Below are 72,089 nucleotides of genomic sequence, written 5' to 3' on the forward strand. Positions count from 1 at the left end.
GGAGTCAAGGCTTAGATTGTAACTTTCAAACAGCCATGTGGGTGTACAGGTGGGTGCCTATTTATTTAATTTATTTATTTTAGTTTTTTCTATACCGGCATTCGTGAGGGTATCACAGAGACACGGCCATTTGATAACATACACGTGTATATGCAACATAAGTGGGGGTGATTTTATTAGATAGGTGTGCCGACACAATTGCCCTTTTTCCCAGTTCACCCAGTTAATGGCTCAGATTTCCTAACCCTTCCCCCTGTTATTTAAGTTACAGAAGTGGACCCTTGAGCCGAGGTGTGATTGGCTCAACCTGCAGGCAGGAGCCTTGCAGGTCCCCACTGTCAGCAGGTAGAGCAGGCTGAAGCAGAAACCAAACAGGAATTTCTACAATAACAGCCCTCGTTCTCCTTAGGTTGAGCCCTCAGGTGCCGGGGCTGGCTGGACTTAGGTGCAGGCCTCTGTGTAGGTGAAGATCCATCCCTTGGAAGATCTGGCAGGCCAGCATAGTGGGCGAACATGGAGTCAGGTCAGGCAACAGTCAGGACAGGCAGCAAGCAACAAAGTCTGGTACAGGCTATGATCAGAGGCAGGCAGAGTTCAGTTGGGGTCGTGGTTCAGGCAGTGGTCAGAGAAGGAAGAATTCAAGCAGTATCAAGGTCTAATCTGAGGTCAAGCTAGAAGTCCAGTGTTGTGCCGGAGGTGGACCCTTGGGCTGAGGTGGGGGTTGATGGTACCCGAAAAAGGGATCCTACGGGTCCCCACTAGGGATGTGAATCATTTTTCTGACGGTTGAAAATATCGTACGATATTTTCTAATCCGTCAAGTATCGGGGTGTTTCCGAAAGCGATAGGAAAACCCCATGAAATATTCATGTGGTTTTCTTATCGTTTTGGGGGTGGGGTGGGGAAGAAAGGGCACACAGAAAAGAAAATCTCAAACCCACCCCGACCCTTTAAATCTAATTATTTAGAATCCCCCCCCCCCAAAAAAAAACTTTCCTAAAGTTCCTGGTGGTCCAGCGGGGGTCCCAGGAGCGATCTCCTGCTCTCGGGCTGTCGGCTGCCAGTAAACAAAATGATGCCAATGGCCCTTTGCCCTTACCATGTGACAGGGGTTATCGGTGCCATTGGCCGGACCCAATCACATGGTAGGAGCAATAGATGCCCCATGCCATTTTTTAAGATGGTGCCAGCCATCCATTGCTGCTACCATGTGACAGGGGCTGGCCAATGGCATTGATAGCCCCTGTCACATGGTAAGAGCAAAGGGCCATCACCGCCATTTTGTTTACTGGCAGCCCATTGCCCAAGAGTGGGAGATCGCTCCCAGGACCCCCGCTGGACCACCAGGTACTTTAGGAAAGTTTTTGGGGGGTCGGCAGGGTGGGAGATTCTAAATAATTAGATTTAAAGGGTCGGGTGGGGGTTTTTTTTGTTTCGGCTCAGGATAGCCAAAAAAAAAAACCGTCTGGACTACGGGAAACGAAGATTTCCCATGGGTTCACGAAACCGAAACCGATTCCGGAACTGATTCACATTTCTGGTCCCCACCATCGGCAGGCAGAGAGGTCTGAAAAATGGAAGCCAGCTGGCACTTCACCAATACCATCCCTCGTTCCCCGCAGGTTGAGCCTTTGAGTGCCGGGTGCAGCTGGACTTAGGTGGCCTCCGTCAGTGGTCATTGATGGATGGATCGAGGTCAGCCCAGAGGTGAGAGTATCAGTCTGTACTGGACGAAGCGGAGTCCCGGAGACTCAGGCACCAATAGGAACACAGTCAGACAGGGGGAGCCTGAGCAAGATCAGGCCGAAGCCTGAATAAGCCACGTCTAGGACAAGGGCTGAAGAGGCGTTGTTGAGCAAACTGGGTTCAGGTCTGACGACAGTCTGGAAGTGGTGGCAAGCAAGGCTGAGATCTGGACGAGGAGAGAAGCAAGTGGATGGTCAGACGAAGCAGAAATCCAGGGCTGGAGAGAGGCAACAGAGTAGTCAGGCAATGCAGAGGTCCGAGGCTGGAGAGAGGCAACGGAGTAGTCAGGCAATGCAGAGGTCTGGGGCTGGAGAGAGGCAACGGAGTAGTCAGGCAATACGGAGGTCTGTGGCTGGAGAGAGGCAACAGAGTAGTCAGGCAATGCAGAGGTCCGGGGCTGGAGAGAGGCAACGGAGTAGTCAGGCAATGCAGAGGTCTAGGGCTGGAGAGAGGCAATGGAATAGTCAGTCAATGCAGAGGTCAAACCAGGTCAGCAGCCCAAAGAGGAGACAAAGAAACAGGAACACAGGAATGAAGAAACAGGAACAAGGATACTCAGGATCAGGAACCAGGAACAGCAGAAGCAACAAGCACTTGACAAGCGAAGGGACCTGTTGCAAAGGCAATCTGAGGTAGCTGGACCCGGCCTTATATACCGGAGCTCCGCTGATGTCATCATCCCGGGCCTGCGGCTAGGTTCCCAGAGGGGCACGGCACTGGTTGGAATGGTGTCTCTCTGTGGGCCACGTGGAGAGGCCTGGTGCGGAGTGCCGGGAGCAGTAGCAGAGCCGGAGGCACCAGGGGCAGTCCGAGGATGGAGCCTGCGGCCCACAGCTGCCAGAGATGAGGGACCAGGCACTGGATTACTTTGAAGGAGGTGAGGGGGCCGAGCCGCGGGTCGGCTGTGGCCAGCGACTGTAAAATCCAGTCAAAGTCAAATCGAAGTTCTGATGTGAGGACATGCCAGACGTCCAATCCAAGAAGGAGGGGAATGAAGAGGAGGATGAAGGACTATAGGGGCAAGGCGAGATGCTGAAGGTAGATGAAAGGAAGACTGACCATGAAGACAAGAACTCAGTAATCTACCGGACTGCCAAGGAACCAGGAACAGGACACAGTAACTCAGGAACAACAAACAGCGGAAACAGGAACCAGGAGTCAAGGAGCAGGAATCAGGAATCAGGAACACTGTGGCAAATACACCTCTTGAATGAGACGACCTATTGCTGAGGCACTGGAGGAGTGTCTGGAGGAGCTTTAGATATAGTCCAAACAGTGACATCATCAGGAGGCATGCCCTCAGGCTGTTCACGCCACGGGCCCTTTAAATATGAGGAACTTGGACACACACGTGATTTCAGTGCACTCGAGAAGGCAGTGTTGCAGCAGGTAGGCTGGGCCCAGCATCTTGCTATGGTTGTTTCAGGTTGCAGTGGTGTGAAGGAAGGCCATGTCATGGAGAGAGGCACCAGGCCTGGTGTCTGGAGCACAGGTGAGCATGGCGATCTGTGGCTTTGCTGTGCGGACTGCCAAGCATAACAGTACCCCCTCCCCTAACCCCCCTTGAGGGTTTAGGTCTTCTGGGGTATGTAGCAAGGAAGTCCTTCTAGAGGTTTTAATCTAGAATATTGTAGATAGTCTCCCAGTTGTTTTCCTCTGGACCATACCCTTTTCATGAGATAAAGCATTCCCATTTCCTGCCTAATCATTGGAAATTCAGAATTTCCTTTACCTGGTAAGTAATGTCATTCTCGGAGGACGTTTCTTAAGGTTTCGGTGACCTCCTTAAGGGCCATGAAAGATCAGAGGATTCAGGAGGGAAACATGGAAGACAAGCTGGCCAAAAGTTCTTTTTGGGCCGAACGAGCCGTCCGGCGCGAACGAGCCGGGAATCATGTGACGCCAGCGTCACTCGACGTGCCGCCGACGTCACATGCTTCTCGCCAAGGATTGCAGAAATGGCGTCCTCACTCCTCGCTCCATCACCAGGGAGTTGTGGTAAGTCGGGGGGGGGATTAAGGAGGGTGAGGGGGTTTATATTTTTATTTTGGCTCAACAATCGCGATTTCCCACATATCGAACATATCTATGTTCGATATGTGGGAAATCCGATCATTTATGTCGAATCAATTTTTTAAGTAAAAAAAAAATATGAGTTGCGTTTTACTAATGCGGTCAATCCGAATGCACACCCCTAACATTTACCTGTTCAAGCCCTTTCATGATTTTGTAGACCTTTATCATATCCCCCCTCAGCTGTCTTCTCCAGACTGAACAATTCTACTCTGGGCATTGTAACTATGGAGCTATACAGAGGTATTATGATATACTATGTTATATTTTTTCATGCATTTCCTAATAATTCCTAACATTCTGTTTGTTTTTTTGATAGCTGCTGTAACCTGAATCAAGTATTTCAACATATTGTTTAGGATGGTAGCTAGGTTGTTTTCCTAGGCGGTGAATGTAACTTCCTAGGCGGTGAATGTAACTTCAGTTTGGATTATTTTCTAGGGATGTGAATCGTTTTTTGACGATTTAAAATATCGTCCGATATATTTTTGTCTACGGCCGGCGCCATTTTGCGCAAAATGGCGGCGCAAAATGGCGCCGGCCATAGAAAACACGATTCGACTGCAGGAGGTCATTCCGGTCCCCCGCTGGACTTTTGGCAAGTCTTGTGGGGGTTAGGAGGCTCCCCCAAGCTGGCCAAAAGTCCCTGGGGGTCCAGTGGGGGTCCGGGAGCGATCTCCTGCCGCAAATCGTTTTTCCGTACGGAAAAACGATTCGCATGCAGGAAGTCGTTCCAGGACCCCCGCTGGACTTTTGGCAAGTCTTGTGGGGGTCAGGAGGTCCCCCCAAGCTGGCCAAAAGTCCCTGGGGGTCCAGCGGGGGTCCGGGAGCGATCTCCTACGCTCCTGACCTCGGGGGACAAAAAACAAAATGGCGCCGGCGCTACCTTTGACCTGTCATATGACAAGGCAAAGGTAGCGCCGGCGCCATTTCTACAAGCACCGGAGGTCCGAGAGTAAAAGATCACACCGGGACCCTTCCTCTGGACCCCAGGTAATTTAAGGCATTTTGGGGGGGGGGGGTTCCGGAGGGTGGGGGATTTATTTTTAAGGGTCGGGGTGGGTTTTAGGGATGTTTTAGTGTGCCAGTTTTCGATTTACACAATTTTCATGATTTTCACGATATTTAAAAAACCCAAACGGCGACGATCGGATTCCCTCCCCCTCCCAGCCGAAATTGATCGTTAAGACGATCGATCACACGATTCACATCTCTATTATTTTCCCTTTTGCATATCACTTTCACTTTAAATTTCATATGCCATTTGGATGCCCAGTTTCCCAGTCTCATGAGGTTTTTTTAATTAAGAGAGCCATCTCTTAATTAAACAGAGGTTAATTAAAAATAGGTCTCAAGAGGTTTTTTTATTAAGAGAGCCATCTCAGCCTCTGTACCAATATATTGGAATTCTCTTCCACCAGACCTCAGGCTAGAACATTGCCCGGTCACATTTAAGAAAAGACTCAAAACCTGGCTGTTTAAGCAGGCCTTTGCTGAATCATACGCCAGATGATCTTAAATCAACTCTATCACCAGTAACTCATTGACTCTTGCCTGCTTTCTCTCGATTCAGTCAAATGCTATATGTCCTACTTTAGCCCCAATTCCCAAGGCCCTTTGCCAATACCATGGTCTTAACCTAACCATTCTCTACCAGCCATGTATCATAGCTCGATATATATATACCCTGGTTTGTTTCAACAGTTTCATGATCCTAGTTCTGTATTCCTCTGTTTTATGTAATTGCACTATTTGAGGCACTGTTATTGTTATTATGTAAACCGTTTTGATTTGTAATCCTGTTACAAGAAATTCGGTATATAAAACTGTTAAATAAATAAATAAATAAATGAGGTCCTCTTGCAGTTTTGTACAATCTGCTTGTGATTTAACAACATGAAATAATTTTATTTCTGCAAATTATCATCTCACTCATTGTTCCCTTTTCCAGATCATTTATAAAAATATTAACAAGTTCCTGTCCTAGTACAGATCCTTGGAGCACTCTAGTATTTTCCTTCTTATCTTTGAGAAAAATGATTATTCAGACCTACTCTCTGTTTCCTATCTATTACCCAGTTTGCAGTCCACAACAGTACATTGTCTTCAATTTCATGATTTTTAAATTTTCTCACGAGTCTCTCATGAGGAACATTATTAAATGCTTTCAGAAAATCCAGATATATTTTATCCACTGGCTTACTATTAGCCACATGTTTGTTAACCCCTTAAAAAAATGTAGTAGATTAGTCAGGCAAGACTTTACAGATTTCTGTTTTATTGCTAAGGAGGTATTAGTAAAGTTTCATGTAAATGCCTTCTTACGATATTATGTATCTAAATACTGAATATCAGGGTACTGCTGTGATAATCTTGATTATTCTCACTCAAACATGGAAAGCATGAGTTTGGAGATGAATGAAGTATTGAGGTTCATTATAGTAATTAGGGATGTACATTCGTTCTGAACAAATGTGAGAAACAGAATGAATTAGACCATTTTTTGGTTCATATGAATGATACAATCTGAAAATAGGCCTCAGACAAAAATACATATTTTCTTTATTTATTTTATTTTACATATTTGTATCCTGTAGGATTCCAAAATTCCAACTGTAAAAATTCAGAACACTTGAATGCTTGGAGTAAATTTTTCACCTTTGTTCTTTCATATGACTATTTATTTTTAACTTTTATTCCTTGCCTTATTACTAGAAAATTGTGCACAAAGTGAGGTGCAAGCAAATGATCCCAAATATAAAAATGTCATTACCATTCCTTTACAACAGTAAGAAAAACTGCAAATACTTAGCAACTGCCACTCCCACTTTTAGAAAAACATGCATTTGATTTGAAGAAGAATCAAATACTTGTCTTTTATAAGGTCACACAGAATTTGTAATAACTAATTAAATCTATTTTGTCCTTTTACTGTTGCTTATCCCTTGAGCCAGTGATCAATCTCATAGTAAGACACATATGAAACCCAAATTGCTCTGTTCAGTCTGCCCAGTTGAGATTCCTCTGCTTTGGGTAGATGAGCATACATATTCCCATACACAATCGGACACAAACGTTTCCCCACTAGTCTTTTTTTATCTGATACCACACCCTTTACCCATCACTGCCATCACAGAGTGCAAAGGTATGAGGTGTCCTAGGTAAAGCTTATAGCATTCATGACCCCTTTCTTCACACACTATTTATTTATTTATTTATTTATTTAGAGGATTTTATAAACCGATGAACGTTGGGAACATCTCATCGGTTTACAAGAAACAACGTGTAGCAAACTGCGCTTTAGAGAGAAACTTGAACCAAATATATAATAAAGAACGAAAACATAATATTTCTAACAGATAGATTCCTTAATTAAATTACAAATGTGCATCAGTTTAACAAAGGAAGGGGGAAATATGATACAATATAAAGGGAAAAGAAAGGAGGGAGATATTTACAAAAGAAAGGCATGGTTAGATAATTAGATAAAGAGTTAAATTACAATAATTAGGACGCGTGATGGAAATGTTATCAAGCAAAAGCTTGCTTGAAGAGGTAGGTTTTTAGATTGTGTTTACATTTTTTTGGGCAGGATTCCTGCCGTAGATAAGGGGGGAGTTTATTCCAAAGGGCAGGCCCAGCTAAAGATAGTGCCCGAGCTTTAGTGGAAGCAAGTTTGGATTGTCTGGGTGAGGAAGTACTGAGGGTAGCCCTGTGTTGTTGCCTTAACGGTCTGCTTGAATTGTGAAAGCTGAGGTGATCGGAGAACCAGTGCATGTCTAGGTTGTGGAGGGCCTTATGGATCAAGGTGAGAGTTTTATAGGATATTCTTTCGGCGACAGGTAGCCAATGCAAGTTTTTAAGAACAGGGGTGATGTGGTCGCTTTTTTTTTATAACTGCATAATTAAACAATTATGCAGTTATAATAGATTTTACATGGAAAAAAAATTACTTATAACGTTATGCACCCCGTCTTTGCTCGGCCCGCGCCCTGGCCTGCTCACCTCCATGGTCCCACAGCAGGTCCCGGGTCAGCCTCCCTTGCAGCAGCTGCAAGCACTTCCAGTCCATGGCGTCCCGCGGCGGCGGTCGCCGGGCCTTCCACTGCGCACCAGGCCTCACGCCAGAGCTCGGTATCCTCAGCTGTGTTGTCCACGCCCCTACGCACATGCGCGCGGACCACCCGGCCTTTTGTAGGGCCAAGGGCAGGTCCTACCTCTGTGGTGTGCCCCGATTGATTCCCAGATATAAGGAAGTCCCTGCATGTACTTCCTTGCCTTGGCAACTGGGTTAGTGTTTTGCTAGATTGTCACTACATCTGATTCTTGTTCCAGTCTTGTTCCAAGTCTCATACCAGGATCCTTCTGACTCCAGTCTGTTCCTCGACCTTCCTGCCTGCTGCCTGCCTTCTGACTCCAGTCTGTTCCTTGACCTGCCTGCCTGCTGCCTGCCTTCTGACTCCAGCCTGCTACTCGACTTGCCTGCCTGCTGCCTGCCTTCTGACCTCAGCTTGTTCCTAGACTCGTCTGTCTGCTGCCTACCTTCTGACCTCGGCCTGCCTGTGACCTCATCTGACCTCCGGAACTTAACCCCTGCTTTGTTGACCACTCCTCAGACTGACCCCCAGATTCTGACCTCTGCCTGCTTGACCACATCTCAAGATTCTGGCTCTGTTCCTAGCCTTGTCATCACCTACGCTTTTCTTGTCCTCCTTGTTCTGGTCTTGAACCTGACCGCACTCCCCTTATATCTGTGGGCACGCCGGACTTCCATCCTTCCAGGAGACCCTGAGACGCCCACCTAAGTCCAAGCGGCCCAGATCCCTACGGGCTCCTCCCGGGAGGACCTTGGGCTTCCAGTGGTGAAGCTCATCCTAGCCTCTGTCTCCTCCAGTGATCCACCCCCTGGGGACAATTACTTCCTGGTCCCTACCATGGAGCCATTTTCCACTGCTACAGGACAAGGATCCACCCCCTAGCACAACAGGTTGACAAGGCCATGGACTCGGTGGAGTATCCTGTCTCCAGGGCCTTACTGGGTTTGGCCACCACAGTTAAGCAACATCATCAAGCTTTGGAAATGCTGGCCTCTTCGGTGTAAGAATTTAGTTCCCAGCTGCAAGATACAGCTTTGGCCAATCCTGTGGGCCTCTCAGACACCATGCTTCCCAAAGCATCATTGGCACTTCCTGCACCTCCTCAATATAATGGGGATCCACTCTCCTGTCGTGGCTTCCTTAATCAGTGCTTCATGCAGTTTGCACTGCAACCCTCGTTGTTCCTGAAGGAAATCACCAAGGTGACCTTCATCCTGTCTCATCTGGAAGGGAAGGCTCTTGCTTGGCCTCTCCCTTATGGGAACATTCTGATCCCATCCTTTCCAAGTTATCTGAATTCATCACTCTCTTCAAGCAGACCTTCGGAGACCCAAGCCGCCAGGCTGTTGCCAGCCATAACTTACTCTACCTCCGTCAAGGGGCAAGGACCTTCTCTGACTATACGGTGGAGTTTAGGACTCTGGCCATGGAGCTTGTGTGACAAGAAGATTGTCTGCAAGCCATCTTCCTAGATGGACTCTCCTGTGCTCTCAAAGATGAGCTCTCTGTCCGTGAGACTCCCACGTCTCTAGAGGACCCGATTTCCCTTGCCGGTAAGATCATCTCCGGAAAAGATGCCTAGAAGTAAAGGCTCCCCATTCTCCTGTACCATGCCCCATGTGTCCTTCCAATCCTCCAGTGAAGGCTTCAGCAGCACCACCTCCTTATGTGGTGGAACCCATGGAGGTGAACCATGGGCATTTGTCTCCAACTGAACATCTCCGTCGGCAGAAGGAGGGTCTTTGCCTTTAATGTTGCACCTCTGGACATCGTCTGCAGTCCTGCCCTGTTCAGCCAGGGAAACTGCAATGCCTGAGCCCGGTGGGGGCCCCGAGCTTAGACACAACTGTTACTGGCCCTCACCTCTTGCTTCCTGTATCCCTGGGCATCAAGGCCCACACCTTTGCCACCACTGCTCTTGTTGATACCGGAGCAAGTGGCAGCTTCATTATGGATGACATTGTCAAGCTCCTGAACATTCCTCTCCAGCCATTGGAGGTGAGTCTCCGCATCACCTCCATTCAGGTAGACCACCTTCCAGGACTCATCACCCACCAGACTGTGGCTGTTCGTCTTACCGTGGGCACTCTCCAAGAGGAGGAGATGTCCTTCTACATATTGAAGCGATCAACACATCCTGTTATCCTGGGGCTGCCCTGGCTCCAGGCCCACAAACCCCAGTTCGATTGGCATTCCCTGTAGTTGGTGCAGTGGGGCTCCAAATGCCAGAAGACTTGTTTGCATCCAGTATCTCTAGTAGTTCCTATTTGGAAGTCTGTTGCTTTACCAGGTTTGCCTCTGCAGTACTCTGACTTCAATGATGTCTTCTCAAAGCAGAAGGCAGATACCCTGCCTCTGTTACGTAAGTTCAATTTTCCCATTGAACTCCTGCCAGGCACTATGCCTCCCAAAGGCAGAATCTACCCATTGTCTCAATCTGAGACTCAATCTGTGTCTGAGTATATTAAAGAGAACCTAGACAAAGAATTCATCTGTCCGCCTGATTCCCCTGCAGGTGCGGGGCTCTTCTTCGTTAAGAAAAAGGATGGGGGGGCTATGCCCTTGTATTGATTACAGGGGGCTCAATGTCATAATCTGCAAAGACCAATTCCCTCTGCCCCTCATTAGTGAACTGTTCAATCGCCTTGAAAGGGCACGGATCTTCTCCAAGTTGGATCTGAGAGATGCGTACAACTTGGTACGCATTCAGTCTGAAGATATTTGGAAGACCGCATTTAATACAAGAGATGGTCACTACGAATATACTGTGATGCTCTTTTGGCTATGCAATGCCCCAGTGGTCTTTCAATGCCTTATGAACGAAATCTTCCGAGATCTTCTGTATTCCTTCGTAGTCGTATATCTTGATGACATCCTGGTCTTTTCTAAAGACCTTGAATCTCATCGAGATCATGTTCAGATCGTCCTCCAACGCCCGAGAGAACCATTTGTATGCCAAGCTGGAAAAATGCCTGTTTGAGCGTAATCACTTACCCTTCCGTGGGTATATCATTTCTGACCGTGGATTTTCTATGGATCCAGAGAAAGTCCAGGGGATCCGCAACTGGCCCCAGCCAGTAGGCCTATGAGCCTTACAAAATATTCTTGGCTTTACCAATTACTACCGGAGCTTCATTGCTAATTATTCTTCCCTAGGTGCCCTGCTCACCTTCATGACTAGGAAAGGAGCCAACACTCGGATGTGGACACCTATAGCACTAGCCACCTTTCAGACGATTAAGGAGGCTTTCTGTTCTGGACCTTGCCTACAGCATCCAGAACCTAAACGTCCATTCCTCGTAGAGGTCAACGCCTCTGCAATCGGTGCAGGAGCCATTTTGAGCCAGTTTTTCCATAAGGGTAAACTGATTCCCTGTTCTTTCTACTCACATAAGTTTTCTCCTATGGAACAGCGTTTCACCATTGGTGACCATGAACTCCTCGCAGTCAAGTTGGCGCTCCAAGAGGGGCGCCCCTGGTTGGAAGGGGCTTAACACAAGTTTACCATCTTCACAGACCATAAGAATCTTGAGCACCTTAAAGAGTCTCAACTCCTGAACCCTCGTCAGGCCCGATGGGCACTTTTCTTCTAACGATTCAACTTCCTCCTCTGTTTCTGCCCAGGGTCCAAGAACTTCCATGCTGACACACTATCCAGATCATTTGAACCTGAAGATGTCCCTGAAGTTCCTAGCTTCATTATTGATCCTGCCTATATATCCCTTGCTATGACCACTTTAGTCCCTACTGGGAAAACCATCATGCCTCATAGATTACGTGAATGAGTTCTGAAATGGGCTCATGATTCCAAGTTGGCAAGACATCCGGGACCCTAGAGATGTTGCAAAGACACTATTGTAGATTAGACGCCAAGGAAATGTCCAAGTTTAACCTTTATTTGAGAGGAGACGTATATTTTGTACATGTGGGCAAAACGATTAGACAATTTAACAAACGTATCATTGAGCATAAAAGCAGTATCAAAAGAAGAATAGAATCTAAACAACTTGTTCAACACGCAATACAAATGAATCATAATTTTAATGATTTTAAATTTTGTGTTATTCAAAAACCCACACTGACTTGGCGAGGAGGTGACTTGGATAAAATGTTGTTACAATTTAAGCAGAGATATATTTTTGAATTTAAGACCATGGCACCCCATGGGTTGAATTTAGAAATAGATTATTCTGTGTTTTTATGATTTGAATATGTTTTATGTGGAGCACTATCCATGTTTTCTTATCTGTTTTTCCTGTTTACCCTTTGTCACATGGTAGGAGTAATGGATGGCCGGCGCCAACTTTAAAAATGGCGCGGGCCATTGGCACGGATACCCTGTCACATAGTAAGGACAAAGGAAACCTAAGGAAGCAGTTTTAAAGGGTCGGGGTGGGTTTAGGGCTTGTTTATATGTGCCGTTTTTTCCGCCCTCCCCCAAAACGATAAGAGAACCCCATGAACAATTTCGTGGAGTTTTTCTATCGGTTTCAGGAAGCCCCCAATTTCTGACGACTTTGAAAATATCGTACGATATTTTCAATCATCAGAAATATGATTCACATCCCTAGAAACTACAAGCTAACAGAATACCTAACTACAAGCTACACAGAAACTACAAGCTAACAGAATACCTCACCTTGGTAACATATGCAAAAAGCAGACTGTCACCAAATATGGAAAAAAGTGACCATGAAGTATGAATAGAAGCATGCAGTTGTAAACCACAGCAAGCCAGATTCTGTATATGTTCCGTCGGAGGTGGACCTTTGGGCCGAGGTGGGGTTGACGCAACCTATAGGTAAGGACCTATCAGTTCCCACCATCAGCAAGCGGAGTGGGCTGAAAGATAAAGGCTGCTGGAGCTTCACCTATACCAGCTCTTGTTCCCCGCGGGCTGAGCCTTTGGGAGCTGGGGCCAGCAGGACTTAGGTATGCCTCTGAATGTAGTTGCAGAAGGAGTTGGTTCAGCCCAGAGACAGCAGGTGAGAGATGGTACAGTCTTACCCCAGACTGGGTAATGTCCTAGAAACTAGGGTGGCAATGGCTCAAAGACAGACAGAGAGCGCTCGAGCAAAAGCAGGCTGAAGCCTGAAGAAACCACGTCCAGGGAGTAAGCTGAAGATGCGTCCAAGGGTATGCTTGAGTCAGGGCTGGCAGCAATCCGAAGGCAGTGGCAAGCAAGGCTGAGGTCTGATCACAGAGGTTGTCAAGAGCATCATCAAGCAAGACAGAGGTCTGATCATGGAGATGGTCAAAGGCGTAGTCGGATGTGACATGTTCTCATGAACACCGGTATATAAAACTAATAAATAATAATAATAATAACCACCTTTGTCAGTACCATACCCTGCGGCGCAGGCTACTGTGGATGCCCTCAAGACTTTATGGGAACAGATTAATTTTTGCTTACGTTAAGCCGCTTCCCGGGCCAAGAGAACTGCTGACAGTCACCGACGCTTGTCTCCTGAATTCCATCCTGGCCAGAAAGTCTGGTTAAGTACTCGGTATATCCGACTGAGAATACCTTCTCAAAGGTTTGCTCTTAGGTACATTGAACCTTTTTATGGTCACCCGACGCATTGGACCAGTTACATACCAGCTTCAGCTGCCTCCTATGCTGAGAATATATAATATGTTTCACATATCTCTCTTAAAACCTGTGGTCTTATCCTGGCCTGCCAGAAAGGCTCCTGAACCACCTCCACTCATGGCTGAAACTGATATGACATACAAGGTACATGAAGTCCTCCACGTCGGCGTAGAGGCTGCTGGTGGGAGGGGTAGGGGCCTCCCTTTCTTGGGAGGCTTATGGACCCTAAGAAAATTCTTGGGAACCAGCTCAGAACATCCTGGACAAAACCCTCCTCCTGAACTTCTATCGTGCCCATCCGGGCAAACTCCAACCTCTAAGAGGGGGGCATAAAGGGAGTGCTCTTATGTGTGCCATCCGCGGAAAACCTACGGCACGGACCCCTCACCTTCCTACAGTGACTTCAGCCTCTGGTTCCTCCTTGCTGGCGGCGGTGGGCCGTCAGCCCCATCCTTGGGCCTCCTCTGGGGCCTCCAGCTCGGCCACAGTCCCCGGCGTTTCCGGTCCTGCTTCCACTTCTTGTCAGGCTTCTCTGCGTGGCCCGCAGAGAGACGCTGCTAATTGCGCAGCGCCCCTCCCTAGGCGCGCGTGCGTGCACCATTGATTCTTAAGTAGGGACTGTGGCGGGAGACAATGGTTCTATATTAGAACCTCTTTCCATTTAATTGACATTTTTTTAAAACCACAAGTTAAGAATATACCTTCTTACATCTGAGAATCAGCTCATTTTATCACTATTTTAAATGATTTTAAAGAAATGACTGGTGAAATTATTTTGGTAACACCAGATATCGAATCATTGTATACAAACGTTCCACAAGATGCAGCCCTTGATTTAATTGTACAACAACTTATGGAACACAACTTACATAAGCGAATACCTAATCAGTTCCTAATTGAATTGGCAGAAATTGCCTTGAAGAAAAACCTTTTTTTCATTCAACAAAAAATTTTTTGCAGACAAACGGTGTGGCCATGGGTTCGCCCATGGGCCCGTCTATTGCCAACCTTTATGTGGCTAGATTTGAAAAAGTATTTTTGACAGATCACCAATACAAAGAAAACATTTTACTTTGGAAGCGGTATATTGACGATGTTTTTATAATTTGGAAAGGCAATTCAGATACTCTACAAAGGTTTTATATATGGATAAATACATTGGACAACAGTTTAAAGTTTTCTATTAATTTTAATGCTTTTAGTATTCCATTTTTAGATATTTTAGTAAGTTTTAGAAATGGTAATTTTGTAACTGATATATATAGAAAATCCACAGACACTAATAAATTGTTGCACTATTCGAGTTGTCACAACAAATCTCTACAGAGAAATCTACCGTATTCCCAGTTTCTTAGATTAAAAAGGTTGTGTGGCAATGAGACAGTCGGGCGGATTTTAAAAGCCCTGCTCGCGTAAATCCAGGTGGATTTACGCGAGCAGGGCCTTGTGCGCCGGTGCGCCTATTTTCCATAGGCCTCCGGCGCGCGCAGAGCCCCGGGACGCGCGTAGGTCCTGGGGTTTTTCGAAGGGGGCGTGTCGGGGGCGGGACTGGATGACGCGGCATTTCGGGGGCGGGGCGCGGCATTTCGGGGGCGGGACCGGGGGGCGTGGTCCAGGCCTCCGGACCAGCCCCCGGGTCGGAAGACGGCGCACCAGCAGTCCGCTGGCACGCGTAGATTTACGTCTGCTTCTTGCAGGCGTAAATCTAGGGTCAAAGGTAAGGGGGGGTTAGATAGGGCCTGGGAGGTGGGTTAGGTAGGGGAAGGGAGGGGAAGATGAGGGGAGGGCGAAAGGAAGTTCCCTTCGAGGCCGCTCCGAAATCGGAGCGGCCTCGGAGGGAACGGAGGCAGGCTGCGCGGCTCGGCGCGCGCAGGCTGCCCAAAATCGGCAGCCTTGCACGCGCCGATCCAGGATTTTAGAGGATACGCGTGGCTATGCGCGTATCTTATCAAATCCAGCGTACTTTTGTTTGCGCCTGCTGCACAAACAAAAGTACGCGATCGCGCTTTTTAAAAAAATCTACCCCATTGTTTTTATCTCGTTCAGAAGAAATGAAAGATAGGTTTTTAGCAAAATCATATCCACATAAATACGTAGAAGCAGGTTTTAGAAAGGCATCCATGATTGACCGAAAAGATTTACTTACCACAAAGACCAAAAAACCAAATGATCGAATAGTGTGTCCCATAACACACACACATATGTCTTTTCAAATTACTAACATTCTCAAGAAACATTGGTCAGTTTTGCAGCTATTACCATGTTTCAAAGATAAAGGACTTATGATTGCTAATAAGAGAGATAAAAATATTAAAGAACTTGTTTCCCCATCTGCTTTGCCTATCAACTCAGTCAATGATTTAAGACCTCCAGGACACCGTCCGTGTGGACATTGCTCTGTTTGTAACGTAAATATGAAGGTCACCAATTTGCAGGTTCCAGGTATGACCAAAACATTCAAATTAAGAACATTCACAAATTGCAAGACTAAAGGTGTCATCTATTTGGCAGTATGTACTTGTAATAAAGCATATGTAGGTAAAATGATTAGACAATTTAATAAGCTTATAATTGAACACAAAAGCAGCATCAATAGAAGAATCGAGTCAAAACCATTAGTTCAACACAGTATTCAAATGAATTATAGTTTTAATGATTTTAAGTTCTGTGTGATCCACCAACTTATTCCAAACTGGCAAGGCAGCGATTTGGACAAAATGTTATTACAACTAGAGCAAAAGTATATTTTTGAATTCAAGACTATTGAACCACATGGGTTGAATTTAGAGATTGATTATTCTGTCTTTCTATGATCAGTTTTTGATGATCCCTATTCGCCAGGTTTTTCGCTTTTACCTGCATGTATGTGTTTGAAAGGTGTTAGGAGAATTTTTTACTGTTTTAGGTTAATGTGATTAATGAAAATTTTAGTACAGTGGTTTTATTCATTTTTACCTGTTTTGACTCCTTATTTATTTCTTTGTACCCATTTTGTATCTGTATTTTAGTGGTCATATGTTTCACATATATTTATTATTTTATCTTTTTTTATTTATATCCGGTCACACTATTTATTTATTGATTTACCTTTTTTTAATTATTTATTTTTTATTTTTGGTTGAAGGTGAGGTTTGCCAGATCCATATTTAATGATATACATTATTCTAATATGTTTTAGCATTATAATCACATATTTTATGCATTTGTTTTATCAACGGAGCATCGGCTTAACCATGCCCCTTTTTTGAGATTGACAACCTTTTTGGCGCGATTTCACAACATATTTAAAGCACTCTTTAAGTCAGCTTCTTCCTTTACGTCCATTTTGTACTCAAGTGGAGATCGAGTGAAACCAGCATATGCGTTGAGTGAGTATTGTTCTAAGCATCTATTCTAATAAATGGGCGTAGTGTTCTTCATGCAGTTAATCTTAATCTGGGCATTTTTTTAATTTATTGCACGCTACTAACAAGAGCAGTAGTAACTTTTCAGTATGCCCAAGTTAATTGTTTCTTTTTCACTGCACTGCAGTGCCGTCTGTTTGGAAATATTTATGCTACCTCTGTGTTTCAATCAATATTAAGTAGTGTTTCAAAGAGGCATTCTTTCATTTAAATTTTTCAGTGCAATTCAATGCCTACTGCTAGTTGTGTGTTTGACAATTATTCAAGCGCAATTTTTTCATTCGTATTCAGTCCCTCTTTTTTATTCTTGGTGTTCATTTGTGTCCAGATTGAGTTAACTCAGCAGTTTTATTCAGTGAGCAATTCTCGTTTGTTTAAATATATGTTGTGTTTTTATATTTCTCCATAGTGACTTGCTGTTCTTATTGATATCGCAGTTTCAACTTAAAAAACAAAACAAAACCCGAGTGCAGTCATTAATTATAGCCGCGATAATGTTTAGTAGGCTACTGCTTTTTTATGCTTCATTGTAATATAGTCCTTTAAGCAAACTCGAGTCCCGTTCACATTTATTTTTCACAGTTATCCTGCTGGTATAATTAATTTTGATTTCCAAGACCATTGATTCACGCTTTTTTATATATCCAAATATCTTCTACGGTTAGTTTGTACATCGTCTATAAGCATGTCCATGGTTTCACGTTATTTACAGAGCACTAGTTATAGTTATTTTTTAGGAGTTTATTTGGTCCCATTTTTCACATTTCTGTAGTTAAGGTCACATTTCTTCCATAATAATTTTCTTCTCGGAATTCTTTAATTTCTTTTAATCGATTATGTTCACCTGTCACTTTCATATAACATGATAATTTTTATTTATTATTTTATTTTTTTTGCTTTAAGGCAGTTAGTTTTGAAATATTTAATATTTACACCATACTTCAATCATGCAGTCTTTTGTTCCAGGCAGCCTCCGATTAAAATTATAGGTTCAATTTCATTATTGTTTTTTATTTTTCTTTTTTTCCCATTGGTGATTACCCTCAATATAAAGGCTACACAACAGTTGCATTGGATAGACCTCATTTTGGTAATTTGTCTGATGAATAGTAATTATGGGAATACTAATTTACCTTGTTGCCATTTATGAATTTAGGTGGTTATATAAGAAACACAAACCTAGGGGTGGGTGGGCAGAGGTATAGGGTGGGAGGGAGTCAAACAGGTAAAACTGACTACAGCACTCCCAAATTTCTATTTCAGTTGTGCTTCTTTTTAACAGACAGTGCATTAGTTTTGGCAAATATAATGCCCTACTTCTAAGCACAGATAACAACCAAAAATGGACTTAACTTTAGCAGAAAAGGCTGTGGCTCATGAAGATCCCAGCTCCAAAGTGAGTCAGTTCCCAAAGCACATGAGACTCTGGTTACTTTAATCCAATTGCTGCCTCCCCCACAAACACTGGCTGAGGAGGAAGGGTCTGCTTTGAACTAATGGCTGGAACAGGTAAAACTGACTACAGCACTCCCAAATTTCTATTTCAGTTGTGCTTCTTTTTAACAGACAGTGCACTAGTTTTGGCAAATATAATGCCCTACTTCTAAGCACAGATAACAACCAAAAATGGACTTAACTTTAGCAGAAAAGGCTCTGGCTCATGAAGATCCCAGGTCCAAAGTGAGTCAGTTCCCAAAGCACATGAGACTCTGGCTACTTTAATCCAATTACTGCCTCCCCCACAAACACTGGCTGAGGAGGAAGGGTCTGCTTTGAACTAATGGCTGGAACAGGTAAAACTGACTACAGCACTCCCAAATTTCAATTTCAGTTGTGCTTCTTTTTAACAGACAGTGCACTAGTTTTGGCAAATATAATGCCCTATGTTTAAGCACAGATAACAACCAAAAATGGACTTAACTTTATCAGAAAATGCTCTGGCTCATGAAGATCCCAGCTCCAAAGTGAGTCAGTTCCCAAAGCACATGAGACTCTGGCTACTTTAATCCAATTACTGCCTCCGCCACAAACACTGGCTGAGGAGGAAGGGTCTGCATTGAACTAATGGCTGGAACAGGTAAAACTGACTACAGCACTCCCAAATTTCTATTTCAGTTGTGCTTCTTTTTAACAGACAGTGCACTAGTTTTGGCAAATATAATGCCCTACTTCTAAGCACAGATAACAACCAAAAATGGACTTAACTTTATCAGAAAAGGCTCTGGCTCATGAAGATCCCAGCTCCAAAGTGAGTCAGTTCCCAAAGCACATGAGACTCTGGCTACTTTAATCCAATTACTGCCTCCCCCACAAACACTGGCTGAGGAGGAAGGGTCTGCTTTGAACTAATGGCTGGAACAGGTAAAACTGACTACAGCACTCCCAAATTTCTATTTCAGTTGTGCTTCTTTTTAACAGACAGTGCACTAGTTTTGGAAAATATAATGCCCTACTTCTAAGCACAGATAAGAACCAAAAATTGACTTAACTTTAGCAGAAAAGGCTCTGGCTCATGAAGATCCCAGCTCCAAAGTGAGTCAGTTCCCAAAGCACATGAGACTCTGGCTACTTTAATCCAATTACTGCCTCCCCCACAAACACTGGCTGAGGATGAAGGGTCTGCTTTGAACTAATGGCTGGAACAGGTAAAACTGACTACAGCACTCCCAAATTTCTATTTCAGTTGTGCTTCTTTTTAACAGACAGTGCACTAGTTTTGGCAAATATAATGCCCTACTTCTAAGCACAGATAACAACCAAAAATGGACTTAACTTTAGCAGAAAAGGATCTGGCTCATGAAGATCCCAGCTCCAAAGTGAGTCAGTTCCCAATGCACATGAGACTCTGGCTACTTTAATCCAATTACTGCCTCCCCCACAAACACTGGCTGAGGAGGAATGTCTTTTTTGACTGGGTAACCAAGGAATTGGATCGAGGAAGAGCGCTCGATGTCATCTACTTGGATTTCAGCAAAGCTTTTGATACGGTCCTGCACAGGAGACTGGTGAATAAAATGAGAAGCTTAGGAGTGAGTGCCGAGGTGGTGACCTGGATTGCAAACTGGTTGACGGACAGAAGACAATGTGTGATGGTAAATGGAGCTCTCTCTGAAGAGAGGGAGGTTTTAAGTGGTGTACCACAGGGATCGGTGTTGGGACCGGTCCTGTTCAATATATTTGTGAGCGACATTGCGGATGGGATAGAAGGTAAGGTTTGTCATTTTGCGGATGACACTAAGATCTGCAACAGAGTGGACACGCCGGAAGGAGTGGACAGAATGAGACGGGATTTAAGGAAGCTGGAAGAGTGGTCGAAGATATGGCAGCTGAGATTCAATGCCAAGAAGTGCAGAGTCATGCATATGGGGAGTGGAAATCCAAATGAACTGTATTCGATGGGGGGAGAAGGGCTAATGTGCACGGAGCAGGAGAGAGACCTTGGGGTGATAGTGTCTAATGATATGAAGTCTGCGAAACAATGGGACAAGGCGATAGCAAAAGCCAGAAGAATGCTGGGCTGCATAGAGAGAGGAATATCGAGTAAGAAAAGGGAAGTGATTATCCCCTTGTACAGGTCCTTGGTGAGGCCTCACCTGGAGTACTGAGTTCAGTTCTGGAGACCGTATCTACAAAGAGACAAGGACAAGATGGAAGCGGTACAGAGAAGGGCGACCAGGAATGTGGAGGGTCTTCTTCGGATGACGTACGAGGAGAGATTGAAGAATCTAAATATGTACTCCCTGGAGGAAAGGAGGAGCAGGGGTGATATGATTCAGACTTTCAGATACTTGAAAAACTTTAACGATCCAAAGACAACGACAAACCTTTTCCGTCAGAAAAAAATCAGCAGAACCAGAGGTCACGAGCTGAGGCTCTAGGGAGGAAGACTAAGAACCAATGTCAGGAAGTATTTCTTCACGGAAAGGGTGGTGGATGCCTGGAATGCCCTTCCGGAGGAAGTGGTGAAGTCTAAAACTGTGAACGACTTCAAAAGGGCGTGGGATAAACACTGTGGATCCATCAAGTCTAGAGGGCGTGAATAAAGAGGAGGCAGCAAAACACTGCACGGAGCGGCAGTAGCCACAGAGGCATTCAAACACTGCACGGAGCAGCAGTAGCCACAGAGGCATTCACGGAGCGGGATGCCAGTGGCCAGTAGTTGGTGTTCCACCTTAACGGAGCGGAAGGATGGAGGGCTGCTATCTCCATAAAAAAAACAAAAACGAAACATAAAACAAAAAAACAAACAAAAAAATAAAAACAGGGGTGGGTAAGAGTATGGGGTAAGGGTGTGGCCTGCTTGTTACAGCGGTTGCTACCCCTAATCGAGCTGGACGTTCACTTGCATACAGATACGGTGCTGCTCTCTAAATTGGTGGTGGGGTGGAGAGGAATTAGGGCTGGAGGGTACCGGAAAGCCAATAGTAACAGGTGGGAGAGAAAAAAGGGGAAAAAAATGGACAAAGTGAGTAGCTTGCTGGGCAGACTGGATGGGCCGTTTGGTCTTCTGCCATCCACAGTGTTTATCCCACGCCCCAGAACTGTGAAGGACTTCAAAGGGGCGTGGGATAAACACTGTGGGGCGGATTTTAAGAGCCCTGCTCACCTAAATCCGCCCAAATCCGGGCGGATTTAGGCGAGCAGGGCCCTGCGCACCGGTAAGCCTATTTTACATAGGCCTGCCGGCGCGCGCAGAGCCCCGGGACTCGCGTAAGTCCCGGGGTTTTCGGAGGGGGCGTGTCGGGGGGCGGGCCCGAACCGTGCGGCGTTTTTGGGGCGTGTCGGGAGCGTTCCGGGGGCGGGCCCGGGGGCATGGCTATGGCCCGGGGCGGCCCGGGGGCATGGTCGCACCCTCCGGACCCGCCCCCAGATCGCGTCCCGGCGCGCTAGCGGCCCGCTGGCGCGTGGGGATTTACTTCTCCCTCCGGGAGGCGTAAATCCCCCAACAAAGGTAAGGGGGGGTTTAGACAGGGCCGGGCGGGTGGGTTAGGTAGGGGAAGGGAGGGGAAGGGAGGGGAAGGTGAGGGGAGGGCAAAAGAAAGTTCCCTCCGAGGCCGCTCCGATTTCGGAGCTGCCTCGGAGGGAACGTTGGTAGGCTGCGCGGCTCGGCGCACGCCGGCTCTACGAAATCGATAGCCTTGCGCGCGCCGATCCCGGATTTCAGCGGATACGCGCGGCTACGCGCGTATCTACTGAAATCCAGCGTACTTTTGTTGGCGCCTGGAGCGCCAACAAAAGTACGCCTATCCGCGGTTTTTGAAAATCTACCCCTGTGGATCCATAAAGTCAAGAGGCCGCCAATGAAGAGTGGGTGACTCGCCAGAATGATGGCTACTGCCTGGAGACAATACCCTTATTCAATAAACATACACATGGTTACTGTGACTCCAACATCGATCTAAGCTTCAACAGCAAGAGGAAATGTGGAATAAAGGATTTGCACTCACAAAGAGGGGAGTAGCTGGCTTGTTACGGCGGTTACTACCCCAAACCAAATAAGCCTGATACTTCACTTTTAATGCATATCCAGCATAGTTCTCTGCTTCAACGGCAGGGGAGAAGAAAAACTGATACTTCACGCATATCCAGCATAGCTTCAATGGCAGGGGAGAAGAAAAACTGATACTTCACGCATATCCAGCATAGCTCTCTGCTTCAACGGCAGGAGAGAAGAAAAACTGATACTTCACGCATATCCAGCATAGCTCTCTGCTTCAACGGCAGGGGAGAAAAAAAAACTGATACTTCACGCATATCCAGCATAGCTCCCTGCTTCAACGGCAGGGGAGAAGAAAAAGAACCAATAAGGGCTGTATAACATAGTCTGGGTAAAACAAATAAGCATGGGTGTAGCTTGCTTATTGCGGCGGTTACTACCCCTACTACCCCTAACTAATCAAGCTAGATATTTCACTTGGATGCAGCTCCATCACTGCTCTCTACATTAATGGTGGGGGTGGAAGGGAAATAGAACCAAGAGCTAAGAGAAACAGATAAGTATGAGAGAAAAAATGTGTGAAGCTTGCTGGGCAGACTAGATGGGCCGTTTGGTCTTCTTCTGCCGTCATTTCTATGTTTCTATGTTTCTATATATTTCTGTGTTTCTATGTTTCTATATAGAGTTCTCATTATTTATTGCAGAAGCATCTGACCACTAGACCATTTATGCAATCATTTAAGAATACTATTGGTACTCACAATATTGTTCATCAACACACACAGGTAATAAGATCTGTGTTGGCACTGTCTCCCAATGTCACATTTTTATTGTATCTTTGTCTGCATCAGTTGAAGTGTTTGTTAAAATATTGGTACTTATACGTGTTACCTGTTTTACACATTTTTATGTTTTTAATTATTATTTTTACTTATTTTAAAATTAGGTATGTCCTGTATTGTTTACATGATTTGTATTTATTTATTCTAGCCCCTGAGGCAGCCCCGGTGTGGGGCGAAACTCTGGCCTGAGTCGGGCACACATATAAATCATTGGTCTTCATTTTTAATAAAGTTGCACTTGGACATTTCTTTGGCGTCTAACCTCCATATTTGCCAAAACGTCTTTTTTAGATAGCCTACCCTCCTGCTTTTTTGGTCCTGGTGTTGGATAAGACTGTCCACCCTGTGGTACTAGGCTTGCCGTGGCTACAGAAACACTCGCCCACGATTCAGTGGGATACGCTACAGATTGTCAAATGGAGTCCTTTCTGTCTAGCTAATTGTATGAAAGTGCCTAAAATTCCCGCACTTCCGTTGATGCACTCTGCCTTAGGTCCTCCTGCACCTTATGAGGACTTTACGGACGTATTTTCCAAGACCAAGGCGGAGATCCTTCCGCAGCATCATCCATATGACTGTGCTATAGACTTGTTACCTGGTACTATGCCCCCCCCCCCACCCGAGGAAGGGTATATCCTTTATCATTACCTGAGACCCGGGCCATGTCCGAGTACATTTCAGAGAATTTGGCCAAGGGGTTTATTCACCCGTCCAAGTTGCCTGCAGGGGCAGGCTTCTTTTTTGTCAGCAAGAAGGACAGCTCGCTGAGACCATGCATAGACTATCGAGGCCTAAATTCCATTACTAATCAAGACCGTTACCCGCTCCCGTTAATACCGGAGCTCCTTGATTGGCTCCAGGGAGCAAAGGTTTACACAAAGTTGGACTTACGAGGAGCGTACAACTTGGTCAGAACCCGTCCCGGAGATGAGTGGAAAACCGCGTTTAATACCCGAGACGGGCATTACGAGTATCTCGTGATGCCTTTCGGCTTATGTAATGCCCTGGCGGTGTTCCAGAACCTGATGAATGAGGTGTTGCGGGACCTTCTGAACACCTGCGTAATTGTTTACCTCGACGATGAAGAAATACTTCCTGACATTGGTTCTGAATCTTCCTCCCTGGAGCTTCAAATCGTGACCCCTGGTTCTGCTGATTTTCTTCCTATGGAAAAGGTTTGTCGTTGTCTTTGGATCATTAAAACCTTTCAAGTATCTGAAAGTCTGTATCATATCACCTCTGCTCCTCCTCTCCTCCAGGGTGTACATATTTAGATTCTTCAATCTCTCCTCGTACGTCATCCGATGAAGATTCTCCACCTTCCTGGTTGCCCTTCTCTGTACTGCTTCCATCTTGTCTTTGTCTTTTTGAAGATACGGTCTCCAGAACTGAACACAGTACTCCAGGTGAGGCCTCACCAAGGACCTGTACAGGGGAATAATCACTTCCCTTTTCTTACTCGATATTCCTCTCTCTATGCAGCCCAGCATTCTTCTGGCTTTTGCTATCGCCTTGTCGCATTGTTTCGCAGACTTAATGATATGAAGTCTGCGAAACAATGCGACAAGGCGATAGCAAAAGCCAGAAGAATGCTGGGCTGCATAGAGAGAGGAATATCGAGTAAGAAAAGGGAAGTGATTATTCCCCTGTACAGGTCCTTGGTGAGGCCTCACCTGGAGTACTGTGTTCAGTTCTGGAGACCGTATCTTCAAAAAGACAAAGACAAGATGGAAGCGGTACAGAGAAGGGCAACCAGGAAGGTGGAGGATCTTCATCGGATGACGTACGAGGAGAGATTGAAGAATCTAAATATGTACACCCTGGAGGAGAGGAGGAGCAGAGGTGATATGATACAGACTTTCAGATACTTGAAAGGTTTTAATGATCCAAAGACAACGACAAACCTTTTCCGTAGGAAGAAAATCAGCAGAACCAGGGGTCACGATTTGAAGCTCCAGGGAGGAAGATTCAGAACCAATGTCAGGAAGTATTTCTTCACGGAGAGGGTGGTGGATGCCTGGAATGCCCTTCCGGAGGAAGTGGTGAAGACCAGAACTGTGAGGGACTTCAAAGGGGCGTGGGATAAACACTGTGGATCCAGAAAGTCAAGAGACCGCCAATGTAGAGTGGGTGGCTCACCAGAACGATGGCTACTGCCCGGAGACAATACCCTTATTAAATAAACATACAGATGCTTACTGTGACTCCAACATCGCTCTAAGCTTCAACGGCAAGAGGAAATGTGGAAAAAAGGATTTGCTATCACAAAGAGGGGAGTAGGGATGTGCAGAGCAAAATTTTATGTTCATATTTTTTATGTCCGAAAGGGGGTCCCACTTGCGGCCAATATGGACATAAAAAAAATCCAATGAGTTGGGTATATGTACATATGTGCAAAAAAAAAATTTAAACCCCCTCACCCTCCTTAAGCCCCCCCCCCCCAGACTTACCACAACTCCCTGGTGATCGAGCGAGGAGTGAGGACGTCATTTCTGCAATCCTTGGCGAGAAGCATGTGACGTCGGTGGCACGTCGAGTGACGCGGCGTCACGTGATTCCCGGCTCGTTCGCGCCGGACGGCTCGTTTGGCCCAAAAAGAACTTTTGGCCAGCTTGAGGGGGTCAGGAGGCCCCCCCAAGCTGGCCAAAAGTTCTTTTTGGGCCGAACGAGCCGTCCGGCGCGAACGAGCCGGGAATCACGTGACGCCAGCGTCACTCGACGTGCCGCCGACGTCACATGCTTCTCGCCAAGGATTGCAGAAATGGCGTCCTCACTCCTCGCTCCATCACCAGGGAGTTGTGGTAAGTCGGGGGGGGGGATTAAGGAGGGTGAGGGGGTTTATATTTTTATTTTGGCTCAACAATCGCGATTTCCCACATATCGAACATATCTATGTTCGATATGTGGGAAATCCGATCGTTTATGTCGAATCAATTTTTTAAGTAAAAAAAAAATATGAGTTGCGTTTTACTAATGCGGTCAATCCGAATGCACACCCCTAGAGGGGAGTAGCTGGCTTGTTACGGCGGTTACTACCCCAAACCAAATAAGCCTAATACTTCACTTTCCAAGCATATACAGCATAGTTCTCTGCTTCAATGGCAGGGGAGAAGAAAAGAGGGTTCGCACTCACAAAGCGGGGAGTAGCTGGCTTATTACGGCGGTTACTACCCCAAACCAAATGTGCCTGATACTTCGCTTTCGATGCATATCCAGCATGGCTCTCTGCTTCATGGCATGGGAGAGGCTGATACATCAAGCATTTCCAGCATAGCTCTCTGCTTCAACAGCAGGGGAATAAGAAAAGCTGAGGCTTCACGCATATCCAGAATAGCTTCAACTGCAGGGGAGAAGAAAAAAAAAAAAAGGATTCGCACTCACAAAGCAGGGAGTAGCTGGCTTGTTACGGCGGTTACTACCCTAAACCAAAAGGGCCTGATACTTCACTTTCAATGCATAACCAGCATGGCTCTCCGCTTCAACGGCAGGAGAGAAGAAAAACAACCAATAGGGGCTGTATGACATAGTCTGGGTAAAGGGAATAAACATGGGTGTAGCTTGCTTATTGCAGCAGTTACTACCCCTACTACCCCTAACTAATCAAGCTAGGTATTTCACTTGGATACAGCTCCATCACTGCTCTCTACATTAATGGTGGGGGTGGAAGGGAAATAGAACCAAGAGTTAAGAGAAAATGATAAGTATGAGAGAAAAAAATGTGTGAAGCTTGCTGGGCAGACTAGATGGGCCATTTGGTCTTCTTCTGCCGTCATTTCTATGTTTCTATGTTTCTATGATGTGTTAATCTACTCCCAGGACCTGCCTTCACACAGTCAGCATGTCCGTCAAGTGCTCCAAATACTTAGGGAGCATGGTCTATACGCAAAACTGGAAAAAATGTAGTTTTGAGAAGATGTCCTTGCCGTTCCTAGGCTACATAGTCTCTGCAGCAGGCTTTCAAATGGATCTTGAGAAGGTGGCAGCTGTTAAGAATTGGCCCCGACCGAGGTGTCTTAAAGCATTGCAACGCTTCCTCGGCTTTTCCAATTTCTACCGTCACTTTATTCCTAACTATTTTATTTCATTTTTATTTAAAAACTTTTCTATACCATCACTAAGTTATATACCATCGCAACAGTTTACAAATAGGCACAAAAATAAGGTATGTATAGGTAGGTTATCATACATTCTAACAGGTGCCAATTAATTACGGTTACAAACTCAATAATAAAATCAATGTTTGAGTAGTGATGGTCTAGTCCAGGTGTATTATTGAGTTACTCTTTATTTTTAGTTTTACTTCTTAGCTGTAGTATCATGCACTTTTAATATTGCTGTGTTTATTCTCGACTGCGTTTCTCTGTACTTACTTTCTCTCTACCCTCCCGTCTCCTTAGGAAAGGCTTGTTTAAAGAGCCATGTCTTTAAGGTTTTCTTAAAAGATTTGATATTACTCTTTAATCTGATTTCAGTGGGCATTGTGTTCCATAGATTGGGTCCTGCCAGTGATAAGGCCCTTTCTCTTACTTGGGTTAGTTTTGCTGATTTTACTGAAGGAACTGTTAGTAGTGCTTTGTTAGCTGAGCGAAGGTTTATTTGTGGGACATGGACTCGTATCGTGGCCCCATTGACTGCCCTCACCCGAAAGGGGGCTAACGCGGTAGATTGGCCTGCCTCTGCCTGCCAAGCTTTTGAGGCCATTAAGGAAGCCTTCCTGTCAGACACCTGCCTTCATCTTCCGGATCCCAGCCGGCCTTTTGTGGTGGAAGTTGATGCCTCCAATGTGGCCATGGGAGCCATGCTGAGCCAGTACTCTGATTCTGGAAAATTGTTGCCCTGTTCCTATTTCTCGAAGACATTTTCTCCGGCAGAGAGCAACTACTGTGTTGGTGACAAAGAGTTGCTAGCCGTGAAACTTGCCGTGGAGGAATGGAGACAGTGGTTGGAAGGAGCCAACCACCCGGTCATGGTTTACACCGATCAGAAAAACCTAGCATTCTTGAAGCAAGCCCAACGCCTGAATCCAAGACAAGCCTGGTGGTCGCTGTTTTTTGATCGGTTTGACTCTACCTTACGCTATCGACCCGGCTCTAAGAATGTTTGAGCTGACACGCTCTCGCACTCCTCTGAGGTCGAAGAGACTCCTGACACACCTCAGTATATTTTGGACCCTGTGAAAGTAAGTCTTGCAGCAACCTTGGTGTCCTCCCAAGGAAAGACCATCGTTCCACGTCGCTCCCGGAGAGCAGTTCTCACTTGGACTCATAACTCCCTCACTGGGGGCCATGCTGGCTGGAAAGGGACTTTAGACTTGCTGAACCGATTCTACTGGTGACTGACGGTGAGACAGGACGTCCAAGCTTTTGTGGGCTCATAACCTACCTGTGCTGTTCAAAAGCCGCTCATCAGGAAGCCCAGGGGTCTGTTGCAACCATTGCCCATCCCGGTGGAGCCTTGGACACACATCTCCACCGATTTCATCATGGACCTTCCCGTCTCAGGAGGTAATTTGGTCATTTGGGTAACCCTGGACCGATTTTCCAAGATGGCACAGTTTGTACCCTTGCCAAAGCTACCTTCTGCACCTGATCTGGCTGGTCTGTTCGCTCAGCATATCTTTAGACTTCACGGTCTCTCGCAGGATATAGTCTCTGATCGAGGACCACAGTTTACAGCTCGTTATTGGAAAGCTCTTTGTAAACGCTTCAATGTGCAACTTAGTCTTTCGTCTGCATTCCATCCTCAAAGTAATGGGCAAACGGAACGAACCAACCAAACCTTGAAGACTTTTCTCCGTACCTTCGTGAACAAATGACAAGATAATTGGGCCCAGCTACTCCCGTGGGTGGAGTTCTCATATAATAATCACACGCATGCTACTACTGGAAGTTTGCCTTTTCTTGTTGTCTATGGGAAACAACTTTGACCGCTCTTACCTTCGCCTGAACCTAGTGCACTCCCGGCAGTGCAACTTTCAGCCCGCCAGCTTCATTCCTTGTGGATCTCCATCCAGGAAAAGATCCGTAAAGCCACTCTGTCCACCAAGAAATGGGTGGATAGGCATCGTCAGCCAGCACCCATCTTCCTCCCAGGAGACCGTGTCTGGCTTAGTACCAGAAATCTACAGCTAATTATTCCATCTCAAAGACTAGCTCCAAGATTCTGTGGGCCTTTTCGAGTTGCCGAATGAGTGGGAGCAGTCTCATACTGCCTACACCTACCCTCCTCCATGCGCATACATGATGTATTCCATGTGTCATTGCTGAAGCCTCTTGTGTTATCCAGATATCACTCCCAGGCTCCTGAACCATCGGACCCATCAGTACCGGACGAGGTTACAAATCAAGTATATGAAGTCTTTGATGTCTGGTTCCATCAATGCTGTTGGGAATACTTGCTTGCCTGGGAGGGTTGCGGACCCGAGGATAATTCTTGGGAACCATCCCGTAACATCCTTGACAAGGTCTTATTACGGCATTTCCATCTGGACCACCCAAGTAAACCCGGACTGGCTAAGAGGGGGCGTAAGAGGGGAGGTACTGTTGCGGATCCTGCCGCGAGCACCGCAGCCAGACCCTTACCTCATTGATCCCGGACCTGCTTCCGCTTCCGGAGGCCTGGTTTGCGGCCTGTTTAGTGGCGTCCCCGCTGGGGCTGCGCCACCGTGAAGCTTCTCGTGGATGCCCTGCTTCTAGGTGCGCGCGCCACTTGGGCACTTTTCTAGGCCATTTCCCGCCAGTGGTGACTCCGCCCAACTCCTGACGTCAGACGCCACAGCCTTGATAAGCTGCCGTGGACATCCAGTCTTTGCCTTGCAATGGGTTTACCTCCCGGTTCCCTGTTGCGTTGTGCCCCGGAGTGACCTGCCTTGCTATATCGCTCCGTTCCTGCTACAGTACCTGCTTGGTTCCTGCTTGCCTGCTATAGTACCTGCTTGTTTCCTGTTGTCCTGATACAGTACTTGCTTGGTTCCTGCTGTCCTGCTACAGTTCCTGCCTGGTTCCAGTACCCGATTCTTGCTACAGTTCCTGTCTGGTTCCAGAACCCGAGCCTCGTTACAGTATTTCTACTGTCCTAGTCTGGTTCCAGTTTCCTGTCCTGATCCACAACCTGCCTAAGTCCCAGCGGCCGGGCCCCTATGGGCTCCTCCCTTGGGGGGGGGGGGGGGGCTTTGGCTTCCAAGGGTGAAGCCGCCTAAGTCCCAGCGGTTGGGCTCCTATGGGCTCCTCCCGGGGGAGTACCAGCATCCAGGGTGAAGAGCATCTACGTCCTGCCTGAACATCTGCCTCCCAGCCTGCCACTCACTAGAGACATTGACCATCTTTCCCAGTCTCCTGCAGGTTGGCCCAAGGGTCCACTAAACTGAGACTCCCGTAACACACCCTGGGTGACCAGCAATCTTAGAATCATGCGCTTAGCGGAGGACTTTTTCTCTGCGTCTTCGGGGAATGATAGTCTTTCCAGCAGAGACTGGGTGAGTAGCTGAGTAGCAGACAGACAGATACAAACTGGTCTTTTATATGGCTAGGTTCTTCCGGAGTGTCTTCAGGCTTGAAAAAGTGTGATAAGGCATCTGCCCAGAGGTTTTTATCGGCTGGGTGGTGATGAAGCTCAAAATTGAACCTGAAAAAGAAGAAGGCCCTTTGGGCCTGATGGGCGTTGAGATGCTGGATATGGCTTAAATGTTCCAGATTCTTATGGCGGTGAACACAATGAACTTATGTTGTGCACCCTCTAGCCATGGGCGCCATTCTTCAAGGGTCAATTTTATGGCCAGTAACTCCTATACTGTAGTTCTACTCTGCAGGGGAGAACTTGCAGGAGTAGAATGAACATGGGACTGTAGCACCGGAAGCAGTGCGTTGACTCAGGATCACCCCAGCTCCAATAGCGGAGGCGTCCACTTCCACTTAAAAAGGATGTTTCTGGTCTGGGTGATGTAGAAAAGACCCCGCCTGGAAGGATTCTTTGAGGTAGTGGAAAGCTGTGACGCTTTCCGTAGTCCAATTTTGAGTATCTTAGCCCTTACAAGTTAGTGCTGTCAGAGGAGCAGCCAGAGTGGAATATTGTGGGATGAAATGGAGATAGTAATTTAGAAATCCCAAGAAGCGCTGGAGGGCTTTAAGACCCATAGGTTGCAGCCAATCTTGGATTCCTTTCAACTTTGCAAAGTCCATAGAAAATCTTCATTTGGAGATTGTTACACCCATTAATCACAGATGGCTGTGACTGCTGTTGCTCACCTCTTGTTGGACCACTCTGACTCTGTTGGGCCGACTCGTGGCCTCAGCCAGCAATTGCCGGCCTGCACGTTCTGGTTCCCAGGCCTCCATGGACGGCATGGATGCTGACGATCGCCATCTTGACCCCGAAGTTCCTTAGGCGCGCGTGCGCCACCAGCCCAGTCTTTATGCATGTCATGGCGGGAACCTCGGGGGCGTCCCCCTCGGATGATGTCAATTCTCAAGGACTCTTAAGCCGGATGCCCCTGCCTACTTACCACTTAGCAACGAGTTGTAAGTAGTAGCGAACAGATTGTTGAATCTGTTCGCTACAACTCTTGTTTCAGCTTCAGTTTCCTGGTTAGTCGCTCCTCAGGGGCCCTTCTCGTCTCTGGCTATCCAACCCATGGAGGTCCTTATTCCTAGAATCGCTGTCTGCTCCGCTTCCCAGGGCTTTCTCTAGAATTATCACTACTTCTGTGAGTACTCTGCTTTGCGGAATATTACCATACAATTGCTACAAGAGGAACCCTCTCCAGTGTACCCCGCTTGCGGACCATTGCTCTGCCATCACTACCAAGGACCCTCCTCGGTGTTCCCCGCTTGTGGACCATTGCTGTGCCATCGCTGTGCCATCGCTATCAAGGACCCTCATTGGTGTACCTTGCTCCATGGACCACTGCCGACTCTTCACTACAGAGGATTCCTTCATGGGGATTCCCCACTTCACAGACCTTGCACATCTCAGTGTCTGTGAGTGTCTCTGCCATGCTCCCCGCTCCACAAAGAGTGTCACTCTACCTCTTTAATAAATACTATCAGCCTATGAACATAAGAACATAAGAAAATGCCATACTGGGTCAGACCAAGGGTCCATCAAGCCCAGCATCCTGTTTCCAACAGTGGCCAATCCAGGCCACAAGAACCTGGCAAGTACCCAAAAACTAAGTCTATTCCATGTAACCATTGCTAATGGCAGTGGCTATTCTCTAAGTGAACTTAATAGCAGGTAATGGACTTCTCCTCCAAGAACTTATCCAATCCTTTTTTAAACACAGCTATACTAACTGCACGAACCACATTCTCTGGCAAAAAATTCCAGAGTTTAATTGTGCGTTGAGTAAAAAAGAACTTTCTCCGATTAGTTTTAAATGTGCCCCATGCTAACTTCATGGAGTGCCCCCTAGTCTTTCTACTATCCGAAAGAGTAAATAACCGATTCACATCTACCCGTTCTAGACCTCTCATGATTTTAAACACCTCTATCATATCCCCCCTCAGTCGTCTCTTCTCCAAGCTGAAAAGTCCTAACCTCTTTAGTCTTTCCTCATAGGGGAGTTGTTCCATTCCCTTTATCATTTTGGTAGCCCTTCTCTGTACCTTCTCCATCGCAATTATATATTTTTTGAGATGCAGCGACCAGAATTGTACACAGTATTCAAGGTGCGGTCTCACCATGGAGCGATACAGAGGCATTATGTCATTTTCCGTTTTATTCATCATTCCTTTTCTAATAATTCCCAACATTCTGTTTGCTTTTTTGACTGCCGCAGCACACTGCACCGACGATTTCAATGTGTTATCCACTATGACACCTAGATCTCTTTCTTGGGTTGTAGCACCTAATATGGAACCCAACATTGTGTAATTATAGCATGGGTTATTTTTCCCTATATGCATCACCTTGCACTTATCCACATTAAATTTCATCTGCCATTTGGATGCCCAATTTTCCAGTCTCACAAGGTCTTCCTGCAATTTATCACAATCTGCTTGTGATTTAACTACTCTGAACAATTTTGTGTCATCTGCAAATTTGATTATCTCACTCGTCGTATTTCTTTCCAGATCATTTATAAATATATTGAACAGTAAGGGTCCCAATACAGATCCCTGAGGCACTCCACTGTCCACTCCCTTCCACTGAGAAAATTGCCCATTTAATCCTCTCATCAGCTCCTGGACTGATGTTCTGTGGCTCCACCACCAGGGGTCACTCTCTTTGGCTACCTCTGTCCTTCATCTCTACTCTCTCTCTCCACCACCTGTTGTCCTGCACACATTACAGCTGAGACCTCACCTCCCGATGGTGAGGCCCACAGGGCTCCTCCCTGTGGACAGTAACATCTCTCACCTCAGCCCAGGGCCCACATACTCACAAATCCTAACAGAGATAATGTATCTGAGGAAAGGCAGACTGATTGTCTCGAACAAGCATTTGTCCAATTTTGCAAACAAGTGATTCTCGCAAAGGCGTTGGAGGACGGTACAGACATCAGTGCGGTGTGTGGCAAAGTCCTAAGAAAAGATAAGGATATCATCCAGGAATGCCACAACATTGGTATACAGAAAATCTCAGAAAATTTCATTCATCATTCGTTGGAAAACTGTGGGTGCGTTACAGAGATCGAAAGGCATCTCCAAGTATTCGTAATGCCCATCCCGAGTATTAAAGGCAGTCTTCCAAATGTCGTTGGGATGGATCCATACGAAGTTATATGCTCTGCGTGTATAAATGCTCCCTGTAGACAATCAAATAATTTTGAGATCAGTGGCAAAGGATACTTGTGTTTGCGGGTGATAGAGTTTAGGCTGTGGTAGTCAATACATGACCTGAGTGACCCATCTTTCTTGGTCACAATAAAGAATCCCACTTAGCAGGGGAGGTTGAGGGGTGGAAGAATCCCTTTGCAAGGTTTTCTTGGATGTACTCCATCGTAGCCTTTGTCTCTGGCAGAGACAGAGGGTAGGTGTGTCCTCAGGGAGGTGTGGTCCCAGGAAGAAGGTCAATAGGATAGTCAAACCTCCGAAGAGGCAAAATAAGGTCTGCTTTTTGTTTGGAAAACACATCTTCGAAATCTGTTTAAGGAGCGGGTATACCTGAAGAGATGGCAGCCAAAGGAACCATGGATGGCGGTACCACTTTCTGAAGACAGGACTGGTGGCAGGCAGGACCCCACTCCACAAGTTGCAACAAACCCCAATTAAATTGGGGAGTGTGCCTTTGAAGCCAGGGGAGTCCAAGAACTACCAGATGGATGGATTTCTCCAATACTAACAGTTCAAGTTCTTCTGTATGCAGGGCGCCAGTGCTCAACTGGACTGGTTCCGTGGTATGGAAGATTTGACCAGGTAACGGTTCTCCATAAATAGATGCTATACACAAGGAGGTCTCTAGCAGACAGGTATTTATACCCAGTTGCTGGACAAGATCCTTGAAAATGAAATTACCTCCTGCTCCGGAATCCACCAGAGCAAGAACTGGAAAAGACCAGGAACCCCAGACACCGGTGACCGGAACTGACAGTTGAGGGGCCGGAGAAGTTGCGCCCAAGTTCAGGACCCCTACTGAACTTAGGCTGGGAAGTTTCCAGGGGGACAGACAGGTCTGTAGATGGTGGCCAGGTGCTCCGCAATACAGACACAAACCGGGTTTGTCTCCGCCAGAGGCACTCTTCTGGTGTCAGCTGCTCATGACCCAACTGCATGGGATCTTCCATCTTAGCCACAGTAGTGACCCTGCTCAGGGCATGGCTGGTGGCCAGTGGCGAATGAGATCGAACCCGAGAGGGCTTCTTGGGCATCCTACTCTCCCGGTGATGCTCTTGGAGATGGAGGTCGATTTGGCCTGTCAAGTCTATAAGGTCCTCGAGGAGGAAGGGAACTCCCTTGCAGCCAGCTCATCCTTCAGCTGTGAGGAAAGTCCATCCAGGTAGATAGCTCATAGGCAGTCCTCCTGCAAGGCGAGCTCGGAAGCCAGAGTCCGAAACTCGATGATATAGTCGAAGAGACTTCTTTGACCTTGACGAAGATGTAATAAGCTGATGCTTGCCAGGGCATGCCACCCAGGAATATCGAAGGTCCATTGAAACACAGCCATGAACTGAGATAATTCCCTTAGGAGAGAGTCTGATTGTTCCCATAAAGGGGAAAGCCCAAGCAAGTGCCTTCCTTTCAAGGTGAGATAGGATGAAGGTAATCTTGTTCAATTCGTCCTCGAAGATGGAGGTTTGCAGAGTGAATTGCATATCGTATTGGTTGATAAACCCTCTGCAGAGTCTGGTTTCACCGTTGAAGCATGGGGGTGCTGGTAGGGCCAGCATAGCTAGAGGCATTGATGGTGATGGCTGTGGAGGAGGAGGAGCCAGCATAGGAGCCAGATTACTGGTGAGGGCATCAAGCCGAGCATGGAGACGATCAATGGAGGAGGCCAATGGCTGCTGTTCTTGTACCTTGGATGTCAGGCCTGGGATGGACTGGAGGGTACGCAGCTCCACCGAGTCTATGGCCTTTGCAACCTGTTGCATCAGAGGTGGACCCTTGGGCTGAGGTGGGATTGACACAACCCATAGGTAAGGACCAAACGGTCCTCACCATCAGCAGGCAGAGTGGGCTGAAAGACAAAGGCTGAAAGACAGGTTCTTTTACTGAGTGTTACAAATATCTTTCATAAGCCATTGATGAATTTTTTTTTTTTTTACAAATGCTTCCCAAATATCCACTGTAATGGCAATTGCTATTTAGGTTTCTTTTTTCTTTTATTTGTTTTCTATAGATCAAAAAGAAATTTGTGAGAATCAAAGAAAAATATTTGTAAAGTAAAATTGCTATTTTTCATATATCCTAATACTTATGGAGAGAGTAAGGAGCACTACAGGCTATACAAGCAGTAGAGATCCAGGTAAGCTTGAGGAGCTCCCTTGCTATTAAGTATATAAGAACATAAGATATGCCATGCTGAGCCACAACAAAGATCCATCCTGGCTAGTATTCTGTCTCCAACATTGACAAATCTACATCACAAGTGCTTGGAATATCCAAAAGAGTAAATTGATAACTTGCTAATAACACTGCATTTAAGGGGTTAATTTTTATTATGCCGCATTCAGCACAGAAGATGAGGGTCAAAAAACGTCAGGCCTCGGACGGGATTGAGGCCACCTCCACTTGAATGTGTTACGAAGCATTGAGAGGGGAAAAGGGGAGGGGAAAAGAGTGTTCGCTGAATGCAGTGAGGGGAGAAGAGGAGCCCTCAGGCATTCCTGAACTGTTGACATCACTATTCCCTGGAGAGAGATCACCTCCAGCAAATCCTGCCGAGAAGTTTCTGCAGATCTCCGAGGACCAGACTCCAACAGAAGGGGTTGGAGTAGAGTGGTCTTCCCCGAGGCAAGGATTTCATCAGGAACAAAACTTGGCTAACAATAACAGCTTGGATGCCAGGCGAACTCCCAACCAAGCGGATGATGTGGGACCTGGCATGATTAAAATGGGACTTTTGACATCTCAGTTTAAGCCATTAGTGAGACCACAGGACTTTTCTTTAGAATATATATGGGATGCCGTAAATGAGGTTAATCAGAATATGGGTACTCAAATGGTTATGATGACTAATGTAATTAATGAAACAAAAAGAAATATTGAATTATTGGAAGAGAGTAATGGAGTTATGAAATTAGAAATGGATAAGATGAAAACTGAAGTAGGGAAAATTAATAATATTCAAGTAGAAATAATGAAAGAAAATCTTTCCTTGCAGTTAAAGGTTGAAAAATTAGAGAATGTGGTAAGATCAAGAAAGGCTCCTACCTCCACACCAATACAATTATGGAGAATATATTTAATGGAGGAAGTTGATATTCCAGAGGCGGCTTTGCCCATAATTTCTAAAATATTCTATTTGCCCTTTATGAAAAAATCTTTAGAAATTAAGGTGGATGGAAAATTACATTTATCAGAACTTCAGCAAAGACAACCAATATCAGACGATATAATAAATGTGTCAGAAGGTTTGGAGAAATCAATAGAGAATTGAGTAACACCAGCAACCTTGATAGTTTCATTTATGTTAGAGTCCGATAGGGACTGGATTTTTAAAATATATTTCCTTAATAGATCTAAAGTTTTTCTTGGCTGTAAAGTACAGCTCTTTCCGGACTTAGTGCCTTCAACTCAGAAACGGAGGAAGGAGACTATTATTAATGAATCAAGGGTTGTAAATGGGGATATATTTTATTTTAAAATTCCTGTGTAAGTGTATTTTAAAAAGTGAAGGTAACACTTACGTCTTTACCCAACCTAGCCAGTTGTCACAATTTATTGCAAATAGAACAAAACCCATGGGAACTTCCAAGCCAGGAACTACAAAATAAAGCTCAAAGTTGGGAATTTACTCTCCCATAAAGGAATAATATCCCTCAAGTTAGCAAAAAGAAAGACTTGCTTTTGATTATTGTTTGTTGGAATTTGGTATTTTGGCTGCTCAAAATGTGGGCTAAATAAAGCAGGTTTTTCTTCTCTTTTTTCCTATATGTACTATTATTAGTATATAAAAATGTACTTGTATTATGTGGGGCCAAGGATTTAAGGTCTATAACAAGTACAAATATAATTAGTGGATACATGTAGTTATATAATTATACAGAAAATTTTGTGAAATATATTTCCTTTTTCTTGATGTTATGTGTAGTGAATGTAACTTACATGTTTTTGATTAGACAATAACCTGTATAATTCAAGATGTAATATACTTGAATGTATAATGAAAAATTGATAAATAAAAAATTGAAAAAAATGGTTATTTCTACAAATCTGTTTACTATAGAATTTAATGAAGATCTTTTTTTATAGCTGGTGAAAAAATGTTGAATTTCTCTTTATGTTGCATTCACCAATTCTTTTTTGATATTTATCTGAGGAAAAGCTACAGAAGTGGTACATTTTATTATTTAACAATTTCATATTGAAGTCTATGGTGAATGATCTTTCAAATATATGACTTTTGAGTTACAGCTATAAATGTACTTGTAAAAAGGAAATAATCTGTTGTGCTCCTGCTCGCGGGCTGTGCCATGAGCAGGCACTTACCTTGCGGCCAGGAGGCTGCTGTCGTGGTTTGTGCAGCAGGAGCTGCCCCGGACCTCCCAGTGCGGCAGGAGCCGCCGCTGATGTCCTTCACGGCAGGGAGCTGCAGCCTGCCTCTCCTCTTCACCACGGCAGGGAATTGCGGACTTTGGTCCCTTGTGGCAGCATAGGGCTGCCGGTGTTTCCGTCTCCCGGCAAGCCCAGAGGCGTGCTCTGCAGCGGCATGGATGCCACCATTGCTCCGCCTCTAGGAGCGAGGCCATGCCTCTCTTTCTTATTTAAAGGGCACATGGCCGGATATGCCCCGGGCCACACCTTTGGACTCCTCCCTGGGCATCTCCAGCAGAGCCCTATAATAGGGCTCCTCCGTCACTTCTCCCTTGCCTTGGCAAGGGCTAGCCTTCTTTTTGACTCTTTGCTTCCTGCTCCTGCTCGGCATCTCCTTCTCTGCATGGGATCCCTTGTCATTCATGTTCCTGGTCTCTGCTGATGTCTCTTCCGTTCCTGATGTGTCCAGATGTTCCTGTTATTCACCATGTCTCCAGATATCCTTGAGGTCCATCGTGTGTCCAGATTTCCTGATCCAAGTTCTGAATCTTGAATCCTGAATTTTGAGTCCTGAATCCTGAATCCTGAATCTTGAATTCTGAATCTGGAGCCTTGAATCCTGTTCCATTCTCCTGATGTCTTGTGTGTCTCCTGAGGCTCCACGTTGTCCCGTCCCTGCGTGGTCTGCGACCAGCCTGGCTGGGCTGTGTAGGGTGCGCAGTAGTCCGATTGGTCCGTGACCACCCCGGCTGGGGTGTGTAGGGCGCTCAGTGGGATAGCTCCATCCATTGTCGCCGAGGATCCTCCTCATCCCTCGACAGACCACGACCATGTTCCTGTTGTTCTGATGTCCTCTGTGACCTGACGTCCTCTGTGTCTGATGTCCAGATGTCCATGAGTCCAGATGTCTTCCCCTTTTCCTGGGCTTGCTCCACTCCCCTCGTGGTCCGCGACCAGCCCGGCTGGGCTGCGTTGGGCGCCTGAGGGCCCTTGCTTGCCTGTCCACCCCCTTCCTGTTCCTGGACTTCCTGAGGGGTATTGTCCATCCTGCACTCTCTTGGAAGTTCTGGACTTTTACTTGCCTGATTTTAACTTGCCTTGCCTTGCCTTCCGTGCCAGAGTCTTCATCTTCATCAGTGCCTGAGTCTTCGTCTTGGTCAACACCTGAGTCTTCATTTTCTTCAGCACCTGAGTTTTCATTCTCATCAGCACCTGAGTCTGTCCAGTACCAGTGGCCTTCGTTCGCCTTTGCCTCCTGTCCGGCCTGCGGCCTCTGCCGTTACATAGCGGCAGGTCCAAAAGGGCTTGGAGTGGTCGGAGGACTACTCAGATACCAACCTTGCGTGGTTGGCCTTCCGGAGGCTGTGCAGATCGGCAGGGGTCTGGGCTTCTGGTTTCCGCCCAGACGAGGCCCGTCTCACAGCCCTCGGCGCTTCCTCGGAGCTCCTCTCCCAGTTCGCCGAGGTCCAAGGGCACACTCCACTCGTCCCAGCGCAACATAATCCTTATCACACATTCTGACTGGCAGGACTAGCTAAAATCTTTCACTCACAACCAATAATCAAGCATTTTCCAGGGAAGGGTAAATATAATTGTTAAAAATGTCTTACCGTGATTATAAAAATGAAGCAATGAGAAAATGTAAAAATGTTTTTACATGTGGATTTACTCTGAATGTTGAACTGCCACTTATCATATGCATACCTTCTCCTATGTCCGGCAGCCTTTACACTATTAATACTTGTCAGCTGTATTACATGTTTAAGGCAGCAATTATAGAATCTATAATCTGATCCAGGGGAACACATGACTACATGGTCAAGTTACAACAGTGCTGCCCTAGCTGGAATGTCAGAGCTCTTTTGAACTTGTACAGTTTAAAGAAGTCTTTATTGCTGCAATTTAATTAAAAATAAGGAGAAATATAATTTGTTTGACAAATTATTATATGATTAATACAATTTTTTGGGCCAATTCACTCAATTCACTATCACTTACATACATTTTAAAATATGTTAGTATGTCTGCTAAACAGGGGCCTAAGTCACTAAAGGTTACATTTTCAATAGAGGGTTGAAATGCACTCTACAAGCCTAATTTTTAGCTAGCTGCCACAAATCCAGCCAATATTTAAACACAAGATGCCTATTTTTTTTTGTTTGAATAGCAGCTTGTTAGGTAACTAAAAGTATTCATGTATTTTTACATCATCTAAAACAGTGGTATAAAGTATGCATGCATATTTCATTGCTATCTCTTGTTCTCCCTTTCCCGTTCCACAGATAACTTAAGGATCAGTGTGAATATATTTCTGTGTGTATGTATTGGGGCGAGTTTGTGTCTGTGTCTGTGTTTGTGCATGCACGAGAGAGAGAGATTGTGACTCTGTGTGCAAAAGAGACACAATGTATGAATTTATATAAATATCTTTATATGTTTTGCACTATTTGTAAAATATATAATATGCAAAGTTGAAAGAGTTTGCTGTTTAATTTACATCTTTCCTGTAATCTTTTCAAACTTTCTGACATCTGTCTTGTGTTGGCATAGCCATGCATGTGTTTTAATAGATTGTCTTCAAAAAGAAAACAAATAATACTTTTTATTTTGATATCTTTCTGGTCTCAAAAATCTGCATTTTCAGTAAGTTTATCCTTAAGAACATAAGAAGCTGTCATCAATCCTAGCATCCTGTTTCCTACAGTGGCCAAACCAGATTATAAGTACCTGGCAAGTACCCCAACATTAAATAGATCCCATGCTACTGCCAGTAATAGCAATGGCTATTCTCTAAAAGGGACATTTTAAAACCCACTCGCAGACATCCATGTGCGCGCGGTTCCCAGCACATGCACATGGACATGCCAATTTTATAACATGCGTAGGCCGACGGATGCATGTTATAAAAATCCATTACCAGCACGCACATGCACACCCAACTTGCATGCAGAAGGCAGGAGAAATTTTACTATATGCCTGTAACGACGGACTAAGCTTTTTCCCAGTTCCTTCCCAGTCCACTCCAGTATAGGAGAGGACTGGGAGGAACTTCCTTAACACCCTAGCAAACCTGCCTCCCTTTCCCCTATCCACTCTGACTCCTAAAACTGTGTTAATTAACTTAGCTTTTTTTGTTTTAATACTTACCTGCTCTCCGGAGCAGTAGCAGCTTGCACAGGCTGGCTGGCTGCTGGTGCGCGATTCAGCGGGACAGTGCCTAATGGTGCTATGCCAGCCCGTCTTTGCCACGCCCATGCCCCACTCATACCCCTCCCTGGTCTGCCCCTTTTTTCTCAAGCCTGTCTTTGCCGCAGACTGGAGATACGGACATGGCCATGGGCCTTTGAAAATGCACTCAGTGCGCTTGCAGGCCGACCAAGCTCATATCTCCCAGTATAGACTTGCTTAGGCCTTTTAAAAATTAGGCCTTAAGTCAACTTGATTCACTTCTCCTCCAGGAACTTATCCAAACCTTTTTTTAAACCCAGCTATACTAACTGCTCTAACCACATTCTCCAGCAACAAATTCCAGAGCTTAATTGTTCGTTGAGTGAAAAATAATTTTTCAGATTTATTTTAAATGTACTTCTTGCTAACTTCATTAAGTACCCCCAGCTCTTTCACTATCTGAAAGAGTAAATAACCAGTTCACATTTACCCATTATAGTTCTCTCATGATTTTATAGGCCTCTATCATATACTAGGGATGTGCATTTGTTTTTCATGATTGTTCGTTTTTCATGATTGTTTGTTTTTCATGATTGTTCGTTAGCCACAAAAACCGAAGCATATTTTGTTGAAAATTCAGTAAAAATTCATATTTCATGTTAGTGCACACCAACGGAGTTACTACGCACTACATCTCTGTTAGTGCACAGTAACTCCATTAGTACACACTGTCTTTCTAGTTAACAAACTCCTCTGAATTGATACTTTTTAATTTTAAAGCTGCAATTTTTTAGTGGGCACTAACATTAGTTACAACTCACTACTACATACTTAGTGTGCTGTAAGTTCTATTAGGGCGCACTAACTAACCTGTTCGTGCGCACTAACATGTTAGTGCGCACTAATGAGTCTTTATGCACAATAACATCTAGCTAGTGCACACTATTTCGTTCGGTGTATTGCGCGCACTAACTAGTTGTTAGTGCGCAGTAAGGCCCGTTAGTACGCACTAACGGGAACCCACCTCAGCACCAGTGATTATCAAATGGTATGGTTTAATATCACAAAAAGGATACGGAGAAGAAGCACATGACCCAAGTTTTGCAGTTCAAAAACACAGACTTTGATGAAATGGGGAAATACCTGGAGGAAGAACTAGTAGGCTTGGAGAACGAGAGAGAAGTAGAGCAACAGTGGACCAAACCTAAAGGAACACTTACCATGACAACTAATCTATATGTTAGAAAAGTAAAGAAAAGCAAAAGAAGAATGAAAAGTATCTGGTTCTCAAAGGAGGTGGCTGACAACATAAAGGCTAAAAGAACAGCGTTCAAGAAATACAAAGGATCCCAAAGGAAGGAACACAAAGAAGAATATCTGGTGGAACTGAAGGAGACAAAGAAAGTAATCAAGATGGCAAAAAGTCAAGCGGAACAAAGGATTTTCAAAGAGGTAAAGAGAGGTGACAAAACATTTTTCAGATACATCAGTGAAAGGAGAAAAGTTCAAAGTGGTATAGTGAAATTGAAAGGTGAAAAGGATCAATGTGTGGAGAGAGGCGAAGAAATGGCAAAAATATTAAATGAATACTTCCATTCTGTGTTCACTAAAGAGGACCCCGGAGAAAGACCGTCATTATTTAACAAGAAATTGGAGGGAAATGGAGTAGATGAAACTCCATTTATAGTAGAGAATGTATGGGAAGAGCTGGGGAAACTGAAAGTGGACAAAGCCATGGGGCCTCATGAGGTTCATCCCAGGATACTGAGGGAGCTCAGAGATGTGCTGGCAGGTCCACTGTGTGACTTGTTCAATAAATCCCTAGAAACGGGAGTGGTGCCGAGTGATTGAAGAAGAGTGGTGGTGGTCCCGCTTCACAAGAGTGGGAACAGAGAAGAGGCTGGTAACTACAGACTGGTTAGCCTCACCTCGGTGGTGGGAAAAGTAATGGAGTCACTGTTGAAAGAAAGAATAGTGAACTATCTACAGTCGGGAGAATTGCTAGACCAGAGGCAGTATGGATTCACCAGGGGAAGATACTTTCAGACAAATCTGATTGATTTTTTTTGAGTAGGTAACCAAGGAATTGGATCGAGGAGGAGCACTCAATGTCATCTACTTGGACGTCAGCTAAGCTTTTGACAGGGTCCCGCACAGGAGACTGGTGAATAAAATGAGAAACTTAGGAGTGAGTGCCAAGGTGGTGGCCTGGATTACAAACTGGTTGACGGACAGAAGACAATGTGTAGTGGTGAATGGAACTTACTCTGAAGAGAGAGCTGTATTGAGCGGAGTGCCGCAGGGATCAGTGTTGGGACCGGTCCTGTTCAATATCTTTGTGAGTGACATTGCGGATGGGATAGAAGGTAAGGCTTGTATTTTTGCAGATGACATTAAGATCTGCAACAGAGTGGACACGCAGGAAGGAGTGGAGGGAATGAGCAGGATTTAAGGAAACTGGAAGAGTGGTCAAAGATATGGCAGCTGAAATTCAACGCCAAGAAGTGCAGAGTCATGCATATGGGGTATGGAAATCCGAAAGAACTGTATTCTATGGGGGGAGAAGGGCTGATGTGCACAGAGCAGGAGAGAGACATGGGGGTGATAGTGTCTAATGATCTGAAGTCAGCGAAACAATGTGACAAGGAGATAGCTAAAGCAAGAATAATGCTGGGCTGCATATAGAGAGGAATATCGAGTAAGAAAAGGCATGTGATTATCCCTTTGTACAGGTCCTTGGTGAGGCCTCACCTAGAGTACTGTGTTCAGTTCTGGAGACCGTATTGCCTAAGGGACAGAGACAGGATGGTGCGGTACAGAGAAGAGCGACCAAAAAGGTGGAGGGTCATCATCAAATGACTTATGAGGGGAGATTGAAGAGTCTAAATATGTACACCCTGGAGGAAAGGAGGAGCAGAGGTCATATGATACAGACTTTCAGATACTTGAAAGGTTTTAATGATCCAAAGACAATGACACACCTTTTCCGTTGCAAACAAATCAGCAGAACCAGGGGTCACAATTTAAAACTCCAGGGAGGAAGACTCAGAACCAATGTCAGGAAGTATTTCTTCACAGAGAGGGTGGTGGATGCCTGGAACGCCCTTCCGGAGGAAGTGGTGAAAACCAAAACTGTGAAGGATTTCAAAGAGGCGTGGGATAAACACTATGGATCCATAAAGTCTAGAGGATGTGAATGAAGTGAAGAGGCATGGGCGCGGCATGCGGGAATGAAGGCTACTACCTGGAGATTAATATCTTTATTCAATAAACATACACACGGTTAATGCAACTCCAACATTGCTCTATGCTTCAACGGCAAGAGGAAATGTGAAAAACAAGGATTTGTATCCACAAAAAAGCAGGTGAGTATCTTGCTTGATACGGCGGTTACTACCCCAAACCAAATAAGCCTGATACTTCACTTTCAATGATATCCAGCATAGTTCTCTGCTTCAATTGCAGGGGGAATGATAAAAAGATCTCTGCTTCAACGGCAGGGGGAATGATGATAAGATGATTTATATTTGGACCAGAACCAACAAGGACTGAGTTGCACAGGCTGGATAAACATGCGTGGGAGTAGCTTGCTATGACAGCGGTTACTACCCCTAAACAATTAGCTAGTAGAGATGTGAATCGTGTCCTCGATCGTCTTAACGATCGATTTCGGCTGGGAGGGGGAGGGAATCGTATTGTTGCCGTTTGGGGGGGTAAAATATCGTGAAAAATCGTGAAAAATCGAAAAAACGTAAAATCGCAAAACCGGCACATTAAAACCCCCTAAAACCCACCCCCGACCCTTTAAATTAAATCCCCCCCCCCAAATGACTTAAATAACCTGCGGGTCCAGCGGCGGTCCGGAACGGCAGCGGTCCGGAACGGGCTCCTGCTACTGAATCTTGTTGTCTTCAGCCGGCGCCATTTTCCAAAATGGCGCCGAAAAATGGCGGCGGCCATAGACGAACACGATTGGACGGCAGGAGGTCCTTCTGGACCCCCGCTGGAATTTTGGCAAGTCTTGTGGGGGTCAGGAGGCCCCCCCCAAGCTGGCCAAAAGTTCCTGGAGGTCCAGTGGGGGTCAGGGAGCGATTTCCCGCCGCGAATCGTTTTCGTACGGAAAATGGCGCCGGCAGGAGATCGACTGCAGGAGGTCATTCAGCGAGGGTTCCGGCGCCTCGCTGAACGACCTCCTGCAGTCGATCTCCTGCCGGCGCCATTTTCCGTACGAAAACGATTCGCGGCGGGAAATCGCTCCCTGACCCCCGCTGGACCTCCAGGAACTTTTGGCCAGCTTGGGGGGGGGCCTCCTGACCCCCACAAGACTTGCCAAAAGTCCAGCGGGAGTCCGGAAGGACCTCCTGCCGTCCAATCGTGTTCGTCTATGGCCGCCGCCATTTTTCGGCGCCATTTTGGAAAATGGCGCCGGCTGAAGACAACAAGATTCAGTAGCAGGAGCCCGTTCCGGACCGCTGCCGTTCCGGACCTGCCGCTGGACCCGAAGGTTATTTAAGTCATTTGGGGGGGGTTCGGAAGGGTGGGCGATTTAATTTAAAGGGTCGGGGGTGGGTTTTAGGGGGTTTTAGTGTGCCGGCTCACGATTCTAACGATTTATAACGATAAATCGTTAGAATCTCTATTGTATTGTGTTCCATAACGGTTTAAGACGATATTAAAATTATCGGACGATAATTTTAATCGTCCTAAAACGATTCACATCCCTATTAGCTAGATACTTCACTTAGATGCAGCTCCAGCACTGATACCCCTAACAAATTAGCTAGATACTTCACTTAGATGCACCTCCAGCACTGCTAACTACATCGATGGCAGGGGTGGAAGGGAAATAGATCGATGGCAGAGGTGGAAGGGAAATAGATCAATGGCGGGGCTGGAAGGGAAATAGAACAAAAAAGTAACTTACAAGGGACAAGAGTAACAGATAACTATGGGGGGAAAAAAAGTGAAAGCTTGCCGGGCAGACTGTATGGACTGTTTGGTCTTCTTCTGCCGTCATTTCTATGTTTCTATGTTTCGTCAAAAAATGTCAATAAAAAGAAAAACCAGCCATAGGAAAATGAAATTTTCCACGGACTGCCCTCCCGAAGCCCGACATGAACGCTAAAAACAAATCACATCTCTATCATATACCACCTTAGCCATCTCTTCTCCAAGCTGAACAGCTCTCTCCTCTTTAGGCTGGTATATCACATTTGATAATTTATGCTTATTCAGCAGCATTTTGATCTTAAACTTCCATATGTGATAACTATCTGCCATTAATTTAATGCTCTGCAACCTACCACATAACAAGGGAACGAGGTTGGTTGATATACAGTCTATATTAATTTAATGCTAGCAGTTCTTAGATCTGTGCTGGAGGTAAGGTTGGAAACTGTCCAGATTTTCTCCGGACAGTACAGAATTTTAAGACAGTGTCCAGAAGCCAGACAAAGGGTTAAAATGTCCAGAAATTGTTCAGATTTTTTTTTTTTGTTGAAATATTTTTATTGATTTATAACACACAGAACAAAAATAAATAATTCCAAACTACAATAATAACTAGCATAGGCAAGTACTTATACAATACGTCCAATAAAGAAAAAGCGACAGATTCGAAAGAAACATAAAAAATAAAGAAGACAAAAAGGAAGGGAAAAAAAAAAAAACCCATCAATGTGTACTTCAAAGGAGAGAAGGCAAATAGCACAACATAAGCTTACAGAATTAAAGCAAAGCGATATAGTCATCTAATGGCTTCCACACTTGTGCCCACACGCCCAACCGACCAGATTTCTTAGCAACAGCTTTTTCATATTTGGTAAACAAACATACAGTATTCCACCATAAATGTTCCGATAAGAACTCACTGTGTTTCCAATTGGACACAATATTGTATTGAGCTATAGTTAAAAGAAAATCTACCAATTTACGTTGCGGATGTCGAAGACCTAAAGACGGCTTAGCGCCCTTGAAAATTATCAAAGAGTAAGAAATTGAAAGATTAATCGGTAAGATATTGATAACAGTATGCCACACTTGGGTCCAAAAAGCATGGACTATCGGACAATAAAAAAGCATATGACTGAGTGTGGCTTTAGGAGCTGAGCAAGACCAACAGGCATGAGAGCCAATCATACCTGCCCTATGCAATTTCCAAGGCGTCCAGAGAGCTCTATGCACAATAAAAAAGGAGGACTGTATCAAACTAGCAGAAAGGGAAATACGAATGGTAGTTGACCAAAAATATTTCCACATTGTATCAGTGACCTCCGTCCCGCAATCGGCAGACCATACGTGGGTTAAGGATCGCACAATAGATCGCTTAGGCAGGGCTTTGAAAAGCTTATAAATCCCCGAAGCTAAGTGACCTTTTGGGCCTTGAGTATAATAAAATTCCAAGAGGGGGGAGGTCTTTTCCATAGCAAATTTCCGAAAGGAGCTACTCTGAAGGAGAGAGGGCAATTGCAACCAGGCATAATATTGTGAGGGGGGTATACCAAACCGAGTACAGAGTTGCGGAAATGTCATAATTTGACCTGAATCCAATATAGAGGATAAAAGCCAAATATTACAATTTTGCCAGAGGGGCCAACTAATCGGTTGACCTCCAACCGTTAACATAGGATTCCGCCAAAGCAGGGCCAATTCCGTGGTGCACCATTTGGAAGCTACATCAAATATTTGTGAATCAAATTCCATAAAAGCTCGATGTAAAGAACGCAATATGGGATTGGCTGCAGCATACGCAATGAGTTTCATTCCGGGAAAACAATACAAGGGAAAAGGAGCATTACAGTAACGTTCAATTGACAACCAGCGGGGCGATTCAAGATTGGGTTGCTTGAAATCAAAATAGTGAGAACCTAGTTGCAGTATATACGCCTGATGATACTTATAGAAATCAGGAAAGTTAACACCCCCTTGTAGTTTGGTGGCCTTAAGCTTAAAAAGAGCAATACGAGGTGGTTTATCTTTCCATAAAAATTTAACCAATACTCGTTCCAGGTTCTTATAAAAGTCGGTTGAAAAAAATATGGGAAGCATGGAGAGCGTGTACAATACTTTCGGTGCAATCACCATTTTAATCGTATCAAGTCTGCCCCACCAAGTTAAATGGAGGGGAGACCAGCGAAGTATTAAATCTTTAACCACTTGTAACACAGAATTCTCATTATGAACAATGGTGTCGAAGGGATTAGTAAAAAATCGGGGCTCCCTCCCCACCTGCTCATGACAGAACAACAAGTTCTGTGGACTTCCCGGGTCCGATGTTGTCCCTGAGGAAGGAAACGGTCGAAGGAGGACTTGTTGTTAAAATGTCGGGGCAAAATCAGGGCGACAGTATACTGTCTGCCCTGAAAGAAATTAACATTGGGATGGCGACGGGAACAAGTAGTTCCCCTCAACTGTCCACGGAAGGGAGAGAACAGAGTGGTTTATGTAATTCAGAAATTAATTTTCAGAGGTTGCCATTAAATATACCACAGATTACATTACTAAATAAACCAGATATAGTGACCCTGGATGTTCTGTGGAATGCTGTATCTGCTATTGAGAAAGCTATTGTTTCATTGACTCAAGCTTTTCAAAACTTCCAGGATCAATCCAGTGTTGTAAATCCGGTGGTTTTAGCAAATTCAAATAAAATACAGGAATTGGATAACAAGGTATTACAAATAAATGGGGTACAGGCTGGCCTAATTCAGGGGGAACTAAGGACAGATAAAAGAATTGAAAATCTGGAAAACAATCTTAGATATAACAATCTTAGATTGATGAATTTTCCTAAATGTAAAATAATTTCACCCAAGGAGCAATTTAATAAATATTTAAAAGAGGTTTTATCTTTTTCCTCAGGTAATTTACCTTCAATTTCTAAAATATTCTTTCTCCCTGAATCAAATAAGAGAGGAGATAGGAAAACAGATGGAGAAATGGTTAGACAAAATTTAGAGACGTTTTCTCTGTTAGAAGATCTATCTGTTTTTCTAGAAACCTCCCAAGAAGAACAGATTGAGAGGAGGGGGATATTATTAGTTACATTTAATATATCAGTTGAAAGAGATAATGTATTAAAAAGTTTCTATAAAAATAGAAACAAAATGTACTTGGGTGAAAAGATATGGATGTATCCGGATATTATTAGATCAACTCAGATACGCAGGAAGAAATTTTTGAATTTATGTCCTAAAGCCCGCTCTTTAGGTGCACAAATTTTAATAAAATTCCCCTGTAAATGTATGTTAACATTAAATAATACTAAGTATATATTTATGGAACCAGACCAGTTGGAGAAATTTCTTAATTCAAAAAGTGAAGCAATCCCCACATCTGAGAACACTGGTGATTAAATTGAAATAACCCAACCACCCTTATGTTTTCATTAATATTAATATTAAGGTATAAATTTATTATTAAAATTGCTCCCATGGTTTTCTTTTCGAATTAGGCTCTTCCAGTTTCATAGTATATTGAAGGTGAGACATTATGTTGCAGATAAGCTGGTATAATAGGTTTATTTCTTTTTTAATTTTTATGGGAATCAAAGTTGTAATATTACAGTTTTTGCAATATGATGTACCTGATTTGTAAGGTATGTAATCCTTTAATCTGTAATTTATTAAAATTAATAAAGAGATAAAAAAAAAAAAAAATCGGATTCCCAAGTATTTCAAACCATTAGTTACTTGATGCAGAGGAAAGGCAGTGAGATCCAGAGAAGAAGCAGAATAATTTAAGGGAAGGAGTTCAGTCTTATGCCAATTAACCTTATAACCGGAAATAGAAGAGTACGAAGACAGGAGATGGAAGAGATGTGGAAGAGTTGTGTCGGGATTCTGTAAGAAAAGCATAACGTCATCTGCATAGGTGGATAATTTAAAGGTTTCATTACCTATGGGCACGCCCTGTATCTGAGGCGATTGACGAATAGCAGAAAGCAAGGGTTCCAAAGCCAGATTGAATAACAAGGGAGAGAGGGGACATCCCTGCCGGGTACCCCTATACAAGGGAAAAGAGGAGGAAAGCTGCTGATTAATATACAAAAAAGCTGAAGGAGACGCGTAAATCAAGCGTATCCAGTTCAAAAAATTGGGGCCTAAGCCGTACCATTGCAAAATATGAAATAAAAAAGGCCACTCAACGCGATCGAAGGCTTTCTCTGCATCCAACGATACTGCCACCATAGGGGTTGGATCCGAAAAAACCTCTTGTTGAATGTGTAAAAATAAGCGGGCATTATTAGTAATTAACCGATGTCTGATAAAACCGGACTGATCTGGTTCTACCAAGACCTGCATAACCTTTGAAAGACGAGTGGCTAAAATTTTTGCAAAAATCTTATAGTCCGTATTCAATAATGAAATGGGCCTATAGTTAGCAGTGGATGTATCATCTCTACCTGGCTTTGGAATTACAACAATACATGCCTGTGAAAAAGAAGAAGACATACCAGAAGGAGACAGAAAAGAAGAAAAATATTCCAACAATTTAGAGCTAAGTGATGAATGAAAAGCTGCATAAAAGTTCAAGGTAAACCCATCTGGGCCTGGCGCTTTGTTAAGCTGTAGAGAAGCAATGGCCTCTTCGACTTCTGTCTGAGTGATAGGTTCATCCAGCCGGAGACGCTGTTCCAGAGACAACAATGGATGGTCAATAGAAAGTAAAAAATCCGTTAAGGAGTCCGACGTTGGAGAGACTTCTGATTGGTATAAGGAAGAATAGAACCTCTGAAATTCCTGTAAAATTGCTGCATCGTCCTTTAACAACATATTAGTAGAGGATGTTATGGCCACAATACGATGTTTTTCAGTTTTTTTTGTTAGGTAGGAAGCAAGCAAATGGCCACATTTGTTATTACCAGCATAGTATTGAGCCTTAGAAGAAAAGATACCCAATTTAACTCTAGCACTAAGAAGTAAATTGTATTGATACCTAGCTTTGATCAATTTCGCCAAAGAGGTGGAAGTAGGGCGATGAAGGTACTCCGTTTCCAGTTTCGCAACCTGATCTTGCAAAGTTAGTAATTCCTCTTTGCGAAGCTTGTTCCGTCTGGCAGTATAACTTAATATCTCTCCACGGATGGTGACCTTAAAGGCCTCCCAGAGGGAAGCTGGCGAGATATCCTCAGTAGCGTTGAATCGGAAATATTCAGTAATTTTTTGAACCATTAGTGGCTTAAAGTCAGGTTCTTCGAGGAGTGTTGGGTTAAAACGCCATTGGTGATGAGTTACCAGAGGGTTGAGCAAGGAGCAGGACAGTGTTACAGCAGCATGGTCAGAAACCAAAATAGGACAGATCCGAGCAGATAAAATCCTGGGAATCAATGAATTAGCCGTCAGAAAAAAATCTATACGTGAGAAAGAAGAGTGCGGAGAGGAGTAAAACGTGTAATCCTTTTCCATTGGGTTAAGTAATCGCCACGGGTCCGCAAAACCATACTCTTCATTGAGATGACGCAAAGCTGTAGTAGAGCGTTACAAGGTAACGCGTGCCGTAGATTTTTTATCCAGTATAGGATCCAAAACTTGATTGAAGTCTCCACCAACGATACATTGAACCGTAGTAGAGTGTAATAGATGCTTAAAAGCGTCATGAAAAAAAGAAGGAGTGTCCAAGTTTGGTGCATAAATGTTGAGCAAAAGGAAAATTTCTTGTTGAATGGAAAACTGAACCAAATTCCATCTACCATCAGGATCAGCTAGTTGATGAGAAACAGTGACCGGAAGCTTTTTGTGGAATAGTATAGCTGTTCCCCGCTTTTTCCTCGAGGCTGGGCTGAAGTATACTTGGCCAACCCAGTTCCGCTTTAGTTTAAGAGATTCTGCAGCTGTGAAATGAGTCTCTTGTAATTATGCAATGTCGGTATTAAGGGACTGAAGGTACGTGAGAATTTTCTTCCGTTTAATCGGATGTGAGAAGCCATTAACATTTAATGAAGTTAAGTGAAGGTTAGAAATATTGGACGCCATGGTATATCAATTTCCAAAACAAAGTAATGTTGTGCTATTGCCACATCTCCTATATGAATTGTGAGGTAAATAGAAAGTAGAAAAGGAACCATGGATCCCAAACCAGAAAAAAAATAAAGACAAAGGCTAAATGCCAAAATTGCAAATGGAGCAGTCAGAATCCAAAAAAAAAGGCAACAACAAAAATAAAACATACAAAAAGCCATTATAGAAATGTCTTGGACAGCATGAGGCCGTCTATTGTCCAAAATATAGAGCCTCAGGGCGAACCAGACGACCTCCTGGTCCCCCGCTCCATCTCACAAATGCTGATGTATAACTGGACCAATGTTTGTAAAAGAAGGGAAAAATCAAAGAACTCCCAATATATGGAGTCAGTCCTCTCATCAGTCGTTCAGCAAAAGAAACAGTAAACCAAAAGGAGCACTAATCCCGTCCGGGATATATAAACATACCTGAGAACACAGCGAAGGTATGTCATCCAAATCAATTTGAAATCGGATCCTAGTAAGAATCAAAATCAGGTAACCATGGTGGAATCCGATTCAGTGGATGAAAGAAAGTCTTCAAGAGCTTGCGGCGTGTGAAACATCTGTGTGCGGTTGTTATATGTTACCCGCATTTGAGCCGGGTATAACAGCCCATATTTAGCACCTAGGGCCTGTAATCGAGGTCGCAGTGCCAACATCAGTTTCCGTTTTGTAGCCGTCGTTTTCGCAAGATCTGGGACAAAAAGAATGGTATTTCCTTGAAAGGAAAGGGGAGACTTGTTTCGTGCTGCAGCAAAAATCTGTAGAACCTGTTGGTATCGTAAAAGCTTAAGAATTAATGGCCTAGGATATCTATATTGTTGAGAGGGCCGCGAAGGTATCCTATGAGCTCTTTCCAGCTCTAAGGGCTGTTCAAATGAAATTTGCAAGATAGACGGGATAAATTTTTCCAGAAAGTGAATGCAATCTGTCCCTTCGGCGCCTTCCGGAACTCCCAAGACGCAAATATTATTCCGTCGATTTCGATTAGAAAGATCTTCCAAGTCTGCCTTGAGTTGTTCCATGTCTTTAGTGAGCATGGAACGTGGCGCAGTAGTTATTAGCAGAGACGAAATCTGCGATTCCGCGTCGTCTAACTTTGTTTGAAAAGAGCCCATGCGAGTAGTAAGTAGCTGAAGATCAGCTCGAATTGCCGTAGTATGATCCACATTTAATTGTATGAGATCCTTCAGTTGTTTAAGCTCGGTCAAAACCAGATCACCGGAGGCCATATTCTTTGCAGCAGGCATTTTATCTGGGGAAGGGGGATCCGGTTTAGATCGTTTCGTGCCTGCCGAGGCAGCGAAGGCAGCTTCGATTTTCCCAGATTTCGATGTCGCCATAATTAGGAAAATGTTAATGCCAAAAATTTGCGATAGTGAAGTCAATGGTCCAACTTAATCTTATAAAAAGGAGCGGGGGCTCGCGGAGCCTTAGACTCAGGTGGCCATCTTGTGTGTCGCGCGAGAGTGCCCCCCAATTGTTCAGATTTTAACCCTCCAGTCAAGCATAGTGCTTTTGGCATCAGCATCTCCCCAATCAGCCTGGAGGAAGTGTAATTTAAGTGTACAAACAACAGTGGTGCCATACAACTTCGAGGAAGTTACTTGCACATGTACACATCCCCCTTCTCCCTGCCACAATCTAGGCAGCCTATATCTACCCTCCTGCCCAAGGTCCAACAATAAAAGGCCTCTTGGAGTTCCTGGCACCACTATTCCTACAGTAAAACAAGAAAAGAGGCCACCAATACCTCACCTTCCATCCACAGCACCTCCTCCAGCACGTGAATGTGTGTGTGGGAGGGAGATCAGTGAGTGTGAGAGAGTCTATGTGCAAGTGAGAGACAGAGAGAGAGAGTCAGTGAGTGTGAAAGAGCCTGTATGTGCATGTGGGATGGAGATAGTGAGTGTGAAAGAGTATGTATGTACGAATGAGAGGGAGAGAGAATAAATGAGTGTTAGAGTCTGCATGTGCATTTGGGAAGGAGAGAAAATCAGTGAGTGTGAGAGAGTCTGTATGTATGTATGGAAAGGAGAGAGAATCAATGAGTGTAAGAGAGCCTAGTGAGAGTGTGAGGGCCAATATAAGTGAGAGAAAGAAACTGAGCATGTAAGAGAGGGCTTGTAAGTGCTTGTATGTTTGTGTATGAGTGTATGTGTGTCAGAGAGAGAGGGAGTGTGCATGAGAGTATGAGAGTGTGTTTGTGAGAGAGAAGGAAAATGTATATGTTAAAGAGTGTGTGTGTATGAGAAAGAGATGATAAAGTGTGCAATGTCCCTCTCCTCAACTAATCTATGACAATCTAAGGTGACAGAAATCAAAAGTTCACAGATATGGAGTCATGGCATTATTTTACCCCTATTTGAATTATTTGACTAAGTACATAAGAAAATGCCATACTGGGTCAGACCAAGGGTCCATCAAGCCCAGCATCCTGTTTCTAACAGTGGCCAATCCAGGCCATAAGAACCTGGCAAGTACCCAAAAACTAAGTCTATTCCATGTTACCATTGCTAATGGCAGTGGCTATTCTCTAAGTGAACTTAGACTTTACGTGATATGTCTTCTGTTTTGAAATATTTTGTTGGTGTTTGGTAAATTTTTAATATGAAGTATTAATTACTGGATGTTATTCTTTTCATCAGCTCTATTGAAATATGTATTAACTATATTGACATTTTTATGAATCATATTGAATATAGTTTTACTATTAAGATGTTTTATATTTCTTGCCATTATTGTTTATTTTGTGAGGAATGTTGATATTTCTGTTTTTCCATTCTTGCACTATATACTGTTACGCGTGCCATCTGTGGCACGGCTGCCTCACCTTTCTACGGTGACTCCAGCCTCTGGTTCCTCCTCGCTGGTGGTGGTGGGCTGTCAGCTCCATCCTCGGGCATCCCCCAGTGTCTCCGACTCTGCCAGAGTCTCCAGCATTCCCAGTCTTGTTTCCACTTCTCATCGGGCCTCTCCGCGTGGCCCATGGAGAGATGCTGCTACTCACGCTGCGCCCCTCCCTAGGCACGTGCGCACCATTGATTCTTAAGTAGGGACCACAGCGGGAACCTAGCCACGACACCGGATTATGTCGTCAACCTAACTACAGTATTTAAGCTCAGGCTCCACTTCCTAGCATTGCCTTTGCAACAGGTCTTCTCAATGGTCAAGTGCTCATTGCTTCCTAGAGATTTGTCTCATTCCTGCGTTCTTGTTCCTCATGTTCCTGGTTCCTGTCTCTTCATTCCTACACTGCTTATACATCGGACTGACTACATGGACTTTGACTTTGCTTCACCTGACTTTGCCATTGATCATCTCCAGAACCAGTCCTCTGCTTCGCCTGACCACGCTACTGCCTATCTCCCGACCCAGACCTCTGCTTCATCCGACTACACATTGCCTATCTCCAGACCCAGACGTCTGCTTCGTCCGACTACGCATTGCCTATCTCCAGCATAGTAAATTCATTAATAATTCTACATGCTGTCTCCAGACCAGCCACAATTATCTATTCATACAAATATACAGAGGTTTTATATGTAAATGAAAGTCTTTAGACAAGAACATACTTACTCCTGCTTAATGCTGGCATAAGTTAAACCCAGTGATGTTGTCATCATGTAACACATTTTGCTTTCAATCTGAGGATTTTCTTATTTTTCAGCTTTACATTTGAAGAAAAACATTCATGTTAGGTGAAAAAAGGTTTCTCTTGTTTTTCATGTGACTCATTTCTTATTTTTAATAAATGACTTAAGTTGTCTTGAGAAAGCCCTTTAATAGGGCAAGTGTCATTTTTTTCTTACTCAGAATCATGGTATTTACCTTTAAAAAAAGGTTTAGTCTAACATCGCATCTACATTATCCTATGCAAAATTGGATTTATTTATTTATTTATAAGATTTGTGAATCACCTTCCAAAACTTACAATAGTCTTTCCAAAGTGATATACAGCAAAAGTAAACAATAAATTAAAACAATGCAATAATATAGCTCCATCACTTGATTAAAAAACAATATTGGACAAGGAAAACTTTAGCTTAAAATTCTTAAAAGCTCTAGATTGAGCTCAGGGCTCGGAAGTCATCATCCAGGACTTTAATTTATGGAGAAAAACATTAATAAAATATAAATATTACAAAACTAGGATAAAAAAATGCATATGTCATCATGACGTTTAAGATGACATTCCTTTATTCTAATTTGTTTTTATTATAAGTAGGCTAAGTTCCCATTTCAATAGTTTACTCACTCAAAGTAACTTGCTTTTGCTCAAAAAGACCTGCTGGGGGAACTTACATTAATTTTCACTTATTCATCATAAGCTTGTTTGAACAAGAGTACTTTTAGCTATTTTCTAAAACTGGTTGTATGAGTTATATTTTGCAGATATTCAGAAAAGAAATTCCAATATAGGGCTGGTCACTGACAAGGCTTGATCCTGGGATTTAGATAAGTGCCATACAGACAGCACACCCACAAAACTGTCACAATGAGTTAGACCATTTTTGGTTCATATGAATGATACAATCTGAAAATAGGCCTCAGACAAAAATACATATTTTATTTATATATTTTATTTTACTTATTTGTATCCCGTAGGATTCCAAAATTTCAACTGTAAAAATTCAGAACACTTGAATGCGTGGAGGAAAATTTTCACCTTTGTTCTTTCATATCGCTTCTCGGCCTTTTGGCTAAGATCAAGTGTAAGTGTAGTATATGACTATTTTTTTTAACTTTTATTAATTGCCTTTATTACTAGAAAATTGTGCACAAAGTGAGGTACAAGCAAATGATCCCAAATATAAAAATGTCATTACCGTTCCATAAGAACAGAAGGAAAAACTGCAAATACTAGCAACTGCCACCCCCACTTTTAGAAAAACATGAATTTGATTTGAAGAGGAATCAAATACTTGTCTTTCATAAGGTCACACAGGATTTCTTATAACTCATTAAATCTATTTTGTCTCATTACTGTATTCCTTGAGCCAGTGATCAATCTTATAATAAGACACAGATGAAGCTCAAATTGCTCTATTCAGTCTGCCCAGTTGAGATTCCTCTGCTTTGGGTAGATGAGCACAGCGGTCAATCCCACCTAGGGACACAAGGCCTGGATGAACAGGCACAGCTATCGAGGTCAAACAGTGGTAGTAACACAAGGCCTGCACAGTAGACGGTCAGGCACAGCGATTCATGTCAGGAACATGTCCTGCAGTGCTTACATTATCTGGAGCATAGGAGGCAATTGGAGCTGCTGCAAGGCTTTGAATAGCTTTTATTCATCTTGCCATTCACAGGGAAAGTTTGGAAAGCCAAGCAAAGGCAGGTTTACTTTCAAAAACACTAGCATTTCCATCAACTCTGCTGCCAGCCTTGAGCGGTGAGGGCTCATGATATCCCCTGTCATTGAAAAGACACATTCACTGGGCACACTGGTTGGTGGACATGACAGATATCGTTCAGCCACTTTGGTTAGGTGTGGCCAGACAGTGGACTTGTGTGCCCAATATGCCAGCGGATCTGTCTGCATGTTCTCTATCGGCTCTGAGAGATACCGTGTCACTGACAGCTGTGCTGCTGTCTCCTCCTGTGCTTGGGAGGGCTCAGAGTCACTCAATCCAGCTACTTTCTCTCTCACCTGTTGCACAACTGATGAATCTTTATGGCCAACATGCCTTGGGCGTTCTGACGTTGAGGAGGTGGTACTATTTGTCACTGACACAGTGCTGCTCCAGCCTGGGCTAGCAGCACAACTCTGTGACGTGCCTGCTGTTTCTACCTCTGCTTCAAGCCTACTCTGTCTCCGCCTATGGCGCTCCTGTTCACAGACCTTAGCTAACAGCAGCTCCTTCACAAATGACAGACAATTGGTCTGTAGGGTGAGTTTACCTTTCACATGGGGATCACAGACAGAGGCGAGCATGTATGTGCTGTCGTCTGTTAAAGGCCTTAATCCATCTTTCACCTGCTGCTGCAAAACGTCCAGACACTGCAGCACCTCAGCAGTCATTCCCTCTTGCCGTTTAAAGGCCTCCAAATGGTCATCCAGGAATTTAACTATAGGGATGATGTCAGCCAAGGTGGCACTTCTGGAACTCAGCTCCTCCATGACATCCTTGAAGGGCTGCAGGATTTTTACCAGCTGACTCATGACTAACCAATCGTGATGCCCTAGGGGATTCTGCACACCTATGTCTATTGTACCAGAAAGTTCATGAAGGGGTGTCTGCAGCTCCAGTAACCTCTCCAGCATCATAAAGGTGGAATTCCACTGGGTGGCAATGTCTTGAATGAGCCGCTTCTGAGGCATATCCAAATCAGTCTGCTTTTGTCGGAGAACCTGCCCCGTCTTGACACTTCTGTGGAAGTGTGCTGCTATGTTCCTGCACTTCTGTATTAACCTATGCAGGAATTCATTCTCTTGTCCTTGGACTCCAAGCCCAGAGCTGACTTCACTACCAGATGCAGAGTGTGTGCAAAACATCGGATGTTCTTAAACCGCCCATCGCTTATTGCCTTAACCATGTTTGCACCGTTGTTTGTGACAAAAAACCCTGCCCGCGTTTTCCTGTCTCGCTGATGTAGTTGCCAGCCCTCCAGCATCTTTCTGATGCATGCTAGAATATTGGCAGCGGTATGGGCCTGGTCCGTCAGGTGGGTGTGCAGTAAAGCCCACCTCCACCCTGATACTTCTTCAGTAATAGAGCTGCTGGCTGCCCCTGCCTCTGCCATGTCCCACCAGTGTGCTGTCAGAGAGAGGAAAGAGTGTGCAGCATTCATGGCGGTCCAGATATCGCAGGTGAAATGCACTCTTCCGTCTGCCTTACCTAGTAGTGCTTGCAAGCGACTGCGACACTGCTTGTACAGGCTGGGGATGAGCTTTCTACTAAATGTGGTTCTGCACGGGATTTTGTAATTTGGAAGTACAACCTTCAAGAAACGCTTGAAACCCACATTCTGCACTAGCTGCAAGGGCTGGTCATCAAGGGCAATCATTTACCCAATGCTCCTGGTTACAACTTTTGAGGCTGCTTGCCTCCTACCCCGGGATAGCGTTACCGCACTCCACCCCATTTCCTCCATGGTGGATTGTCGCATCTGCCACATGTCAGTGGGTTGTTGGCCTGCCGCCTGACTGCTAGAAGTGTATGAGGGCGTGGGCTGACTCTGCTGCTTTCCTACCACTGCACACTGGTTGGAAGGGGTCCCCCGACTGAAACTGCCACCATCCCCAGATGGCAGTAATCTTGTTGGGTGTTGCCTCTTCATATGATGGTTAATGCCAAAATTTGATAGATGTCCCATTTGCTTGCCTCTGCTAATATCCCTGGCACAGTAATTACACCGAGCATAACGCGGGTCTTCTGTCAGTTTAAAATGTTTCCAGATCGGAGATTTCTTTTGTGATCCTCCTCTCTGTGACACCTTTGGGGTGGATGCTGGCACTGGAGTTGAGGTACTACTGGGTGCACCCTGAGAAGTAATGCCAGAGGGGGCACCAGTCACCCTCTGTCTCTTTTCTGACAGCTCTTCCTCCTCCTCAATATCACTGTAATCTCTCCCGGGCCCCTGCTGCACAATTCTGGAGGTGGAGGCTAAGACAGGACTAACTGATTCTACCGAAGATTCGTCAGCTATTACTTCTTCCGTTTCTGATGAGAATCCCACCCAAGAAGATTCTTCTTCTGAATCAGAAGCTAACAGTGCCAGTGCTACATTGTGACCGCTAAGTCTTAGTCGAGTCTTCTGTCCCCCTGCTGCTCTTGGGTGTCTAACTTTTGTTGGGCATGACTCTGCCTCCCCTTCCCTCTCCTCCAAAACTACAGGGCCAGAAAGAAGTGGTGGCAATGGCGAAGTATCATGGTCCGATTTCAGTTTTTTTGCCATGTAACTACCATCCCCTACAAAGAGTTTAGATTGCGACAGTTGCCTTTTTAGCTGTACTGGTGGTGTAGCACTAGTGTCTTTTGCGGTGCCTCCGCTGCCAGTCCCAATAAGTCGCTTGCATCTCTCTTTCCCTTACATTATAGATTTTATGTCACTGAATGGTAAGACTGCCCACTGTCCCACAATAATAATGTTCAGTCTGTTTAAAATGCCCACCATCCACTGTCTCATTGCCTGGCTGTAGTGTGCACCAATGTGTGTGGAGTGAAAACAGAACTAGCTTGCTTGTAAGCAGAAAAGAGGCAGAGTACTCCCCCCGGGCACTTCACTGCACAGACCCACTCAAGAACAATATTCAGTCTGTTTAAAATGCCTAAATGAACAGACCTACTCAAGAACAATGTTCAGTCTGTTTAAAATGCCCAGATGAACAGACCCACTCAAGGACAATGTTCAGTCTGTTTAAAATGCCCAAATGAACAGACCCACTCAAGGACAATGTTCAGTCTGTTTAAAATGCCTAAATGAACAGACCTACTCAAGAACAATGTTCAGTCTGTTTAAAATGCCCAGATGAACAGACCCACTCAAGGACAATGTTCAGTCTGTTTAAAATGCCCAAATGAACAGACCCACTCAAGGACAATGTTCAGTCTGTTTAAAATGCCCAAATGAACAGACCTACTCAAGAACAATGTTCAGTATGTTTAAAATGCCCAGATGAACAGACCCACTCAAGAACAATGTTCAGTCTGTTTAAAATGCCCAGATGCACAGACCCACTCAAGGACAATGTTCAGTCTGTTTAAAATGCCCAGATGCACAGACCCATTCAAGGACAATGTTCAGTCTGTGAAAAATGCCCACTGCCCTCTGTCTCACTGCCTGCCTGGCAGTGCACTAATGTGTGTGCCGTGCACACAGAACTAGCTTGCTTGTAAGCAGAAAAGAGGCAGAGTACTCCCCCCGGGCACTTCACTGCACAGACCCACTCAAGAACAATGTTCAGTCTGTTTAAAATGCCCAGATGCACAGACCCATTCAAGGACAATGTTCAGTCTGTTTAAAATGCCCAAATGAACAGACCCATTCAAGGACAATGTTCAGTCTGTTTAAAATGCCCAAATGAACAGACCCACTCAAGAACAATGTTCAGTTGTTAAAAATGCCCACTGCCCACTGTCTCACTGCCTGCCTGGCAGTGAACTCATGTGTGTGCAGTGCACACAGAACTAGCTTGCTTGTAAGCAGAAAAGAGGCTGAGTACTCCGGCCCGGGCACTTCCCAGCACAGACCCACTCAAGGACAATATTCAGTCTGTTTAAAATGCCCAGATGAACAGACCCACTCAAGGACAATGTTCAGTCTGTTTAAAGTGCCCAAATGAACAGACCCACTCAAGAACAATGTTCAGTCTGTTAAAAATGCCCACTGTCTCACTGCCTGCCTGGCAGTGCACTCATGTGTGTGCAGTGCACACAGAACTAGCTTGCTTGTAAGCAGAAAAGAGGCTGAGTACTCCGGCCCGGGCACTTCCCAGCACAGACCCACTCAAGGACAATATTCAGTCTGTTTAAAATGCCCAGATGAACAGACCCACTCAAGGACAATGTTCAGTCTGTTTAAAGTGCCCAAATGAACAGACCCACTCAAGAACAATGTTCAGTCTGTTAAAAATGCCCACTGTCTCACTGCCTGCCTGGCAGTGCACTCATGTGTGTGCAGTGCACACAGAACTAGCTTGCTTGTAAGCAGAAAAGAGGCTGAGTACTCCGGCCCGGGCACTTCCCAGCACAGACCCACTCAAGGTCAATATTCAGTCTGTTTAAAATGCCCAGATGAACAGACCCACTCAAGGACAATGTTCAGTCTGTTTAAAATGCCCAAATGAACAGACCCACTCAAGAACAATGTTCAGTCTGTTAAAAATGCCCACTGCACTGACAGACTAAGTAATTGGAATTTAATAAAGCAGGAATTTTTCTCACTCCAGAAACATGGATGACATTGAAAATAATATCTCTCTCCAAGCCAGTCCAACACCCTCAATGGTAAATAGTGGTCAGTGCTAGCCTAAGCCTAGTATCTGTTCTGTGTTCTCTATCAGTTCTGGTTCTGGTTCTGCTTCTGCTTGCCTGCAACCCAGCCCACCTCCCCACAGAATCGCTGGAAATAAGTGCGTGGCTCCTCGTGCTGATGTTTATATACTGCTGGCTTGTCAGTAAAATGCACAGAGAGCACTGAATGACAGCGCGATTGGCTGCATTCAGTGCTGCTCATCAAATGTCAGTGCTGATACGCTGCGTTCCGGTGTCCATGCCGACCTGTCCGACCCTTTCCTGTGAGTCACTGCGACTCACAGGAAAGGGTCAGACAGGTTGGCATGGTTACCGCAGGGGCGCCGCCATTTTGTGGTAATCCGGGGCTCCGAGCTCGCAGCTAATGGTGGCGAGGAAAAGCGCGCGCCTCGCGGTTCAACGTATTCAACAGAAATATGTTGAATACGTTGGAAGTCGCGATACGTTTCGCATCCCCCCTTTTTTTTCAGTTTGAAAAAACTAAGTTGCGGATTACAAATCCGTTCAAAACGAATGCACACCCTTACTGAATTCCTTGCTGGAGACGATGTATCCCAAGAACGGAAGAGCTTCCTGCTCGAAGAGGCACTTCTCGAGTTTGGCGTAGAGTTGGTTTTCTCTTAATCGCTGTAGTACCTGGGTGATGTGTTGATGGTGAGCAGAGAGGGATTTGGAGAATATTAAGATATCATCGAGGTACACGACCACACAGCGGTATAGCAAGTCTCGGAAGATTTTGTTCATGGTATTTTGGAGCACTGCTGGGGCATTGCAGAGCCCAAATGGCGTCACTAGGTACTCGTAGTGGCCATCTCTGGTATTGAAGGCCGTTTTTCATTTGCCCCCCTCCTTGATACGGATCAGGTTGTAGGATCCCCGGAGGTCCAGTTTGGTAAAAATTCTAGCGCCTTGAAGGTGGTCAAAAAGCTCGGAGATTAGGGGAAGTGGATACCGGTCCTTAACCATCATGGAATTCAGGCCCCGGTAGTCGATGCAAGGAAGGAGGGTTCCATCCTTCTTCACTGGGAATGTTGATTTGCGGATGAATCCCCTACCCAGATTTTCCTTGATGTAACAAGACATGGCTTGAGTCTCCGAGGGTGAGAGGGCATAGGTGCGACCCCGAGGGGGTTCTGCACTGGGAAGGAGTTTAATGGCACAGTCAAAAGGCCGATGAGGCGGGAGCGACTCTGCCATTCTCTTGGAAAAGACATCAGTATAAGTTGCGTAAGGCGTCAGCAGGCCCTGGAGGCTCATGATGGTGGTTGAGCATTGCACTGGAACTACTGGTCGGAGACAAGTACCTTGACAAGTCGAACCCCATTGGGCCAGTTGTAAGGTTTTCCAATCAAACTGGGGACAATGTTTTTGAAGCCAGGGGAGCCCCAGGACGATGGGATGCTTAGAACGTTCCAGAATGTGAAAAGAAATCCGTTCGACATGAAGAAGTCCAGTACGAACTTGAATGGCTTCAGTGAGGTGTGTCACCCGTCCTGGGAGGAGCTCGCCCTGGATGGACGAAAGGACAAATGGAGCCTGGGCATGAAGGGGTGGAATCTTTAAATGGTCCACTAAACTCCTCATGTTAAAATTTCTCCTGGCTCCCGAGTCCACCAGGGCTAAAGTGTAGAATTTGCGGTCCCCTGATGTAAGTGCAACTGGTAGAGTTAGTGGAGGTGCAGGTGATGTTAGGCCCAGGAAGAGTCCTCCTTCAGGTCCTAGGCCTGGGAGTTTCCCAGCCACACTGGGCATGCGGCTAGTCGGTGACCCACAGTGCCGCAGTAGAGGCAGAGTCCATCCCTCATTTGTCTTCGATGCTCCTGAGTGGAGAGGTTTCCCTCAGCCCAGCTGCATGAGTTCTTCGGCCAGCGCTCGAGAGGTCCCTGGTTCACCTTTGGGGGACGGTGAACGTCAAGGGCGTCTAAAGGTGTTCGAAGTTTTCTTGGCCATCTGAACCTCTTGGGAGACTTCTTGGTGGCGTCTATCAATGCGCCCCGTCAGGTCGATGAGGGAGTTCAAGGACCTAGGTAGCTCTCGGCCCACGAGTTCATCTTTAATCCTTGGACTGAGTCCCTGTAAGAAGATAGTTCTCAAACAATCAGCATCCCAACCAAGCTCTGAAGACAGGGTCCGGAACTCAATGGCATACTCAGCAAGAGTGCTCGAGCCCTGGCGCAATTGGAGGAGTTTGAGCCCGGTAGATACCTCCCAAGTGAGATCACCGAAACTCACTCGGAAAAGCTCCCAGAACTCTCTCAAATTACATAGCATGGGGTCATCCCGTTCCCACAGGGGGGACGCCCATACTAGGGCCTTCCCTTCGAGGAGAGAGAGAATGAAGGTTGTTTTCATAGCGTCATCGGGAAAGAGGGTTGCCTGCAGACGAATGTACATATTGCACTGGTTGATGAAACCCCTACAGGACTGGGGTTCCCTAGAAAAGTGTGGCGGTGTTGGCAGGTGAATCACCGGACGGGCCCCGGGAGTCATAGATGGAGATGGCAATGTAGGGTTCATGGGCCCCTACGCCTTGAAGCGTTGGTTCAGGTTCTCCACTGCGGAGACAAGAGCATCCAGGGTTTTTTGCTTGTCCATCATACATTGGGCTATCCCGGGAATGGCCTAGCGGGCAAAAGCCTCTGCCGGGTTCATGGACTTGGCAATTTGTTATGACCTGTAGAGATGTGAAACCTTGGACCGAGGGGGAGTTGGTACCACCTGAGGAGATGTCTCCTTGGGTTCCCCTGTTGGTTGGTGAGGTGGAATCGAAGAAGGAGTTGGCCGGTTCTTCGCCGCTGGAAGCCCACGGTCCCCCGGGGAGGAGCCCGTAGGGACCCGGGCCACTGGGACTTAGGTGAACCTTTGAGAGGTTGAAGAAGTGCGGAGTCAGTGCAAGGGCCAGCTGGATCTTCGCCACTGGAAGCCCACGGCCCCCCCGGGAGAAGCCCGTAGGGACCCAGGCCGCTGGGACTTAGGTGGGCCCTTGAAGGTGGATGGTGTGTAGAAGTAGTCTGAGGTCGATTACCAGAGAGTCGCCATTTGCCAGTCCGAAGTTACACACCGAAGGAGCATCACTTACCAGTCCGAAGTCACACACCGAAGGATCACCGCTTACTAGTCCGAAATCACACACCGAAGGATCAACGCTTACCAGTCCGAAGTCACACACCGAAGAATCGTTCAAGTAGAAGAAGGAACCAGGAACCCAAAGCACCAGGAGACTCACCGAAGCGAGCAGACTCATTGCCAAGTCGAAAAATGAGTAGCGGAAGCCTCCTTAAGTACCACCCTGAGCTGGCCACATTAGAAACAGGTGCAGCCAATTCAGAGGACGAGGCCCCTTTAAATGGCTGCAGGAGGCGTGGCCTCATGCCTAAGAGCAGGGCAGCCCGAGGACGCTCCCGGGAGCACAGCAGTGTGGCCCATGCAGTGAAGAGGAGGCCAGGGGGCGCTTCTCCTGCCGGAGATATCGCCAGGGCGCGGCCCAGGACCGGCGGTTGGCGCTGTGGGGGAGGCCTGGGAGCAGGCAGGAGAGGTAGGAGGGGCTAGCCGCGGCCGGCCATGGGTAGGAGCCATAACAGATGTAAATTAAACAGCAAACTGTTTCAACTTTGCAAATTATGGGGCGGATTTTAAAAGCCCTGCGCGCATAAATCCTTCCGGATTTACGCGCAGAGGGCCCTCGCGCGCCGGCACGCGTAAAGCCCCGGGACGCGCGTTAGTCCCAGGGCTTTCGAAAAGGGGTGGGAGGGGGCGAGTCTGGGGGCGTGCCACGGCGTGTCGGGGGCAGGCCCGGGGGCATGGTGCCGGCCCGGGGGCGTGGTCGAGGCCTCTGAACCAGCCCCCGGGACCGGAGGACGGAGCGGGGCTGCCGGCCAACGCGCGCAAACTTTGCCGACAAAGGTACGGGGGGTTTTAGATAGGGCCGGGGGGGTGGGTTAGGTAGGGGAAGGGAGGGGAAGGTGGGGGGAGGGCGAGGGAACAGGCAGCACGCGCTGGGCTCGGCGCGCGCAGGTTGCACAAATGTGCACCTCCTTGCACGCGCCGACCCCGGATTTTATAAGATACGCGCCTGGTGCGCGAACAAAAGTACGCGATCGCACAAGTATTTAAAATCTACCCCTATATATTTTACAAATAGTGCAAAACACATAAAGATATTTATATAAATTCATACATTGTGCCTCTTTTGCATACAGACACACACTCTCTCTCTATCTCTCTCTCTCTCTCTTTCTCGTGCACGCACAGACACAGACACAAATTCACCCCAATACATACACACAGAAATACATTCACACTGATCCATAAATTATCTGTGGAAGGGGAAAGGGAGTAAGGGAGAGAGCAATGAGAACTGGAGAGGGAGAGAGAGAGGAAAGAGGCGAGCACTGGGGCCTGGGGAAAATACTTGGGTCTAAGGGTGTGAGGAGGGAGGGAGGAAGAGGGTGATACCTGGAGTTCATTTGTTTTGGTCTTTGTGTGTGTGTGTGTGTGTGTGAGAGAGAGAGAGCCGGTAAGTGGAGGGAAGAGAAAGTCCACATCACTTTTTCTGTTCTTTGGCATTTTTCCACCTATGTATGACAACAGGCTTTATTTTAGTTGTTAAAATTGAAATTTTCTTTTATTTCCTTTGTATGTACATTTTGTATGATTTTTGGGAAAAAGGGAGGGTATCCTGGACCTAAGAAAGTTAGCGTGATAGAGAATAACTGGGGTCATTTTTGGATTCAGATGTCAAAAGTTAGTCAAAAACAAGTGTCAGATCTAACTCAACGAAAATTGTGTTTCCCAGTGTTATAGATTCTATATTTGCTGCCTTAGGGGGTCATTTTCTAAAGCTAGCGCATGCGAAAAGGGACGGAGTCGGGGTGGCATCTGCCCCAGAAGAGGAGGAGTCGGGGCAGACGCTGCAAAGACAGCGTGGACGGCGAAAAGGTAAGGAGCCTTTTCGCTGCCCATTGTGCCTTTTATGATGGGGCTTTTGCAGGCCCGCCCTCTGTACCGTGCGATTCACGCCGCCACGGTGTTTTCGAAAATATAGACCTTAATCATGTAATACAGCTGACAACTATTAATAGTGTAAAGGCTGCCGGGCATAGGAGAAGGTATGCATATGATAAGTGGCAGTTCAACATTCAGAGTAAATCCACCGATGTAAAAACATTTTTACGTGTTCTCGTTGTTTCATATTTATAATCACGGTAAGAGATTATTAACAATTATATTTACCCTTCTCTGGAAAATGCTTGATTATTGGTTGTGAGTGAAAGATTTTAGCTAGTCCTGCCAGTCAGAATGTGTGATAAGGATTATTTCCTTTTTACAAATACATTTATAGCTGTAACTCAAAAGTCACATATTTGAAAGATCATTCACTATTGACTTCAATATGAAATTGTTAAATAATAAAATGTACCACTTCTGTAGCTTTTCCTCAGATAAATAACAAAAAATAATTGGAGAATGGAACATAAAGAGAAATTCAACATTTTTTCACCAGCTATAAAAAAGATCTTCATTAAATTCTATAGTAAACGGATTTGAGAAATAACCATTTTTATGTTTTCTTGGAAATAAAAAATGCCAACTGTTGAACATTTTTAATTTCTCAGATTTCTATCTAGTGACAACATGGACTGGCAGAATAGACAGGTGACTCACTACTGCTGGAGACATGGAGGCATAATGTTAATGCTTTAAAAACATAAACTTTAGAATGTTACTAAGTAATGAACTGTGAATGATGTTATATTTCCCAATTTTGTTTTCTGATTAATCTAATGTGTTTTTTCTCTGCTCAGGCAATAATGTGGGTCTGGCCTTCCTTACTTTACCTTTGATTCTCTTTGGAATCAGTGGAATTGTTTATATTTATAGAGAAGTTGTCACATTGATGTCAAAGTCAGCCATTTCAGAAAGCCAATGCTTATCCCTGGGAGTGAGCATCAAGGAATGGATCTACTCTTTTGGATCTTCCAAGTACTTGTGATGCAGATTTGTCAATGTTGGAGATAGATTGCTGGCCAGGATGGACCTTTGTTGTGGCTCAGCATGGCATATCTTAAGCTCTTATATTCTTAATAGCAGGGGAGCTCCTCAAGCTTACCTGGATCTCTACTGCTTGTATAGCCTGTAGTGCTCCTTACTCTCTCCATAAGTATTAGGATGTATGAAAAATAGCAATTTTACTTTACAAATATTTTTGTTTGATTCTCACAGATTTCTTTTTGATCTATAAAAAACAAATAAAAGAAAAAGAAACCTAAATAGCAATTGCCATTACAGTGGATATTTGGGAAGTATTTGGTAAAAAAGAAAATATTCATCAATGGCCTATGAAAGATATTTGTAGCACTCGGTAAAAGAACCTGCATAGAAAATTCATGAATAATTCTACAAGCTGTTTCCAGTCCAGCCACAATTATCTATTCACAGGGGTTTTATAAGTAGTCTTTAGAAAAGAACATACTTACTCCCACTTAATGCTGGCATAAGTTAAACCTAAGTCATCATATAACACATTTTGGGGCAGATTTTATAAATCTGCACACACACGTACTTTTGTTCGCGCACCAGGTACAAACAAGAGTACGCGGGATTTTAATAGATACGCGAGTAGCTGCGCGTATCCATTAAAATCCGGGGTCGGCGTGCGCAAGGCTGCCCAAAATCGGTAGCCTGCGCGCGCCGAGCCGCGCAGCCTGCATCCGTTCCCTTCCCCTACCTAACCTACCCCCCCAGCCCTATCTAAACCCCCCATACCTTTGTCGGCAAAGTTACGCCTGCCGGGCCGGCTGCCGCGCTCCATGTTCTGGTCCGGGGGCTGGTCCGGAGGCTGCGGCCAAGCCCCCTAAACACCGCGTCACTCGCGACACGCCCCTGAAACGCCGCGTCACTCCCGGCACCCCCCCCCCCCCAACACGCCCCTCCATGCAAGCCCCGGGACTTACATGCATCCTGGGGCTTGCAAGCGCCGCCGAGCCTATGCAAAATAGGCTCGGCACGCGCAGGGGGGGGTTGGGGTACGTTTTCGGGGGGGTACGCACATATCTTACGCGTGTACCCCTTTGAAAATCTACCCCTTTTAATCTGAGCGATTTTGTTATTTTTTAAACAGCTTTACATTTGAAGAAAAACATTCATGTTAGGTGAAGAAAAGGTTTCTCTTGTTTGTCATGTGACTCATTTCTTATTTTTAATAAGTTGTCTTGAGAAAGTCTTTCAATAGGACAAGTGTCACTTTTTTCTTACTCAGAATCATGGTATTTGCCTTTAAAAAAAGTTTAGTCTAACATCACATTGACATTATCCTATGCAAAATTGTATTTATTTATTTATTTATAAGATTTGTGAATCACCTTCCAAAACTTATAATAGTCTTTCCAAAGTGATATACAGAAAAACTAAACAATAAATTAAAACAATGCAATAATATAAATCCATCACTTGATTAAAAACAATATTGGACTAGGAAAAATTTAGTTTAAAATTCTTAAAAGCTCTAGATTGAGCTCAGATCTCAGATGTCATCAACCAGGTCTTTAATGTATGGAGAAAATGCATTAAGCGAGTTTCTTCCGTGATCGATAAGGGGAGATTATTCTAGGCATCAGGAATTGAAGCAATTTTATATTTATTTATTTATTTATTTTTGAGTTTTATATACCGTCATTCGGTAAAGCCATCATAACAGTTTACAAAAGTTCAAAATGCAAGAATTTTAACAATTGAACAAAAGCTATAACATGAAGAAAGCTATAACATGAAGCATACTAAATGTGAAAGAGAGACAATCAATTGCAAAGATATTAACTGGAACTTGCACTATGGATTGCACAAAGGGGTGCCCAAAGGGAAGTGCCCCTTTGTCATGCCCCTTTGGCGTGCGACGCACAGCGCACGGCGCCTGGTGGCAAGGCGCCTTTCAATGGTCGGTGCCGCCCTTGGTGATGTCAGGGTTGGGGCTTCCGATCAGGACTCTGTCTCTCATCACTGTTCCCTTTTCTTGATGTTTTTCTCTTATTTCTTTCTCATGGCGGTGGAGAGGTGCTGCCAGGTGCCCAAAGATGGTGGGGGGGGGGGCACTCAATTCGAGGGCGCCAGTGGCGAGGTGCCTTTCAACGGTCGGTGCCACCCTTGGTGATGTAAGGGGCGGGGTTTCTGATCGGGACTCTGTCTCTCATCACTGTTCCCTTTTCTTGATGTTTTTCTCTTGTTTATTTCTCATGGCGGTGGAGAGGTGCTGCCAGGTGCCAGAAGATGGTGGGGGGGCACTCAATTCGAGGGCGCCGGTGGCAAGGCGCCTTTCAACGGTCGGTGCCACCCTTGGTGATGTCAGGGGGCGGGGCTTCCGATCGGGACTCTGTCTCTCATCACTGTTCCCTTTTCTTGATGTTTTTCACTTGTTTCTTTCTCATGGCAGTGGAGAGGTGCTGCCAGGTGCCCGAAGATGGTGGTGGTGGTGGTGGTGGGGGGGGCACTCAATTTGAGTGCCAAATAGTTCTCAGAGATGGGAATTGAAATAGATAACTATGGTGAGAGCATGCTTCCCTGAGTGAGGACTTCCAATGTAGTCTATATGACATATGAGGGGGCCAATTCCATGTACGATCTTAAAAGTGAAGGTAAGTACTTTAAACTTATGTCATAATCTTACCGGGAGCCACTGTAATTTTTCCAATAGAGGAGCTGCAGTTTCGCACCTAGCATGACCCATAACAATTCTAGCTACCATGCTTTGTACCACTTGAAGATTTCTAATTAAAATACCCTGTAACCCCTAGTAGTATTCTAGAACTGTGATCACAAGGGCATAAACCATGGATTTTAGAGCCTCAAAAGTTAGAATGATTTAATTGTCTTGTGAGTTGTAAACATGTATAGGTGTATGGAGGACTGAGTTAATGTGATTTCCCATAGACCAACTAGAATCTAGTCTAACTCCTAAAGATTTTATCTCATTAGAAGATTGCACATTATGAATACCCATAAAGAACTGACATTTCTCTTGTTTATTTTCTATAAATTGAATTTCTGCTTTTATCATATTTAAAACCAAAAGATTCTCTGCTAATCAGGATATGACACCTGACATACAACTCTCTAAATGTAAACTGGTGATAGCTATATTGTGATCTAAGGGGATAACAATCTAAAAATCATCTGCAAAAATGAAAGATGAAAATCCAAAAGAACAGATTAAGTCCCCCAATGGGAACAGAAAAATATTAAATAGTGGAGAGAGGGAGGATCCCTGAGGAATCCCACAGATTGATGTACATGTTCGTGAATAATGCCCTTAAAGAATACCCTTGATGACCTATTTTGCAAGGAGCTTGAAATCCAATTTAGAACCATCCTTGCTAACCCTAAAGAATAACAATGAGAAATTAGAATTTTGTGATCAACTGCATCAAATGCATTTGAAAGTTCAAGAAGTAACAAAGCAGAATAGACCTTATCAAGAATAGGTAGGACAGAGTCCATAACATGTCAAGATAGACTTTGTGCTGCATCCCTCCTAAATCCTGCCTGAACAGGCTTTAATATACTATTGTCTTCCATAAACTCAGTAAGTTGGGTAGTAACAACTTTCTCTAATATCATGGAG

Source organism: Rhinatrema bivittatum, chromosome 9, assembly GCF_901001135.1.
Source record: "Rhinatrema bivittatum chromosome 9, aRhiBiv1.1, whole genome shotgun sequence".
Lineage (NCBI taxonomy): Eukaryota > Metazoa > Chordata > Amphibia > Gymnophiona > Rhinatrematidae > Rhinatrema > Rhinatrema bivittatum.